Raw genomic sequence first — 72,089 nt, 5'->3', positions numbered from 1 at the left:
TTTTCTGTCCCAGGATCCTATCTAGGATATTATATTGCATTTAGTTGTTATGTCATTTTAGGTTCTTCTAAACTGTGAGATCCTCAGACTGACTTGGTTTTTGATGACCTTGACAGTTTAGAGGAGTACTGGTCACATGTTTTATAATATGCCCCTCTATCAGAATTTGTCTGATGTTTTCTCATGATTAGACTGGGATTGTAGGATTTTGGAACACCACAGAGGTAAAGTCCATTCTCAGTCACATCATATCAAGGGTATATACAGTCAACATGACATCGCTGTTGAAGCTGACCTTGATCACCTAGCTTAGATAGTGTCTGTCAGGTTTCTCCACTGTAAGGTTACTCTTCTCCTCTCCTTTCTCTACTGTACTCTTTGGAAGAAAGTCACAGTGAGCAGCTCATATTTAAGGAGTATGGCATGATGTACCTGCCTCAAAATCAGAGTATTTATATAAATTATTTGGGATTTTTCTACATGGAAGATTGCCCATTTTCCTCCATTAGTTTGTTTACTTAATCATCTATTTTTAACAATATAAATCCATAAATACTTATTTTCTACTTTTGATTAGAATCCAATATTACTTTCTTTTGTTGCTCAAATTGTTCCAACTTTGGGATATTATTTTAGTTGGTTCTGGTATCCCTTTGACATACCCTATCATTATGTTTTCTGAGGACTTATTTTCTGAAACTCCTCGATGCCCCAGACTCACTTTGTCTATTTCCTGCCCCAGTCCTGAAATCAGCCATTCTTCCAAGCTACCTTTTTTCCTTTTATTGAAGAATGGTATTAGAAACAAGATCTGAGATTGTTTCTACTGTGGTATTGGTGCATTTAGTATAAGTGTGTGTCCTGATCCATGTGTATAAACATATCTACACATATTTCTAAGTGTAGCCATCTGTTTTTGTAAGCTAAACATCAGTTCTTACAGATGTTTCCAACTCTAATCCATTATTACATGGGTCATTTTAGACACCTCCTTCTGTTATCTGTAACCTCCCCCTACAACAGTGAGAGACCTAGTTCTCACCACTTACCATCCATTTCCTTAATCTTCAAATCCAATTTTACATGTATAGTGGTTTTGGAATTGTCAATCCATACCCCCTTGGAAACAATTTTGTCAACAAGGTTACAGTGTTTATGTTAGTTATTTTTGCCTTTAGTTTTAGAGAATCCACTTACTTCCAAAGTTACTGGGGTCAGAACATTTTCCCCATCCCCTTCAACGAAGTTATTTCATATGTTTGTAATATAGTTAGATTATTTTGCTACAGTCTGTATTCCATCATGGGATCCTCTAGATTGACGTTTTTAAAAATCATTTTTATTATTCTATACCTTAAGGTTTATTCTTTGTGCTATAAAGTCCTATGGGTTTTGAGAAATGCATAGTGTCATGTATCCACAATTACAGTCTCATACATAATAGCTTTATTGCTCTAAGAATTGATCTGTACCTCACCCTTTTCCCATTCCCAAAGCAACTGATAATTGTGATAATTGATCTGTTTATCATTTCTATAGTGTTGCCTTTTACAGAATATCATGTAATTCTCTGTTTAGACTGGCCTCTTTCACTTAGCAATACACATTTCAGATTTATTTACCCATGTCTTTGCAGTGTCTTGATAGCTGTTCTCTTTTTTGCTTAATAGCATTACATTGGATGGATGGACCATAATCCATTCACATATTGAAGGATATCTTTTTTGTTTCCAGGCTTTGGTAATTATAAATTCCCAATGATGTCTAAAAATAATTGAATCATTGGATAAAATGAAAATATTCAACATTGAGCAAATGTTTGAATATACAATTGTATATCCATATAATGATGTATTAAGAGAGTTTTTCTGGCACTTGAAAAAGTAAAATAAATGTAGGATGCACAGATTACATATTTAATATGTTCTTAATGATATGAATCATGCATATATACTATATCTGGAAGGAAACAGCATAATTTTCATAGAAGTTATCTCTGGAGCTTGGAATAATAAGTGATAGTTACTAATTAAATAGTTTTCTATATTTTCATGAGGGTTAATTATTTCTTTTATAATTAGGAAGAAAATAAAATCATTTCTATATTGTGATTCATGATCTAGATTCTGCAGGGAATTATAGTTGCATGTATTCAGAAGGATTTTTGGAATTTTCCTCTTCTTCCTCCATTTCTTGGAGATTGCCTTTCTGAAATAATTTTTTTCTGCTCTAGATTCATTTTCATTCTTCTGACTTTTCAAAACCTCTGTGGGTTGTTATGCAACTTTGTTTCCCTTTAATCCTTCCTCTCTGTCTCTCATTAATATCATGATGTAGACCACCAACCATACCTTCTCATTTTCCCATTAGCAGTAGTATATTTGGGTCATGTGGCAATCAAGCCCTTTTTTTTCTAGAATACCTTGCATCCTATATTTGTAAGTGAGATTATTTACATTCTCTTGGTGCTGGTTGTCATAAAGTTTCAACCTATTACATTTTAAGGTATTTTTAATTATTAGTTTCATAGTAAAGAATGGAGGACACAATGGCCACTAACACACATGAAAAGAGAAAGCTGGAAAAATCAAAGTGAATGCATGTAAAGTTAGCATATTCTTTCTGAAAGTGTAACTGTTCTTGTCACCTCAGTTATATTTCTCCATAAAGGCAAAACTAGTGAGGAAAACTCATTGTGGTTTTGTAGGTGGATAATTAGAATAACAGAAAATACAGGCTGTCAACCCTTGTACTTTTAATGGATATCTTAAATTTCTGTTTCTGTTTTAAATAAGTTGATACAGCATGTTATTTCTATGACCATTGGCAAAACTATTTAGAGAAACCTTATTTCTTTTGGAATATTATAAATTCATTATGCTTTCACCAAATATTGAAACTTTAATTTTAAGATTTCTTCTCTCTCAGCATTAGGGACACTGGGGAAAAAAAAATGTTTGCATTAATTTTAACTCACATCCCTAAGCACACTGGAAGTCCTGCAATTGATGAAAATGGATACATCCAGCTGGCTGTCAACACCTGAGCTCTACTCCGAGCAGATTTATTTTGAAAGAAACACCTTTGAAATGGGGAGAGAACCACATGCCCCATAGGACATAAAATGGTTCTTGCCATTGTCTGACTCAGCAATGATCTCCCACAAAGTCTCATTCTTCTGGAAAAAGAGATGGTTCCAAGCCAATGGAGCCAATATTTTCTGAGCTTCTACTTGGTTACTGGCAGTGTGTAAATTGCTGGATTTTGAAAGGTGAATAATTCTTAGTCAGTCTGTCCATTTGAGGAGTTCATAGTCTAGCAAGAGTGGTAGGAAAACAAATAACTCTTTATGAAACTGTGCAATAAATGATATTCTAGGGACATGATACATAACACTGTTAAGGGCCATTTCTGAGGAAGTGAAGGCACTGGGAAGGACATGATAGTGACATTCTCAACTGCTTGCTCACAGTAATTCTTTAATTTTACATAATTTCTTGTTAGAGATGACCTTTGAATGATATGGGTGATTTGAGCGTAACCATTTGGGAGGTCACATCACAGCTCCCAAAGTTGCTCCTAATTTTTTCTGTTGTTATGTTATATGTGGATTTTGCCACATCCGTCAAATTGATGAAGGCTTCGAGCCGTGTTGGTGGTTCATGAACGTTTAAATAATGACATTTGATAGGATGTGTTTTGACTTCTGCTAGTACTTATTAAATGAATTAAACAGGAGGCCATAAAAATGAGGTGGCTCTCTAATGCCCTGGAGCCTGTGTAAGCAAGCTAAAATCTAAGCCTGTAAATACCTCAAAGATTGTGAAATCAAAACCTAAGGACAACCAGTCACAAACAGCCAACTAGACTTTAAGCTGAAACTTATAAAAAATTTCCTAACTTTGCTTCCACCTTTTTTCTATCTTAAAGATTTTCTCCAGCTCCCATGGGAAAAGTGCTTCTAACCACTTCCTTTTTGGTGCTGCACGATTGAATCAATTTTTGCTCAGTGAAACTCTTAAAGTTTTAATATGCCTCAGTTTATATTTTAACATACTTAATGTGATACACACATGAGTATTGGTAAGGACTTTATAGTCTATATATGAAGCACCAGATCCTGTTCAAGAATCCTCATCAGTTCTCTCAGCTTATACTTTTATGCCTCTCATATTAAAAGCTTATTACCTCCCAAGTTCAGGTTTGTTTGTTTGATCAAGTCTAGTTTGAAGGCTTTTTTATGTTGGTATAAAAACTGGTTTCTTGTAAACTCCACTCCTGTTGCTCTTGGAGAAACACAGAACAAGTTACTTATAATATTAATGGAATTCAAACATACATACAGTTCAATTTCTACCCTACGCCTTTCTTAGCTGAACATAATCTCATCCCCTTTGTCTCTTCCTCCTGAACTGCTCTACCACTGAGTAGGCCATCTTCCTGTATCCTAGCTACCCTCACTTCACCTCATACAATTACCCTTTTCAGTCACTGTGTCCTCATATAATCATTTATAGCTCTCAAGGCCTAATTTCCTTCTCAAAGAAATATAAATATTTTTGACCCATAGGGAGCTTTGGTTGCTTTGGTTATTTTGTGATCTCCAGAAATAAGTTTTCTTGATTTTTTTTTTCCTGTAATGTTCTCTAATGTGTTCAAGGATTCTAAAACTTGAGATTCCTGGCAGAGATATTTTATCAACAGGTATGTCTAAAGAATTAAAAGTGGTGTCTTCCAGAAAATGTATTTAATCTGTCTTCCAGGGAGTGATATCTTGTTACAGAGATGGTTTTCTGTAGAATGGTTTTAAAAGGAGCTGGTTTTAATAGGCCTATTGTCAGTGAGCATAAATACTTCATCGAGAAGGCAATACATTGTGATGAATTATATCACTGGTTTCTAAACTGGGCTCCTCAGGTGCCCTGAGAATTCCTTGTAGTAACCCACACAGCCACCATGTGGGAAATGTGTGTGCAAGGGTGGCACCCAGCTCAACTACGGATTCTCCACTTCTATCTGCTGTGTGTGTGTGTTTTACATTGGACTTTATTGTAAGATTAGTTGACGAGTATCTGAAAATATGCACCCCTATGGTTACCTTAGCACTATTTACAATAGCCAAGATATGGAAGCAGCCTAAGTGTCCATCAGTAGATGAGTGGATAAAGAAGATGTGGTACATATACACAATGGAATACTATTAAGCCATAAGAAGAAAACAAATCCTATCATTTGCAACAACATGGATGGAGCTAGAGGATATTATGTTCAGTGAAATAAGTCAGGTAGATAAAGACAAATACCAAATGATTTCCCTCATTTGTGGAGTATAACAATGAAGCAAAACTGAAGGAAGAAAATAACAGCAGAATTACAGATGCTAAGAAGGGATTAGCAATTACCAAAGGGGAGGGGGTAAGGCGGGTGGGGAGGGAGGGAGAAGGGGATTGAGGGGTATCATGATTAGTATACATGGTGTGTGTGGGGTCACGGGAGGACAGTGTAGCACAGAGAAGACAAGTAGGGATTCTGTGAAATCTTACTATACACTGATAGACAGTGACTGCAATGGGGTATGCAGGGACTTGATAATAAGGGTGAATGTAGTAACCACATTGTTTTTCTTGTGAAACCTTCATAAGATTGTATATCAATGAAAATTTAATAAATAAAAAATTAAAAAAATAAAACCACTGCAAACTTCTGAATATTATGGGTACTATCTTAGAATGTTTCCTTATAAATAGTGCTAAAACTGGAATGTTTGTGGCATTGGACTTGTATTTATAACTATTAATAAGGATGCCACCTACAAGGGCTAATAACAGTAAATGAAGAAGTAATGATTAAGAATAGGTAAACTCAGGAATTGTTAGGATCCTGCTGTCATGCAAATGTCCTTGATAATGAAGAAAGGGGAATGAAATTACAGTTCATATGGTTGTATAGAAACAGAATTGTTCCTATAGAGACTGCTTTCTAAAGGTTCCCTAAGGCTGTGCAGCTCTTTAAACCAGCAAGTCCCTTTTATTTTCAGTCACAAAGTGGAAAAAAGCATCTCCTTTTCTCTTGCAAGAATTCCACCCTGTAAGTATTGTTGAGTCACCTTATCTCTCTTTGAAGAGGAAAATGCCATCCCTTTATAGGCTGAATGTAGAAGATTCATGAAGAAAAAAAGGGTAGAGAAATGGATCATAACAGCATTGGATTTAATATTTCCTTCATTTTACACTGTTTTGCCTTGCCTGACATGTTTATTTTACAAACTTTTATATTCCTGGTTCAGTTGCTCTCTGAACACCGTGGTGCATAATTAATGTCAAGGTGGAAGGCGATTGTGCTGCAAATGCTGCTCCCTCTGCTCTGAGAGGCATTTTTAAAGCCAATTTAGGTCACATATGGTTCAGCCTCCTAGAAATTTTTCTTAATTGTTCAGCTAAAGAGAATGCCTTGAGGCTTTTATTAACAGACGGTCCAATGGGCTGTCTATCCTGGGGGTGTGTGTGTGCATTATGTGCTGGGAGCAGGGTACAGTCACTTCCAGGTGCAGTGGGGGGGGGTGGTTGTAGCAGAAAGGGACCCCAAGAAGGTTACTTTTTTAAACCTCAGAAATATAAGCAAAACAACAAAGAACACAATTTAGCTAAGAAGTATGTGACAAATTGTGCACTGTTTTAAAGAAAACTGTTCTTATTTTCTTCACACCAGGAAACTTCTGAGGTTCACATGGCAAGAAACACGTCAGGTTAGGAACCAGATACAGAAATACATTTCTAAATGGACCTTTTATTTGATGTTTAGTTGTCCATTGCTGTGTTTTCTGCATCTTTTGCTGAAGAACTAGACTGGCAAAGCTTGCGGTAGCAGTCAATGAAGTCAAGATGATGGAACGTTCTCAAGCTTTTTGGGGCATCTGTGTTGCACGAACCACGGGAACAAGGAGTTGGGACACAGAGACGTTTGGTGAGAGTGGCATTTATTAGTGCCAGCCCTGGCTCATTGGATTCCTATCCAAAGGCTGAGCCCCCAGTGCAGCAGGGCTGTGCCTTTTATACATTCACTGCAAGGTTAGGGGGGAGTCAGCACCCAGGAACCATTGCAGTGGGAGCTATTAGGTCACTCTAGGTGTATTCAGGATGCTAGTTATATTTTAATCCATCTCTGTAAAGGTTACCCAGATACCATATTGTAAACTAATGGGCTTCCATGATTATAATCAACAAGCTGTTCCTACCACTTAATCCCTGGGGGGGGAGGGATTTTGTTACATTGTTACATTGTTTCAATCTCAAGTACCCAAGCACCTTGTGATTCTTCTACATTCCTGAAGCCTCAACAGAAGCTTTGTCTCCTTGGCTTTCTTGGATTCTTTGGCTTCCTTGGTTTCCTCCTACATCTGTAGTCACTACGTGTCTGGAGCCAGAAGATATGGTGTCTCAAGGGTGACAGTCAGTGTTACTGGGGAGCGGGGCAGAAGGGAGAAAATGGAGGCTTGTGTAGCTGCGTCATGTGCACAGAGGACTACACCAGTTTAAAGCAGAATAGCACTAGATGGCGCTTCCTTCTTCCTTCCCAATATGGGGATGCATTTGGAATCTCAGAGCTGATAATGGAAGGAGATCAGAATATGTCACTTTGGCGTAAAGATTATTTTGAGACGAAAGCCATTGAGGATCAACAGCTGCAGAAAAGCCTTCCTGTAGGCAGCAACTTAAGCAGCAACTTTTGGGAAATAAGGATAACATAAATTTCTTCCTTAGGACAGATCTTCCCACAGAAGGAAGAACAAGAATAAAACCCACCCGAAATCTCTTTTCTAGGGAAGTTTTATCACCCTGAGGGAGGCAGAATGTTTACTCATATGTGTATAGACAAACATCACAAATTTTCTTATCACTCCATTGTTCTTCTAAAACCCAATTTATCCTTCCTAAGGAAAACTCTTTTCATAAAAGCCTTTTCTCTGCCCCCTACCCCTTTCGTTTATAAGTTAGATATATAAGCCTCTAGTTTAAACCATTTGAGAGAGGAACTGACTTTTTTTTGTTGGTTGTCATTAGCATATACATAAACCATTTTCTCTGGTTAATTTGTCTATTGTCAGTTTAATTTGCACATCTCCATTCCTGAATCTAAGAGGGTAGAGATTCCCTACACCAGCTCCCCAACTTGATCACATCTGTCTATAATACACACCATATTTCTACACATTTCTTTTGTGTTGTGTGGACATAATAAATACTACTTGTATATGTATTACTTAGGTAGTTAAGAAGCAGAGTCTAAGAAAAGGATTCTTCTGCAAGGGATTTGAGGAGAGTACTTACAAGAGAAACCTGAAAAGGAGTGAGGGAAACAGGATGGGATAGGGGGAAAAACTGCAAAACTGGATTCTCTTGAAGTCTAGCTTAGCCTGATTCCACAGGGAGCAATGGATCATGGTACCACTTAATTGACCCACCTTGAAGCAAGGGAGCTGGTTGTTTTATATTCCACATTGGTCAGTCATTGGCTATGAGCTTCCCTGGAAGGGAAGCATAACCTTGCAAGCATTTTTAGGGGGTGGCTCCTAAGGAAACTCTCATGAGAAGGTTGCATTTGTGAGCTGCTAGATGCCTAACTGAACAATTGGGAAGCAAAGGAAATCTTGCTAGGACCCCAGCAACAACTGCTACATAATGTAAAATATCCATCTTGTATAGTAATTTGTTTATGACAGGGATACCCTAGGACCTTTGTAGGTAAGCTCAATCTTTGTGTGAAGAGAATAATTGAATATATAAGCCAGGAGTTAACAAAAAGGAGAGCTTTTTTTTTCCTGTAAAAGGCCAGATAATAACTATTTTAGACTTTGTGGGCCAGATGGTCTTTGTTGGAACTGCCTAATTCTGATAGTGTAACATAAAAACAGCCTTGGACCATATATAAGCAAGTGGGTAAGGCTGTGTTCCAATAAAACTTTATTTACAACATCAGATGGGGGGCCAGATTTGGCCCACAGACTGTAGTTTGCTGACCCCTGATATAGGGGGTAAAACAGAGAAGAATAATCAGCATTTCCAATTCATCTATCCTCTTAAAATAGAATTAATTTTCATTTGAAATAGAAAGCTTATAATTAACATTTTCCCATTTGAGTCAGGAGTATAGGCTTTGCAGTCATAAGGACCAGAATTCCATTTCTGCTACTTTCCAGGTTACTCATTTCACAGGGTCATGTTGAGGCACGAATAAGAGAGTGGATCCAATGCGCTTATGATATGATGGCCAGCACTTACTAGGTGCTGGATAAATGATACTTTGTTTTCATTATTATTCTTTCCCAAGGATTATTGTTTTTAATTGCTTTCCTGGCATTATCACTTCTTTTCTTCAGTGTCTGATTTCTTTCTAAGACAGGAGATCGAACATAAAATTTTGCAAAACAAATATGACTGCACAGGAAAGTTCTGTTTTCTCACATAATTTGACCCAAGACTAAGATACATGTTTTCTGTTTTCCTAGTTTTCTGCTCTCCCTTGCTCAGTGGAGACAGATGAAATAAAGATATATAAAATAGATCATGTAGAGATGGAATTCTGGTAGAAAATCTGACATGTAAATGGATTCTATTTGCTGTAACAAAGAATTAACAGAAGGGGGGAAAACAGGGTGACCCTCTGATCGCACCTTAACCTGGCCACTTCCATGACCACCACCTGCCTCAATTACTCACTGAATGCCTGAATGAATTTTCAGCTCTTGATTGTAAGTGAAAACAACTTTCACTTGTTTCATTTAGCCTCCATTATAGACTGTAGGGAGGCCTTGGGTTGGGGGCTTGATTTAAAGCAGAGCTGTTTCTCTCTGTTTCTCAAGCAGGAAAAAAAATGTGAGCAAAAATTACTCTTGTCTCTAAGGAGGCTGTGGAGTTGGCCCCTGTTCTGGAGAAGAAGCTGGAAGGCCCAGTGCCGCTGATGCAGAGTCACTGAGGAAGTGCACTCACTCCCTCAGAGGCAAGCCATCCATCACGCCTCCCTTGCGGGGCTTTTGCTTCCCGGACGACTACATAATGTCCAAGTTGGACATACAATTCTGCATCAGCCCCAGGGAGACAAATGGCAGCCCTTTGGTAGATTGAATGGATCGGACCATCCAAAGGAATCTATTTTATTGAATCATTTGGCTTACCAAACAGCCTCATGTTACAGATAAATGAAATCCTTCAGCAAAGGTGCACACCTGCTTTTTAGTTATTTTTCCAGAAGTGGAGCCATTTGTTGCCAGAACAAGTTCAGCTTCATGGTAAGTGCAACACTGGACTGTGAGAACACTGGACTGGGAATATCCTTTGGGTTTTAAATAAAACCCCAATTTCTCATCATGGCTGTAAATACTCCAGTCTCATGTACTTTATTCCTCAACCCTACACTCCAGCCACACTGGCTTTTTCTTTATTCGACAGATCTGTCATGTGCATGCCATTCCAAGGGCCTTGCAGTTGCTGTTCCCCTGACTGGGATACCCTTTACCCAGGTCTTCACATGACCGGTTCCTTGTGACAGTTGATTCAGCTCAAATATCACTTTCTTGAGGAATTCTTGCAGACAATTCCCTCTGAAGAAGCATCTACATCATTCTGTTACATTATCCTGAATTACTATCTTAATGGCAGGTTTCATTATCGAGGACTCCCTTATTTGTTTACTTATTGTTTGATTCTCCCTTCTAAAATAGAAGTTTCGTGGGAGCACTGTCCTTTGCTGTCTGTGTCTTCCGTTTCTAGACAATGCCTGGCACAGGGTGATTAGCTTAATTTGTAGTTTCTGAGAGAATGAATTAATAAATGGGTCAGACAGATAATCTGCATCATGTTCAAAACTAGTCCTGTAAACACTGGAAATTTTTATAATTTTTCTGGGTCTCAGTTTTCTTAAAATGAAGGGATCGAATAACCTTAAATACTTTATATATGTATATGTATTTTGTGACTCTATGGAGGTTTTTCTTTTCACTGACTTCATTTTGCTAGCCATACAAAAAAAAAATCATAATATTAGAATCAGGGGTTAGTGTTCTGCATCTTTCTCTGTGGCTGTCTTCACCAGGCCAAAATAACAAAATGATTAATCAAATCTGTTATTTGACATTGCAGAAAATTTATTTTCAGGTTATGTAGCCATAATTCAAATGAATAAAGAAGAGATTAAACTAGAATAGTTGACCCTTAAAATCCTGAGATAGGAGATACAAATACTACTTTTCCCAATTGTCAGCAGGTTGTTTTCCATTGAGAAGTGATTCTAGTGATGATAGTAAAATATGGCATGCTCGCTAGAGTTTATGTTAATAACATTTGAGAAATCATCAGCTTTGACTTCAATTTTGATTTTTTTGAAAAGGATAGAAAATTCTCTCCTAACACATCCTACCACACACTATTGGCTATGTCACTTATTTTGAAGATTACACGTTTATTAGAAAGATGTTGAATTCCTCTTCCTAGAACACTCTAGTTGCCTTACCCAATTGCTAATTTTTTCCTGTTTTATTGATAAATGATTGCCATACATCATTGGGTAAGTTTAAGGCATAAAGCAAGATGGTTTGATTTATATATATTGTGAAATGATTACAACAGTAGGTTCAGCTACAGTCTATCTTCTTATGTAGATACAATAAAAAGAAAGAAAAAAAAGAAAAGAGGAAAAAATTTCCTCTTGTGATAAGAACTCTTAGGATTGACTCTCTTAACTTCCCTATGTTTCACACAGCAGTGTTCGCTGTAGTCATCATGTTGTACATTACATCCCTGGTACGGATTTATCCTATAACTGCAAGTTTGTGCCTTTTGATCACCTTCCTCCAATTTTCCCTCCCTTACCCTCTGATTCTAGTAACCACAAGTCTGATCCCTTTTTCTGAGTTTGGGTTTTCTTTTGTTTTAAATTCCACATATAAGTGAGATCATACAATATTTGTCTTTCTCTGGCTTATTTTACTTAGCCTGATGCCTTCAAGGTCCATCCATGTTGTTGCAAATGGTAGGATTTCCTTATTATGGCTAAGTAATATCCCATCGTGTACTTACATATATATATCCTTATTATATATATATATATATATTCCTTATTATGGCTGAGTAATATCCCATTGTGTGTGTGTGTGTGTGTGTGTGTGTGTGTGTGTGTGTGTGTGTATTATATCTCCACAACTTCTTTATCCATTTATCCACTTCTTTATCCATTCATCCATTGATGGACACTTAGGTTGTTTCATCTTGTCTATTGTAATAATGCTGCTGTGAACATGAGCATGCAGATATAATTTCAAGTTACTGTTTTCGTCTCCTTTGAATATATTCCCAGAAATGAATGTGCTGGGCAATTCTATTTTAATTTTTTGAAGATCCTCCATCCCGTTTTCCATAGTGGCTACACCAATTTACAATCCCACTGACAGTGTTCATGGGCTCTCTTTTTTCCACATCCACACCAGCATTTGTTATCTCTTGTCTTTTTGTTGATGGCCATTCCAATAGGTATGAAGTGGTATCTCATTGTGATTTTAATTTGCATTTTCCTAATGATGACTGATGTTGAGCATCTTTTCATGTACCTCTTGACATTTGTATATATGCTTTGGAAAAATGCCTATTCAGATTCATTTTAATTTGGGTTATTTGTGTTTTTATTTTCCATTGAGTTGTATAAGTTATTTATGTATTTTGGATGTTAACCTCTTACCAGATATATGGTTTGCTAATTTTTTTTTCATCCCATAGGTTGTCTTTTCACTTCATTGATGGTTTCTTTTGCTGTGCAGAATTCTTTTAGTTTGATGTAGTCCCACTTGTTTACTTTTTTTGTTGCCACTATGTCATATTCAAAAAATCATTACCAAGACCCACGTCAAGCAGCTTTGTTCCTATACCAGTACTGTTTTGATGACTATAGCTTCATAGGATAGTTTGAAATCAGGAAGCATGATATCTCCTGTTTTTTTCTTCTTTCTCAGGATTTTTTGGCTATTCTGGGTCTTTTGGGTTCCATATAAATTTTAGGAGTGTTTTTTCTACTTCTGTAAAAAATGCCATTGGAATATTGAAAGGAATTGCATTGAACCTATAGATGAATATAATTAGTATTATTGATATTTTAACTATATTCATTCTTCATATCTATGAACATGGGACACCTTTCCATTTATTTGTGTCTTCTTAAATTTCTTTCATCAATGTCTTGTAGTGTAGCTTCCAGAGTAGAAGTCTTTCATCTCCTTAGTTAGATATATTCCTAAGTATTTCATTGTTTTTGATGCTATTGTAAATCAGATCAATTTCCTTCTGTCTTTGAGTTCTCTGAAGACAGGCCAGACCAGCTTGGATAGACATTGGAACCCTTGCTGCCTCTTGATGGGCCCTGCAGACTTTTGGGGGCTGTGAAGGACTATTCCCTTGTGTAGCTACTTACAGCCTAGATGGTTTGGGGAGAATGTCCAGATGTGGCCCTGCCCTTCATCCTCACATTGCCATAGATCTTGGAGTCCTTAGATGCTAGACACCTCACTGTGTTGCTCCAACTTCAGCATTTGTAGCAGTTGATTAGCTCAGTGAGAAAAGACGCCTTCTTGGTAAAGTGAAGACTGCTTCAGGAACTCTTCAGCAGTGGGTCAGGATCTGGGGTCTTTGTTGAGGCAGGCCTCCACAAACTCCTTGAAGGGCTTGCTGTGATGGCTCTCCAGTCTGGGCAGGCTTTTCTTGGTATCAGGAACAGGTTGCACATAGGGTAGAAATCATAGTTTGGAGGCTCACCATTGGCCAGCTCAATGCTCATGATCCCTAGCTGCCAGATATCAGCTTTGAAGTTGTAGGCAGACTGCTTGGTGACATGGAGTGCCATCCAGAGGGGGTGCTCACAAATGTGTTCCTTGTGATCTGCATGTCTATGAGCTACTCAGGCTCTCTGAAGTCCACCAGCCTCACATTGCTCTGCTCAGAGAGCATCACATTGACAGCTTTAATTCTCGGTGGATCTTGCCTTCTGAGTGTGGGTAATCCAAGCCCTTCAGAATCTCCTGGAGGATCCTGGTGATGCAGGTGTCCTTCAGGGAACCTGGTTTAAGTATACCCAACATGGAGCTGCCTCTCAAGTACTCCATGATAATCCACATCTTTGTGGTTTTCTGGTAGGAGCTGAAATAGCAGGTGATTTAGGAGCTGTCACACTGGATGAGCACAGAGATCTCCTGCTGGATATCCTTGATCTCATCTTCAGCATCTTCCAGGTCAATGATGGTGATGGCCACCACCTCCCTGGTGTGGTTATATGGCCTTATAAACCTCCCCAAATGAGCCTTTGTCAATATGGTTGAGCGTGGTGAAGAGCAACTCAGGGATCACCCAGGAGTACTGATTGAGCCATGTCTGTGCTGACCTCAGACCATCAGTTGCCCATTGGCAGCTTTAATTCTCCTTGATTCCTCCTTGAGGCTCTTAAACCTGGCTCAGTGCTTTAGTCAACTCCAGGGGCCTCTATCCCAGCCTCCCCCAGCCTATGAAGGCTCCCAGCCTCCAATTGCTGAGGGATGCCAGGGCCCCCCTGCCCATGAAGAGGTAGCCATGGTGGAAGGCCCAGTGGTGGCCTTCCTTTTGATTTTCTTAATACCATTTTCTTTCCTCTAGCTTATTTTATTTTAAGAAAACAGTATATAATACATATAACATATAAAATATGTATTGATCTATTATTTATGTTATTGGTAATGCTTCCAGTAAACAGTAGGCTATTAGTAGTTAAGGTTTTGGGGAGACAAAAGTTATATGTGGAATTTCACCTGCATAGGGTTAGATTCCCCCTAACTTCCACATTATTCAAGGGTCAGCTATGTTAATAACAATAGCTCATTAGTTGCTTCTGTATTGAAATTCTTATATCAGATTTTTTTTTTAATTGAGGCAGATGCTTGCTTTTTATTTTACACTGCCCAATATCCATTCTCCTTCATACCAATTCCTGATATCCTCTTAGGGAGTTACCTTTATTCAGTTGCCTATTTTTAGAGCAACTATACATTCAAGTTTCCCCACTTTTCTTTATCTGAAGGGCAGGTATGTGGCCCAGGCTAATCTCAACAGATTGTCTCTCTGGAACTGTGAACCTTGAGTAGAGTGACACAAAGTGGAAAAATGGTTGAGTGACACAATTTTGGTAGAAGAGGCTCTTTGGATACTTCCTGCTGTTTCTTTTTTCTGCCATCAACCACTGGAACCACCTGATTCTTTTTTCTCCGATCAACATCCTTCTAATAAACTTCCCTTTTGCTTAAGTTAGCCATATTTGTTTTTGTTGCTTACAATGAGTACCCTATCAGATACAAACACATTATATGATTCCCTATATTATATGCTTTTGTATCTAGTCTCATTAGGGATGAATGAACATCAGTTGTTTCAGATTTGCCACTGAGATGGATTTCCCAAAAGATTTAGTATTCATTTCAAGCTTAGGCTACACTGAGAGTTCTGTAGCAACGCTCTTTTTTGAACTGCTTTCATTTTTACATTGTCAAATTTGGTTTTCTTTGACACAGATGGTCCCCATATTCTGAGATCAGGACTAAAGCCATTATTTTTGCTTTATCTTAAAATCTTCTTACAATGCTTTTCAAGTGGTATTCCTGGACCTATTCGGTCTTCTGTATTGCCTGATTTAACAAGGAGCAAGATGGCTGATTATGTAGCACCTTTTCTACCGCCTTAGTAGGGTCTCTGTGCAGTGAGGACTCATTACCAAGCCTTTTCATCCCCAATGAAGAAGCAAAGCACACAAGAGACTAAGTGACTAGATGAAGACTTATTAACAGCATGGAAGAGCTCCCAGGAACTGAGTTTCAAGTTTTCTCCTTTATTGGTTTCAGCAATCTGACCGTGTAGTTTTGATCTCTCTCCCCACACAGTGACCTGCAGGGCTCATAGAATGCCCTGGTGTGTCTCCAAGTCAGACTCCAGCACTGGTGCATTCCATGGATGCATTCTAGCACTGGATCCGGGCAGAAATACGGGCCAGGAACCAGCAACAACATCTGTTTTAAAAAACCCCATCATCCCTGCCATTTCTCTCATTGTTCTGCTTTGCCTTGGCAGATGAAAATGTTTCCCTTTGGCAGTTTCATTTAGCTCCTTTAGAGCCTTACAAATCCTCCGATTGCAGTCTGGGTCCTTTCCCATTGCCATCAAGTGGATATCACCATTGCTGCTTTTTTGTAGCATATTATGCCTCTGTTCCCTTTTTCTCTTTGGCTCATATTTTAGCAGTGTCATGCTCAGACACAGTCTCATCCTTATTTTTATGTGTACAGAGTGTATCACGGGTAAAACTTCAGCTCTTACAATCACATGAGCAAACATTTAATGCTGCCTTTTATAACCTGAACACGCTTTGTTATTCCTCTCACATTTCATGCCTCAGTGGCTGTTCTAAGTTCCCCGCTGTATTATAACTGCCTGTTCAGACACTTAATCCTCGTATCCACTGGGACATCACATATTGCTAAGGCCAGAATTTTCTCTTCTGTGAAATTGTTCAGTTTTACTCCTTAAGATACATCATGTGCTTAGGGTTCAAGTTTTTAAAAAATTCAAGTAACTCTCCTTCCTTACTGTGGCATTTGAAACTATTCACAGGTGTACAGGGGTAATTCACAAGTTTTTTCTGATCCATCTGGAAAAATGAATAAATAGGGTGCTTGAAAGTCTATGCTTCTTCGTTGTATCTTTCCCAGCCTTGGCTCATACCTAACAATATCTACAAACTTATCTTTTTAGAGTGTACATTTGTCTTTTTATTGTCAGGGACTACACTTAGAATTTCAAGTCAACCACATAAAGCATTTTCATATAAGCATTTTCAACAACCTGATTTAACTCAGCATAACTTTTATCTTTATGCCCCCGAGATAGGAATGAGTGTTTTCTTCTCAACCCCATATTCCTATTCCCATAATGAAGGTGAGAAAATGCTGTTTTCTTGGAAGTTGCTGTGGGGAGTCAGAGGGTGTGCAAGATTTCCAAATTTTTCTAATCGCTGGTGGGCCTTCACTCCAAGATTATAATAATCCCGTCTTCTCTTTTCCAAGATTAACTCTTCCTTTTTTCTCTGGTCCTTTAAACTGCTATCAACCTTCCTCTGATGACTTCTTGGATCTTCCTTTCTTATCCAACAAAGGGAGCCCAGCCTCTCTCTGACTGCAGATGTGCTCAGAATGCTCCTTGTCTCACTTCTCTGAACTGTATGAACACTCCTGGTCTCATTTCCCACTCACCAACCAAACTTTGAGTCAATAGTCTAAACTTGCAAGTTCTGTTTCCTTATCTCCTATTCATCCCTGAATAGTTAGTTTATAGTAGACTTCAGCTGTCATTGCTAAGGAATTGAAATTAAAACTGCCAAAGGCAGGGGTGATATTTGAGCTTGGGCTCAATGGAAAGGGCCTATCAGGGAGAGGGGGGGACAAGGACAGGCCTGGAGGCAGGACTGAAAAGTGCTGCCATCAGAGTCAAGTGCTGTGGTAGGACTGTTGGATATGAAAACAAATTTAGTTGGTTGGAAGTTTTCATCTTGTAAACTAGAGAACCGAGTGTGAACGTAAACCTTGACTTACTGCAAAGAAAAAAATGAGCAGATAGGACAGCCCTATGTTTTCACTGCCACCATTCTTCCTACAATTTTTCCATTGTCTAAGTGAGGATTGAAATTCCCATCTCCAGACTCCATGAACCAGTGCACAGGTTTTAACAACTTGACAGGCTAGCTTTTAGGCAGATCCTTGGTTTATCCAGAAGCCATTGTCTACAACTTCTCTGATATATTTTCTGTTAACAGCTTTACTCTACCTAACAGAGATGATTCTCTCTCTCTTAGCAATACATAGTCTGGGAGAATGTTTCCTGTCCATTGGACACTTGTATATGAGTCCAGCTTCATTTTGGGACCACAAAAATGTGTTGTGCATGAAAGATAAAATTTGAAGGATAAAGTCTGGAATTATCCATGTTGTCAAGTGGTTCTGCCCAAGTCAGGTGGTTGTTTAATTATCATTTGTCGTTCTTTGGTATTTTAGGATTATAAGCATAGAGGTATCAGGTTATAGTCTTTCCACACATTCACTCATGTTGTCATATATTGCTTTTTCTCTTTTCTCCTATTTAATGAGTGAGTATAATCCCTGTCGGGAAGGTCACTCACATCAGATGACCAACAAGCTGGCTCCTGGGAAAGAATAGTGTCATGGCTAAGAACATGCACTCTCATACTAGATTGCCAAGTCTGAAATGCAGCCCTTCACTTACTAATTATTATACCCAATCAAAGTATTTTGCTCTTTGTGCCTGACTTTATTCAGTTGTAAAATAAGGAAAACAACAGCGATCTTTTCATAACATTGTTGCATGAAGGTTAAGTGAATTAATACATGCACAGTGTTTAGAACAGCATTGTAACGTTGTAATTTCAAGCTATTGTGTTGTTGTTATTATTATTATTATGGTTGAGTCTCACAAGATATCAGACTCTCCTGAGGAGCTTAAAAGTAACTTTCTAGGGCAAAGGGTGTGTGGAGAAACTGCCCGTTCTTCTTTGTAATACTCTCTACTTGCTCTACATATCATAAGCTTTGGGCAATCACATTACTTTCTTGGGAGGGGGCTGGACCTGGGAGATAATTAAATGATACTGTAATGGCACAAGAGGTTTCTTATAGTATGAATATCATGAAAAAATGTCATAGACCTATCACATAGGCATGAAATGCCCTAATGCCTATTTTCCATACATCTTTTCCCTCACTCACCCCACCCAAGAATAGTAAGTATGAGCCGGTAGCCATGTAGGACTTTTTATAAATTATCCCAGGATCTGAAAGGATATAAGGACTGATAAGGAAGCGTTGATATTGATAATAATGTGTTCACAGTCAGGGCTCAAACCTTAATCTTTGATTATGACAACTACAGTTAAGCTTTGAAGATATTTCTTGTGTATCTTGGAAACAACTAAGAAGATAGTTGACTGTATAATCCTGTGGAAAAAACTGGTTATGTCAGTTTCATAGAGTTTTGAGGTCTTTTTGTTTCTTCTCTTTTCCCTTCCATGAATGGATATTCATCCTCAAAACAAGCTCTTGATACAGATTTTCTATACCAGAGCTTTTGGATTATTTATTACATATTCCATAGAAATTATTTGGCACGTCTCTTCCCTTTCCTGTCCTCTGCGTATAGCTTAATTTCATGTTTCCTTTAAGGTGGGAAAATCCAGGAGGCTGTCAACACTTGATATTGCTCTGTGTCTCGGTGGATAATGACGATACCGATGAGAGGTTTGGGGTCTACTCAGGCGAGCCTTTGATGCATAGATGTTTCTCTGCAAGCTTACTAAAGCTGGCCAAACTGTCCTGTGTGCAACTGGGGCTAAAACATTTTTGTGGGCAGAAAGAGTATCCCAGCATTTCTGGCCTTTCTGCTTCCAGAGAAATCTGGAAACACGGCAGAGGCAGCCTGTCTTGTGGAATTTCCGTGCTCTGGCTGGTGGCTTGGAATTCTAGCTTCTCGTTTTAAAGCCAGCAAGAAGGTCAGTCAGTTCTCATTCTGCACTGTAATTGGGAAGCTCATTTGGTCTGTCCATCCAGCTTCCACTTTAATTGTACTTTTTCCTCTTGGTCATATGGTTGTGCCAAGGATTGCCATTGTAGTCTGGACTAATAAAGAGGGAAGAATAAATGCTGTAGGTGTTCTTTGTCCTGCCTCTCCTGTCAGAAGCATGTGATATTGAAGCATTCTTGAGTTCACTCTTGGAAACTTTCAGTTTTCAAAGCTGAAGACTGTGATTTGGCCACTGTGACATCTGGATATGAGAACCGGTTTGGTGAGAGGTTCTAAGAGACAGTTGTGTGACCTTGTCTTAAAACCCTGCACTGAATCAAATATACCTTTGTTGGGACAAAGTTAATGACTGGAACAGATGTCATCTGAGCATGACTTTCTGCACGAGCCTCACCCCTTTCCTGAGAGATTATAAATTCTCCCCTTAGATGATGTTCTTATTTTCTCTAATCAGGTTTTGGTTTGTATTCAAAGGGAGGAAGACAATATTGCACAATCATTATTTGGAAGCCTTTGAGAACTAAAAGTGAACTAAGTGTATGAAAAGTTTATGATGAAATCTTCCAAGAACTCCAAATAATTTTTGTTAATAGTCTGCCGTCAAAGATGTAGAACATAACTGCCTATTCTAAAGTGTGACGTCCTTCCTAAGAGTATGATATGGAGAGGTAGAAACAAGAATAACCTTACAGGAGAGACACCTGACAGACACTTCTTAGTTAGAGGATCAAGGTCAGCATCAGTGGTCATAAATCATATTCATAGCAGGGACCCTTGATATCATATGATGAAAACAGCACTTCATCTCTGAGGTATTCCTCTCCAAACCGCATGATTCCAGTCTAGTCATGAGAGAAATATCAGTCAAGTTCCTACAGAAAAGCATTCTACAAAACCCCTGACTAGTACTCAAACTGTCAAGGTCTTCAAAAACAAGGAAAGTCTGAGTAACTGTCACAGACAAGAGGAGCTTAAAAGGACCTGACAAGTAAATGTAATGTGAAATCCTAGAACAGAAAAAAAGTCATTAAGTTAAACACTACGGAAATCTGAATAAACTGTGGACATTAGCTAATTTAAAAAGTTTGTGATGCATCAATCATTTTCTTATATCTCCACTGATTTCATTTTCACAGTGAAACCATGCCTTCTTTAACGGGTAGAATTTATGGCTGGGCGCTTAGTATCCCAAATCTATGCTTTGAGAGGTAGAGTGACACATCTTATGAATGACTGAGCTGGGATTTAAGCCTAAGACTCCTATGAATTCTGTGCCAATGTTGTACAGATTTGTCATAATCTTACAGTGATATAGATATATCAGTTTTCTATTGTTGCAGTAATGAGTTGACTTTTTTTTTTTAAATAATTATTTTTTATTGAAGGGTAGTTGACGCACAGTATTACATTACATTAGTTTCAAATGTACAACACAGTGGTAAAACATTTATATACATAATTCTAGGTTCCAGCTATCACCCTACCAAGCTGTTACAATATCTTGACTATATTCCTTATGCTATACATTACATCCCGGTTACTTATTTATTTTACCATTGGAAGTCTGTCCTTTCTTTTTTTTTTTTGTGAGGGCATCTCTCATATTTATTGATCAAATGGTTGTTAACGACAATAAAATTCTGTATAGGGAAGTCAATGCTCAATGCACAATCATTAATCCACCCCAAGCCTAATTTTCGTCAGTCTCCAATCTTCTGAGGCATAACAAACAAGTTCTTACATGTAGAACAAATTCTTACATAATGAATAAGTTACATAGTGAACAGTACAAGGGCAGTCATCACAGAAACTTTCGGTTTTGCTCATGCATTATGAACTCTAAACAGTCAGTTCAAATATGAATACTCATTTGGTTTTTATACTTGATTTATATGTGGATACCACATTTCTCTCTTTATTATTATTATCTTTAATAAAATGCTGAAGTGGTAGGTAGATACAAGATAAAGGTAGAAAACATAGTTTAGTGTTGTAAGAGAGCAAATGTAGATGATCAGGTGTGTGCCTGTAGACTATGTGTTAATCCAAGCTAGACCGGGGCAATAAAACATCCACGTATTCAGAAGATTTCTCTCAGAACAGGGGGGGTGAGGTTCTAAGCCTCACCTCTGTTGATCCCCAATTTCTCACCTGATGGCCACCCTGCGACTGTGCCTGTCTTAGGTTGTTCCTCCCTTGAGGAATCTTACCCGTCTCTGGCTAACCAGTCATCTTCCGGGGCCATACAGGGAAATGTGAAGTTGGTAAGTGAGAGGGAAGCCTTATTGTTTGAAAAGGTTAGCTTTTTACTTCTTTGCATATTTATGCCCTGTGGCTTCTATGCCCAGCATTTGTCTTGAGGTATCTTTACCACTTGGAAGAATTATGATACTCGGTAAATTTGATATGAGGCACGAATTCTATTTAAGGGTTGTAATTAGGAAGGAAGAAGAAAAGCTATAGAAGTAGCAGGCTGAAGAAAACATGGGAAGATTGATTATTTCTTTGACATATCTTCTTGTAGAGTAACTTCAGCATGTATAGGTTTTAAGCTACTACTTAAATTGTGCACACACATTAACATAATAGGAGTATAGTTACATAACCAAAGCATATCTGTAATTACCAGCCATCTCCAGTGAAACCAAGAAAACCAGTTAGGCACCTTAGGCATTTGTGAAAACTTATCTATGATATGGTGGATATTGTCCAACTGAACTTGAACAGTCTGAGAGAAATCAGACAAATTAAAACAACCCATTCCTGGGGACTGTTCACATGCCATATGTTCTTTTAACAGTAAATAGTCTGTAGTTGTAAGACTTTGGAGCACTACAATTTGCACTTCTCCAAATTCGTGGTTGAGTTCCAACAGTATAGATCCAGTCAAATTTGTTGTTTTACTGTATGCACAGGTCAGCTTAGATATCTCCTTCCTCATTCCCATGGCAAGTCCAGGAACTGGTGGGATGAGTGCATCTACAGCTGTAGCAGTGCGTGGATCTTTGTTGGGGTTTTTTGATGATCATCTTCTGGCATGAGTCTTCCAGAGAGTGCAGATGTTGGAAGTTCTTTTTCATATCGTATCTTAGTTCATTTTCGGGGTAGCCCAATTAGGCTTTGATCCTCTGTATAAACACAAACAGACCCTTTGCCTACACTTTTATATGCCCTTTATACCCTTGTGTAGAACTCGTTGGAGGTTACCACACAGGAACTGCCTTTTTTTTTTTTTTTGATGTCACTAATCTACACTTACATGACGAATATTATGTTTACTAGGCTCTCCCCTATACCAGGTCTCCCCTATAAACCCCTTTACAGTCACTGTCCATCAGCATAGCAAAATGTTGTAGAATCACTACTTGCATTCTCTGTGTTGTATAGCCCTCCCTTTTCTCCTACCCCCCCAAGCATGTTAATCTTAATACCCCCCTACTTCTCCCCCCTTATCCCTCCCTACCCACACATCCTCCCCAGTCCCTTTCCCTTTGGTACCTGTTAGTCCATTCTTGAGTTCTGTGATTCTGGTGCTGTTTTGTTCCTTCAGTTTTTCCTTTGTTCTTATATTCCACAGATAAGTGAAATCATTTGGTATTTCTCTTTCTCCGCTTGGCTTGTTTCACTGAGCATAATACCCTCCAGCTCCATCCATGTTGCTGCAAATGGTAGGATTTGCCCTTTTCTTATGGCTGAGTAGTATTCCATTGTGTATATGTACCACATCTTCTTTATCCATTCATCTATCGATGGACATTTAGGTTGCTTCCAATTCTTGGCTATTGTGAATAGTGCTGCGATAAACATAGGGGTGCACTGATCTTTCTCATACTTGATTGCTGCATTCTTAGGGTAAATTCCTAGGAGTGGAATTCCTGGGTCAAATGGTAAGTCTGTTTTGAGCATTTTGATGTACCTCCATACTGCTTTCCACAATGGTTGAACTAACTTACATTCCCACCAGCAGTGTAGGAGGGTTCCCCTTTTTCCACAGCCTCGCCAACATTTGTTGTTGTTTGTCTTTTGGATGGCAGCCATCCTTACTGGTGTGAGGTGATACCTCATTGTAGTTTTAATTTGCATTTCTCTGATAATTAGCGATGTGGAGCATCTTTTCATGTGTCTGCTGGCCATCTGTATTTTTTGGAGAACCGTCTGTTCAGTTCCTCTGCCCATTATTTAATTGGGTTATTTGTTGTTTGTTTGTTGAGGTGTGTGAGCTCTTTATATATTCTGGATGTCAAGCCTTTATCGGATCTGTCGTTTTCAAATATATTCTCCCATACTGTAGGGTTCCTTTTTGTTCTATTGATGGTGTCTTTTGCTGTACAGAAGCTTTTCAGCTTAATATAGTCCCACTTGTTCATTTTTGCTGTTGTTTTCCTTGCCAGGGGAGATATGTTCAAGAAGAGGTCACTCATGTTTATGTCTAAGAGGTTTTTGCCTATGTTTTTTTCCAGGAGTTTAATGGTTTCCTGACTTACATTCAGGTCTTTGATCCATTTTGAGTTTAGTTTTGTATATGGGGTTAGACAATGGTCCAGTTTCATTCTCTTACATGTAGCTGTCCAGTTTTGCCAGCACCATCTGTTGAAGAGACTGTCATTTCGCCATTGTATGTCCATGGCTCCTTTATCAAATATTAATTGACCATATATGACTGGGTTAATGTCTGGATTCTCTAGTCTGTTCCATTGGTCTGTGGCTCTGTTCTTGTGCCAGTACCAAATTGTCTTGATTACTATGGCTTTATAGTAGAGCTTGAAGTTGGGGAGTGAGATCCCCCCTACTTTACTCTTCTTTCTCAGGATTGCTTTGGCTATTCGGGGTCTTTGGTGTTTCCATATGAATTTTTGAATTATTTGTTTCAGTTCATTGAAGAATGTTGCTGGTAGTTTCATAGGGATTGCATCAAATCTGTATGTTGCTTTGGGCAGGATGGCCATTTTGACGATATTAATTCTTCCTAGCCACGAGCATGGGATGAGTTTCCATCTGTTAGTGTTCCCTTTAATTTCTCTTACGAGTGACTTGTAGTTTTCAGAGTATAAGTCTTTCACTTCTTTGGTTAGGTTTATTCCTTGGTATTTTATTTTTTTGATGCAATTGTGAATGGAGTTGTTTTCCTGATTTCTCTTTCTGTTGGTTCATCGCTAGTGTATAGGATAGCCACAGATTTCTGTGTGTTGATTTTGTATCCTGCAACTTTGCTGTATTCCGATATCAGTTCTAGTAGTTTTGGGGTGGAGTCTTTAAGGTTTTTTATGTACAGTATCATGTTATCTGCAAATAGTGACAGTTTAACTTCTTCTTTACCAATCTGGATTCCTTGTGTTTCTTTATTTTGTCTGATTGCCATGGCTAGGACCTCCAGTACTATGTTAAATAACAGTGGAGAGAGTGGGCATCCCTGTCTAGTTCCCGATCTCAGAGGAAATGCTTTCAGCTTCTCGCTCTTCACTATAATGTTGGCTGTGGGTTTATCATAAATGGCCTTTATTATGTTGAGGTACTTGCCCTCTATTCCCATTTTGCTGGGAGTTTTTAACATGAATGGATGTTGAACTTTGTCAAATGCTTTTTCAGCATCTATGGAGATGATCATGTGGTTTTTGTCTTTCTTTTGTTGATGTGGTGGATGATGTTGATGGACTTTCGAATGTTGTACCATCCTTGCATCCCTGGGATGAATCCCACTTGGTCATGGTGTATGATCCTTTTGATGTATTTTTGAATTCGGTTTGCTAATATTTTGTTGAGTATTTTTGCATCTACGTTCATCAGGGATATTGGTGTGTAGTTTTCTTTTTTGGTGGGGTCTTTGCCTGGTTTTGGTATTAGGGTGATGTTAGCTTCATAGAATGAGTTTGGGAGTATCCCCTCCTCCTCTATTTTTTGGAAAACTTTAAGGAGAATGGGTATTATGTCTTCCCTGTATGTCTGATAAAATTCCGAGGTAAATCCATCTGGCCCGGGGGTTTTGTTCTTTTGTAGTTTTTTGATTACCGCTTCAATTTCGTTGCTGGTAATTGGTCTGTTTAGATTTCCTGTTTCTTTCTGGGTGAAACGTGGAATGTTGTATTTTTCTAGGAAGTTGTCCATTTCTCCTAGGTTTCCCAGCTTGTTAGCATATAGGTTTTCTTAGTATTCTCCAATAATTCTTTGCATTTCCGTGGGGTCCGTCGTGATTTTTCCTTTCTTGTTTCTGATACTGTTGATTTGTGTTGACTCTCTTTTCTTCTTAATAAGTCTGGCTAGAGGCTTATCTATTTTGTTTATTTTCTCGAAGAACCAGCTCTTGGTTTCATTGATTTTTGCTATTGTTTTATTCTTCTCAATTTTATTTATTTCTTCTCTGATCTTTATTATGTCCCTCCTTCTGCTGACCTTAGGCCTCATCTGTTCTTATTTTTCCAATTTCGATAATTGTGACATTAGACCATTCATTTGGGATTGCTCTTCCTTTTTTAAATATGCTTGGATTGCTATATACTTTCCTCTTAAGACTGCTTTTCCTGTGTCCCACAGAAGTTGGGGCTTAGTGTTGTTGTTGCCATTTGTTTCCATATATTGCTGGATCTCCATTTTGATTTGGTCATTGATCCATTGATTATTTAGGAGCGTGTTGTTAAGCCTCCATGTGTTTGTGAGCCTCTTTTGCTTTCTTTGTACAGTTTATTTCTAGTTTTATGCCTTTGTGGTCTGAAAAGTTGGTTGGTAGGATTTCAATCTTTAGGAATTTTCTGAGGCTCCTTTTGTGGCCTAGTATGTTGTCTATTCTGGAGAATGTTCCATGTGCACTTGAGAAGAATGTATATCCCACTGCTTTTGGATGTAGAGTTCTATAGATGTCTATTAGGTCCATCTGCTCTGCTGTGTTGTTCAGTGCTTCCGTGTCCTTACTTCTTTTCTGCCCAGTGGATCTATCCTTTGTGGTGAGTGGTGTGTTGAAGTCTCCTAGAATGAATGCATTGCAGTCTATTTCCCCCTTTAGTTCTGTTAGTATTTGTTTCACATATGCTGATGCTCCTGTGTTGGGTGCATATATATTTAGAATGGTCATATCCTCTTGTTGGACTGAGCCCTTTATCATTATGTAGTGTCCTTCTTTATCTCTTGTTACTTTCTTTGTTTTGAAGTCTATTTTGTCTGATATTTGTACTGCAACCCCTGCTTTCTCCTCGCTCTTGTTTGCTTGAAATATGTTTTTCCATCCCTTGACTTTTAGTCTGTACATGTCTTTGGGTTTGAGGTGAGTTTCTTGTAAGCAGCATATAGATGGGTCTTGCTTTTTTATCCATTCTATTACTCTGTGTCTTTTGATTGGTGCATTCAACCCATTAACATTTAGGGTGACTACTGAAAGATATGTACTTATTGCCATTGCAGGCTTTAAATTCGTGGTTACCAAATGTTCAAGGTTAGCCTCTTTATTATCTTACTGCCTAACTTAGCTCGCTTATTGAGCTGTTATATACACTGTCTGGAGATTCTTTTCTTCTCTCCCTTCTTGTTCCTCCTCCTCGATTCTTCATATGTTGGGTGTTTTGTGCTGTGCTCTTTCTAGGAGTGCTCCCATCTAGAGCAGTCCCTGTAAGATGTTCTGTAGAGGTGGTTTGTGGAAAGCAAATTCCCTCAGCTTTTGTGTGTCTGGGAATTGTTTAATCCCACCGTCATATTTGAGTGATAGTCGTGCTGGATACAGTATCCTTGGTTCAAGGGCCTTCTGTTTCATTGTATTAAATATATCATGCCATTCTCTTCTGGCCTGTAGGGTTTCTGTTGAGAAGTCTGATGTTAGCCTGATGGGTTTCCCTTTATAGGTGACCTTTTTCTCTCTAGCTGCCTTTAACACTCTTTCCTTGTCCTTGATCTTTGCCATTTTAATTATTATGTGTCTTGGTGTTGTCCTTCTTGGATCCTTTCTGTTGGCGGTTCTGTGTATTTCCGTGGTCTGTTCGATTACTTCCTCCCCCAGTGTGGGGAAGTTTTCAGCAATTATTTCTTCTAAGATACTTTCCATCTCTTTTCCTCTCTCTTCTTCTTCTGGGACCCCTATAATATGGATATTGTTCCTTTTGGATTGGTCACACAGTTCTCTTAATATTGTTTCATTCCTGGAGATCCTTTTGTCTCTCTCTATGTCAGCTTCTATGCGTTCCTGTTCTCTGGTTTCAATTCCATCAATGGCCTCTTGCATCCTATCCATTCTGCTTATAAACCCTTCCAGAGTTTGTTTCATTTCTGCAATCTCCTTTATGGCATCTGTGATCTCCTTCCGGACTTCATCCCATTTCTCTTGCGTGTTTCTCTGCATCTCTGTCAGCATGTTTATGATTCTTATTTTGAATTCTTTTTCAGGAAGACTGGTTAGGTCTGTCTCCTTCTCTGGTGTTGTCTCTGTGATCTTTGTCTGCCTGTAGCTTTGCCTTTTCATGGTGATAGGAATAGTTTGCAGAGCTGGGACGAGTGACGGCTGGAAGGACTTCCTTTCTTGTTGGTTTGTGGCCCTCCTCTCCTGGGAGAACAGCGGCCTCTAGTGGCTTGTGCTGGGCAGCTGCGCGCAGACAGGGCTTCTGCTTCCTGCCCGGCTGCTATGGAGTTAATCTCCGCTGTTGCTGTGGGCGTGGCCTGGCTCGGGCAGCTACTCCAAAATGGTGGAGTCGCGTTGGAGCAGGAGCTGCTGGGAGGCTATTTATCTCCGTAAAGGGCCTCCCTGCTCCCTGCAGCCCAGGGGTTAGGGTGCCCAGAGATCCCGGATTCCCTACCTCTGGATTAAGTGACCGGCCCTGTCCCTTTAAGACTTCCAAAAAGCACCCGCCAAAACAAAACAACGACCACCAAAAAAAAAAAAAAGAAAAAAAATTTTTTTAATTAAAAAAAAAAAAAGTTTTTAATTAAAAAAAAAAATAAAAAGGTGGTTGTTCGTTTTTCTTTATTCTCCACTGCCAGCCTCAGGCCTCTGCTCACCGGTCTTTCTGCCCTGTTTCCCTAGTATTGGGGTCCCTATCCCTTTAAGACTTCCAAAAAGCGCTCGCCGAAACAAAACAGCAAAAAAGCAAAAAAAAAACATGGTCGCGTGCTTTTCTTATGTCCTCTGGTGCCCAGCCTCCAGTGCCCGCTCACTGTTCTTGCTGCCCTGTTTTCCTAGTATCCAGGGCCCTGCACTCTGGCCCGGATGGCTGGGGCTGGGTGTTCGGCAGTCCTGGGCTCCGTCTTCCTCCCGCTCTGCCTGCTCTTCTCCCGCCGGGGGCTGGGGGGAGGGGCGCTCGGGTCCCGCGGGGCCGGGGCTTGTATCTTACCCCCTTCGCGAGGCGCTGGGTTCTGTCAGGTGCGGATGTGGTCTGGATATTGTCCTGTGTCCTCTGGTCTTTATTCTAGGAAGGGTTGTCTTTGTTATATTTTCATAGATATATGTTGTTTTGGGAGGAGATTTCTGCTGCTCTACTCACGCCACCATCTTCTGCCCCTCCCTCCTAATGAGTTGACTTTCACAACTTAAAACCATACCTTATGTTCTTCTTCTGTATGTCAGTATTCTGGGTACAGTGTGGCTCAGCTAGGACCTTTGCTTAGAGTCTTACAAGGCAAAACAAGGTATAAGCAGGGCTTCCTTCCTTTCCAGAGCCTCTGGGGATGATCTGCTTTTAAGATTATTCAGGTTGTCTGCCAGATGCAGTTCCTTGTGGTCATAGGACTGAGGTCTCCATTTCATTGCTGGTTGTAGGTCTGGAGCTTCTCTCAATTCCTTGAGACCTCCTGCATTCCTCATCACACTGCTCCCTGCATCCTAAAAGCAGCAACAGCATGTCAAGTCTTACTCATGCCTTGAATCTCTTTGGCTTTCCCTTTTGCCCTCAGCTGGTAATGAGGAGTGAGCTCTGATTTTAAGGGTTCTTGCAATACATGGCTCACTGGATATTCTGCTGATAGTTCACTGGATACAGGAGTGGGAGGGTCAGGTCTCCATCTCAGTTCTTTCTACCAACAACACATCTTGACTGAGGTTTAGGACTGCAGGGTAGTCACTCAGGACAACTAATTAACAGTCCACATATTACATTTGGATTCTATCTCCAGATAGTTTGAAAGTGATAAATCCATAATTTCTCTAAGATGAACAGTTTTTCAGTGTAAATTTCTAAACTTAGAGTTTATTTTATAATCCCTGCATATATTTAGGTGGTAATGCTCACTCGCCCTCCCTCCACCACCCAAAAGCTGTAAATAAATTGCTTACAACTTCTACCCTGATTCTCTGTTTCTGCATCAGATAAGACTTCCTCACCAGGGGTGCAGGGGCCTTCTGGTGGGTACACCTGGAACTTGGTACAGTGAGCACAAGAGGCAGTCAGTCACTCCACAATAACAAATGGGCGACACCTTAGAAGCAAGGAAAGGAATGGGGTATTTTAAGAGACTGAAGAGAAGCCCTCACTTACCTCCTCTCTGCTTCCTCCAGGAGAGGTTCCAGGACCCAAGGGGGCCACATTCACTGGGGTGATACCACTAGGCCCTGATGGTCACATACCTTCCCTGTGGTATAAGCTACACGCTGACACAATAACCTTCCTGTAAACAAGTCTCTGGCATACTCTTCTCTGGGGTTTCTTTCTTCTACATAGGATGGAGGGGGGTGAAGTTCAGGCTGAGCTCAGGCAGAGAGGAAGCGGTTCCAAGAGCGTGTGCTTTGGTGGTCAGTTGGCAGACTCAGCCCCCTACCAGCTGTGTGAGTTTGGCATAGCCTTATTCTCTCTCCTCCATTTCCTCATCTGCCAAGTGGTGATAACAGTAGTAAATGTTTCCTGGAGGTGAAAATGAGATCATGCCTATAAAGCACTATGCACAAACCTGGCATCTAGAAAGTACTTCTCCCATAAGCTGTCTGACCCATGCCCTCATCTACTCTAAGCTTTTGCTCAGGTCTCACCCTCTCAGGAAGGACTCCCTGAGGGTTCTACTTCGGATCTCAACCTTCCCCTCCCTGTGATCCATGGCACCCCTGATCTGCCTACCTTGCCCCTGTTTCCCTTTATTCTATAGCCTTTGTCTAAATGTTCTGATACATTACCTTTATTTTTTTAATGTAGGTTATATTTTGGAGATTGAATAGGGGCTGAGATGGGAAGAGGGCTATTCTTCATGAAAATTTTGTTTTTCCCTTTCAGAGATTAAAAACAAAAACCCTCTAAGCTAAATACATCCTTATGGCATCATACTTGAAGCTTATACTGAGCTTTAATTTAAACTTCAGATCACCTCCACATGGTAAATAAATACCAGATAAATATCTGATGACTTTGTAATGCCTTTTATGCTTTCTACAAGTTCAGTTCCTCTGATCTTAATTATTGTATGGTCACCACTAGGCACAGAACATACTCACATTATACTTATACCCATAAATGAGTAGTCTCAGGGTTCTATTTGGATTAAAGGTGTTAAGAGTATTCCCTTGGTCTTGGCCTGTCATTTGGGAAAGACTGTTTGGGACCCAAGAATTCTAAGTGGCATATTTTTTTTGCTGCATAGTCCTCCAAATTCCCCCAGAGTTGAAGCGCTGCCTACTTGGACCTCCCTGCAGCTCTGTGAATCCCTTTATTCTCTAATCCCTCTTGTTGGTAGATAAACCACAGGTACCAACACTTTCCCTTCTCCACCTCTTTCCAAACACTTACCATACGAATGCAATAGTGTCTGCTGCCCTATTTCACCCTACTACTGTGTCACTTAGAAACTACTTCCAAAACCCTGTCCCTTCGGTCATAATAAACCAAAACTGAATTTTTCTCTCACATTACTCTGTTACTGGTAATCCTCTCCAGGATTAATCTTATTTATTCTACACACACATCGCTGAAGCTTTTACTGGTGTTTAAACTATAGATCACCTTCACATGGCAAATAAATACCAGCTAAATATCTGGTAACTTCTTTCTCTTATAATCACTTGGAGTTCCCCAGACCTTTGGGAACCAAGTTAGAGTTTGGGATATTTCTTGCAACATCCAGAACCTTCTTTGTCCTTAAGTGATAGTTCTAGTTTATAAAACCTTTCCCAATCTTCCTGGCAAGCTGCACTCTCTGCTTTTAGTTTAGTGTCTTCATTCATTCTTTTTTGACATTCTTATTATTTATTTATACCTCTTTTCTCATTTTCCTCATCTCTAGTGTTTTAAAATGTAGGTTTTATTATTCAGGCATGGCAAGGCCACAGACCAGGAGACAATTGGCATTGAAAAAAAGTTGTAGTTCCCAAGAGAAGGGGGCATGCCACACCACACATGTCCCCAGAAACAAGCATTGTGTTCAGAGAGTTTAGGAAGCAGAGGGCAGAGGGAAAACATTATTGTGGTTTCTCTGGGTAGAATGGGTGAGGAAGGTCAGTTTAAGCAGTTTAAGATTGACTAGTTTGAATAATTTCATCAGGCTCTGGAATATAAAAGGCTGTCCCGAGTTGTCTGGTCCCTGGTCCTGGGATGATTAGGGCAAGTAGATAGTGGCCTAGAGTGCAAGAGATAGAGAGTTAGTTGGTGTGGATTTGGAATCAGTTGGCTTCCGTATGAAAGGAGCACTTGCAGAAGAGTTTTTTATTATCTCTAGGATCTGGCTGACCCTGGTAGGCACAAGCTCTCAAGGATCAGCAAGGTCCCAGATGCCAAAGCATCAGAAAATACAGAAAATAAACAAACATGATTCATATATCTAGTCTCCTAGATGGTCTGCAGATCTCTAATGATTGGAGTTCAGTCTTCCTTCCCACTGATCTATCTCCTCCCTATCTCCCACCCTGTTAACTTGATATTCTGTTTTCATACTTGGGGATTTAACCTTCCACCAATCCTCTAACCCCATCAGCAACAGTGATCACCATGCTGACTTAAGCTACCAAGATCAAACACTTCATTAGGTCACTGCTTCTCATTCCCTTTGGATCTTTTTCTCCAAAATGCCCCTCACCATCTGTATACCCCTTTTCTTCCTTTATCTCCATTTGTTTACACCAGTCACCAAGTTCTTTATACCTATTCAGGCCCCAGATGCCTGGAAATTGTCTCAATCCATCCTCTCCATTTTGAGCTCATAGACTTCTCCACCACTTCCTATCAATTTCCAGGGCTACTGATTGACCCACATAATGTCTTCAGTTTAGCCATTCCCTTCCAGTCTTATTTACATTATGTAGTTTCTAGGTCTAGTTGCTTCCCTTCAACCAAGACCAACAAGCTCACCCCTTCCTCTGTCTAAATAGTATATACATTGCTGCTAGATTAATTTTCCCTAAATATAATTTCTGATAATGAGACTCTCCTGCACAAATATTTTCATTGACTTCTCTACATTCACTGAATAAAGAACAAACAGGTTATCCCAGGATTAGTGGCCTTTCATGGTATGGCCATTTACCCTTATCTTGGATGAAGTCTGTTTTGATTTTCCATGACCAGTTATGAACTTTCTCTCCAAAGGACATATAACTCTATGGAGGCACTCACATTCTGTCTTGCTTTATTCTTTGTATACCATTAGACTGCATGCAGAGTCTATCCTATTCATCTGTGTTTCCTGTATTGATTAGCAATAAGCCTTATAAACAGTAGATGTTAAAGGTTAAAGTTACTTTTTAATGGAATAGAATCTCAAAACCCTACATTAAGAATCCTAGTCCTTCAGTTAAATCCTTAGGTGCTATTTTTAAGAAAATAAACAGTTTCTAAGTAATTGAACATATATTCCCTAAAATTTTTTCTACAAATGTTTGTTTGAATCAAACAAAGTCCCAAATTGTGAAATCTATCTTAGTTTTCACTATATTTTGTACTATAAGATCTCCTCATGCTTTCACCCATGCATTTAATGTTCAGAAAAGGGTTAAACAAATGCTGTGTTTTATCCAAGGGAGGAGGGAAAGTGAGATGAATTAAGTTGTTTATATAAAAGCCAAATAAATCTAGGATACAGAAATAGTTGAATACATCATGAACTCCCACACACTGCAGGCTCTGAGAGGGCGGCTACATTATCTTGCCTGGAGACAGTGAGGAGACAGAGAGCAGTGGAAAGTCTGATTTATGATCCTATATTGAGTAGACTGGCCACCCCCTAGCTATCCACCTAGTAGGATCAGTGCAGGTGAGAGGAAGTAGGAAAAACAGTCGTAGACTTTCAGAAGTAGGAGGGTTCTTAGAGGTCATTTGGTTCAATCATTTGCCAGTTACAGGAATCTTTCCGCAGTGCCACTGACATATGGCTTCCGTTGAACATTCCACCGAGAATGAAGATTGCTCTATTGAGGGATTTCATTTCACTTTAGGACAGAGCTAATTTTTAGGAAATCCTTTTTTCTATTGAGTTGAAATATGCTTCCCATAACTTTTACCCAGTGGCCCTCATTCTATCCTCTGGAGTAACACAGAGTAGATTTAATTTGTCTTTCTTATAATTGCCCTCCAAATAGCTGAAGCTCACTGTCTTGTCCTCTGTCAGTCTTTTCTAGAGGCCAAATAAAAATTTCCATTCCTTACATAAATGACAATTCCAAGGAACTTTATTTCCTTCTTGCATTTGGAATTTATATCATGCCAATTAGCATATTAATTTGTGTGCATTTCTGCTGTCTTTCCTCCTCTTTGCCCTATGCTGAATTGAATTGAGGAAAGTTTTTTTTCTGAATCTTTTATTCTTTTAGTCACCTTTTCTAAGGTCCACCCTAGGTCTTCAATATTTCATTTAAATGTCATTTCCAAAGAGAAAGGAGACAGGAGGAGCAATGTATTCTCTTAGAGGAATATCTTTTCCATGATTTTAAAGGGAAATATATTGACATCATGGTAGTTAAGACTATGATGAAATTATTTTAGAAGAAGTAACGTGGAGATGAGATTGTTGCCAGACAGCTATGTCTGGGGAGGTCTCTCCCTGTGCACCAGGAGAAACCTCAACCTGGATAGGGGAGGGTTTTTGACTCTGACTGGGAAAGAATTCTCAATCAGGTTCAAAAAGTGCCAGCAAGAAAGAAATTCATTAAAACAAGAGTAGAAGAGAATATCAGCAGCCATGCAGGTAGTAGAACAAGGAAGAACAGAGGGAGAAAAGGGAGGCTCATTGAACTCCTGCTCAGCATATAACAGGGAGAGAGAAAAGAATTGTGTTAAGACTAGAAAGCTGAATGAAATAGCAAAAGTGCCAAAGATTTTTTTTTTCACCAGAGGTGGTTGGAGAGTTCTTGTCTTTATCATAGAAAAAAGTTCAGAAACGAGTGCAAAGGCTTATGCAACAAGAAAGTTTATTTGACATAACACAGTACCTACTCAGACGGGAGTGTGGGCAACCTCAGAGAGGAGGTGAGCTTAAGGGTTTAGGGTCTGGGGTTTTATAGGGCCTTTTAGATAGGGGTTGACATAAGACATGATGTATATTCCTTTGAAGTTTTTTCTTAAGAATAGGGTTATTTAGGTGACTGTGTTGATCTGGATCTTGGCATTCTTTACCCATATAGGTTCATTTATACTTTGGAGGTCTATCTATCATCCTGGTTACAAAGTTACTTAATTGATTAAAGGCCTGGAAGAAGAGGAAGAACAGCATGTAGATTAAGTTAAAGAACCAGCTGTGCCTTTTATCCAGGCTAAGTATATTTTTTACAATGTCAAGTCCTTTGGCTCATTTCCCTGCTCTATCTCAAGACTTAACACAGAGTGTACAGCCTGGAGCCTTTGAGGAGGGCTTACTCCAGCACCCTCCCTCCAATGGTGCTGCCTTTCTTTCCCTTCTGGCTGGGCTGTAAGACTGGGTCTCTCTCTGTAAGGCTGGAGGCACCAGAGGGAGGGGTGAGCACCTCGGACACTGATGACGTGCCAACAAACCCCAGATGCAGACCCCCTCCATCCGGAAGGAGGAGACCTCTGGCTGTCCATCACCCGACCCTGAGCCAATAAAAAAATTCCCCACATACCCCTGCTGCAGCCCACTTCCCCCTCCCCTCCCTGTGCTTATAAAAACTCTCCGCCTATCTGGTTAGGGGCGACTTCTCTAGCCTATCCCAGTGCAGACTGGTGAACCTCGCCTGGGATTGCGCTCAAGTAAACTGCCTGGCCCTTTGTTGCCTCTCGTCACCTGATTATTTCAGTTAGAATTTATCTTACACTCTCTGCCTGAATTCTAGAGAATTTGGGGGTGAATATGACTTTCTGTTGATTTTGTCAGTATAGTCCTCTCAAGGACTCAAATTACAGTTTGATGAATAAAATGAAGTAAATGTGTCAGGAGTTGAATTTATTCTCCTCTGGTTCTTGTCACCACCGCAACAAAGAATTGCAAGGTAGAGATACAGTAGCAAAGCAGAATGTAAGTTTTATTTGACTGCACTCCAAGGGAGGAGTGGGCCAGAGTCAAGGTAGACAAAGGCAAGAAAGGGAAGCTCAGTGACCTCCTGCTCAGCATTGGGCAAATCCCTTGCCAACTCCTAAAGTCAGGGTCACCTGGCATCCATTGTCCTCTTGAATCTGCATGGCATGGGAACTAAGTCCCTATCACCCCAAGATTTGGGGGAGCTTCAGAGCACTGGATGGAGTGAGATTATGTTCTGAGAATTTCCCAAAGGCAAAGAAAGGAGATTTTCAGGCAGGCTACTAAAGAGCATGATCATACAGCTGCAGTCCTGTCTGGGTCACCCATGTGATGGGAACTTGCAAGGCCAAATCAGACCTCTCAGTAGCCCCTCCCTACTTATCTGGAGTAGAACAGAGAGTGACACACTCAAAGAAAGGGGAGAGTATGCAACTTCAGAGAGGAGGTGTGCTTAAGGGTTTAGGGTCTGGGGTTTCATAGGGCTTTTTGGGTAGGGGTATCAGCATAAGGTATGATGTATACAAGTGATTCATAATTCTTTTGAAGTTTTGTCTTAAGAATAGGGTTACTTAAGTGACTCTGTTGGTCTGGATTTTGGCATTCTTTATCCATGTAGGTTTGTTTACACTTTGGAGGTCTATCTCCTGTCCTGGTTACAAAGTTACTTGATTAAGAGGCTGGAAGAAGAGGAAGAACAGCATATAGGTTAAGTTAAAGAATAAGCTGGGCCTTTTTTGCAGGCTATGTAGATTTTACAAAGGCATGACCTAATTGGTACAATGAAGACATGGGCTACAATCTGATATTTTTCTGTGTCTGGGGAGTACCCAGACATTCCAAGTCACTCCTGGCCTTTGAAACTTCAACTAATTAACTCATTAGCTCTGTGAGTCCTCTCTGGCTCCCTGGTTTTATCTGGTTAACTCTTTGAGTCTCTTTTAGTAGGCATTACTGGCTTTATTCTCTTCATCTCTCTCATGTCTGTCTTTTTGCCTAACAGATATTCATGGCTTAAAGAGAGCACAAGGTCAATAGAACCTTCTGGTCTTGACTTTCTGAACTTTAAGTGGCACAAACTGATGAAATATCCCAGAACACTATATGGAGTATCTAACTTTTATTCCTGCTAAATTTTATTATGTTACTTTTCATCTCTCTCTCTCTCTCTCTCTCTAATTTTCATTCCCTTAAGACTCTCTTATGGCTTGATTTTGTCTTCCATTGAAAATTTCTGTCAATCTTTGATTTGATAAGTATGACATTTACATCCTAATCTAAGCTTTAGATAAAGTTGAATAGGATAGAACCAAGAACTAGATCCTTAGGTCTGCCATTTGGCATCTCCCTTCAGACAAGTATGAATACTTTAATCAGTATCATTTAGGTTTCAATGTCCTACCTTTTGTGAAAATTCATTAACAGTTGTATTAGTCAGCAAATATTTTTTCATTCTGCCTACAAGGGTGTCCTGAAGGCTTTGTCACAGCTTTGCTATGACTGCATTGTCCTATCAAATTTCTTTATCAAAAAGAGAAGGGAGTCTATATTGTCTTGAGCTCATGCTGGTTCCTAATAATCATCACATTCTTCTTTATGTGTACATATGTGCCAGTGAAATATATGAGTTTTATTAGTCTGCAATTTCTAGAATCTTTTCTCATTTTGAATTTTATTTTTCATTTAGTACTTTTTACCTTCTCACTTATGAATGTCTTAAAGACACTGACTTTGTGATTGGTAACTCAAGGTCTTTTAGCACCATGATTTAACTTACTGTGGGTTGGAAATTAATTTATTCAACCCTTTATGATCCATCCGAATTTTGAAGTCATTCTAGAAATACCTCCTTATTTCAATACAACTTTCTGTGATATTGGAAATATTATAGATTTGCGCTGTCCAAAACAGTAGCTACTAGTCACACACTGAACATTTGAAGTTTGGCTAGTGCAACTAAGGGACTAAATTTTAAATTTTGATTGATTTTAACTTTTAAAAGCCCTATGTAGCTAATAGTTTACATATTAGACAGCATACTTCTAGAATTCTGGGCTTTTTATTAATAAAATATATTTCCTCAGAACCTTGTCTTGTTGCTTTTATATTGGAATGATTTGTGATTATGTCATCATATTGAAAAAAATGTAGCATGCCTCTTTCACCTTGGGGTTACCTCTATCTTTTCATGGAGATGTTTAAATCTTCTTTTCTTGGTGCATTTGTAGATATTTCTTCTGCTTCTCTTCAGGCTTCCTAGAACAAAACTTTAATTGTCATCTTGACCTTTAGGAAGAGCTATTCCAGGCACAGATGGCTGCAATTTTGCTAGAAGAAACTGTTAGAGTAGGTAGATAGCCAGACATGAGCAGGGAAGGGATAGGGGGACTTGCTGGTGCTTACATTCAGCTAGGTGCTCACTTACATTTTACACATTCTGTGTAATCTGTTCTCTGGGGATAAAGGGAGTGAGAATATAGATAACACACTGGCCACAACTGGCTGGTTCCAACATGTAGGAGAAGTCGACCCAAACCTCACCCCAAAATACACTATATACTCATTAACATAGTAAAAACCATGCCTCCCTGCTCCATGACAATTTTGGTAAGAACCAAATATAGCCCCAAATCCCTCCATCCAACTTAAGGGTGGAGCAATCTGGAACTACGAAAAACTGCACTTGTTTTTTTTGAACCCTACCCCACTTAGTGAATATTCATCACTCTTTACATAAAAAAGGCTCCCTGTTGTTTCCTCCTGCAACTCCCTCTGGATCTGCCTGTGCCCACTCTTTGGTGTGTACGTTTGCCTTCTCTAAACTCTCATTTTCTAGATAAACTCTTAATGCTCAACCACTTTTCTGCCTCTGTTCTTGATAGAAGGATGTGTGTGTGTGTGTATGTGTGTATTGGTATATATACAAAGAAACATATAATGTGCACAGGTAGATGTCTATCTAATATCATATGTTCATTCTTATATCTGAGTTTGTCTTCCACATTTCTTTATGAATAATTCTTATGGCAAGAAAACTAGGAGGAACCCCAGGATTTGTTAACAGTTTTCGAAGCTGCAGGATAAAGGAGGGACTGAATGCTTAGTCCTCAGAAATGTATGGATCACCAGTGAAGGGTGGTAATGACGCCTCGCCTTCGCAGCCTTAATGGTAGAGAATGCCTTACTATGCGCAGTGCCCTCTGGCATGGCTTTTCTATTGACAAAGAGGTTAGGTTGGTCTGACAGGCACAGCTCACTCATTCACTGATTCACAGTGAAAAATCTGGGACAATACATGCCTTCACCCTCTTTGTTTCCTACCTAATAGACTTGAAGGATTAGCAAAATGACCAGACCAGTCCCCTAAGGCCATTGGGTGGGAAAAATGCGTTGGTAAGTGGTCAAGTGTTTTGAAAAAAATAACTCCTGAAGTAAAGTGCTGAGTGTTATTTTATGACTCCTGCTTCCCAAAGCCCATTTACAGGTTCAATTCCCTTGTTGTTTTTCTGACACAGTTGGAAGAGGAACAATTAACTCTGGCCATTGTATTCTAAGTAATTACTGATTACCCCATACCTTCCCTAGAAAATTGTGCAGAATGGGAAATAAATCCAAACAGTGACCTGTGGGTGGTTTCGGTTTGTAGCTAGTGTGCTCTACCCCAGCTCCGTTTACACCCATGTTGCTTCACTGTCCCCAGTCAGTAATGACAGAGGACAGTGCTTGAGTCCAGAGAAAGGAGCCCTGAGGCCCTCACCGCATCACTGCACTAATGGACCCTGAACTTGTTTAAGAGAAAGCAATTTATTTTTAGGCCGGCTTGGCAGCGGAAGCTTCCACAGCTGATTTCTTTGTGTCCTAGCACTAACTAGCAAATATTTACCCTTAGCTCCTCCTTCAAAGGGCAAACACGTGCAAAGAAAGAGGAAAATAGGGAATGTGGGTGAGCTCCCCGGCCACCCCATGTCTTTATTTCCACTGTTTGACATATACTTCACTTCTTTGGTAAATTCCCCCCAAGAAGATGGGAGCTTTCCATCCTTCCAATGAAGAGTACTGCCTGCCTGCCCTCATCCCTCCTTCCCTCCCTCTGCCTCTGCACAATGTGTCAGGCGCTATGCTAGGTGATGAGGGGGGCAGAACGTGCCACCCTGAAATCTCCTTTGGTGTGGGGATTATTTTGAGTTGAAGGCACTTCAAAAAAAAAGCAGGAGCAAGAAGGGCATTCTGATCTTCGCTTTTCTTCAGGAAAACCGGAGATAAAAGCTTCCCAGTGGAAGACGCTGTCTCTTGGAACCAGGAGAAAAGGAGCATTCCTCAATGGGGAGCCAAAGCCGAGAGAACTCTGTACAGACAGACCTTGTCAAAATAATTCTTATCTTCCTCTAGCTGCCCCGGAATATTTTAGTTACTTTTCCAAAATTCTTTGTTCAATCCAGTATCACAGCATTTAGGTTTTGCCACTTCATTGAGTCTTCATTTCTTTTTCAGGGCCCTCTGAGTCACATAAAATTTATATAAACCTGTGTGCTTTTCCCCTGTTCATCTGTCTTGTGTCAGTTTAATTCTCAGGCCCAGCCAAACAACCCACAGTGGGTGGAGAGAAACCGTGCCTTCCCTACAGTGGTGAGGGTGGCACAGGGATTAATACGGGGCTCTCTGAAGCAGACAGTCTGCCCTGTTGGTGATCCTTCCCCAAGTTGCTCCTCTCACCCCAGCACAGCTTCAGTGAAAACAGTTTCTGGTTTTAGTAGATGGAGGGGGATGTATTGGAACCATGGGGGAATTCAGGGATAGGAGGAGAAGCCTGAATGGACAAAAGGAAGCAAGGCATTAATAGCCTTTAAGTAACACATTTAAAGGTTGGCTGCTTTTGTGTTAAAACCCTTAGACATGATTAACACTCTGGCGACTTGATAAATAGGAGCTTTAGTTCCTCTGAAATAATTCTGGATGGTGGGTGGGGAAAGCAGAAGGAGAAACATAATTAGGGGGTAGGTGGAGAGGCAGGAGGGCTCTTCCAAAGAGTTTACTTGGGGGGCTTGTTTTTTTTAACACGTAACGTAGCCAGTTCACCCTTCCATTGTTACATGCTAAGTGATGCTTTATTCTTGTTCTGTGACTGAGGGAGATTACAGTTTTGAAGTAATATTTAAAAATGGATTATCTAAATGTATACTGTTTATTATGTTAGCTCAGTACATTGTGTGCATAGGTTGTAAAGCATTTTAGGGATTAAGTTGTAATTAATTTTTTATCACTTTAATTTCTTATGTTGCTCCTTATGCCCCTTTGCCTGCAGTATTGTCTAATAGGAATTTTCTAACAATACCTGAATATTTTTACCCAGTAGCCAAGAAATACCTCTTGGTACAACTCATGTAGAACCAACCCATACAAACATATGAAAACGGGAGAAAAGGGACAGTTTTCCTTGACAAAGTTCCTTTTGTATATAGATTAAAAGTTTATTGTTGGATATAAATGATAAGTTTATTAAACTAGCTGTTCAAGCTAGATTTTATTGAACAGTTGGGTTTGGGGAATTGAGTGGTGCAAGAATTTGTCTGCATAAAAGTGTAGGTAACAAGCAGGATGCACATTGTAGGCACTTAATAGGTATTTACTGTATTGGTTGTAAATGAGAGGGTTCCTCACCATGACAATTACTTTTACACTATAATATATTTAAATTGAGGGCTTTGTTAGGTTAATGCAGTATTCTAATGGCACCCTAGAAGGGCTCTTACATTGTAGATTTATATGAAAAAAGCAAATACTCAATTACTAAGAGCCAAAATACCACATCCAAACACAAAAAGAGACTCCATTCAAACTGGATATTTCTGGGACAGTCTGATTTTAAACAAACAGCCCTTTTACCTTTATAACGATCCTTACCGACGATGTTAAGTTTTACCTGAGCCCTGTGCTCTTGGAAAAGAACAAAGATTAAACAAACCCCCACCCTTTATGTTCCTGGAAAGATGATTTAGTATAAAGAACCATCCTTCTTCATATGACTTAGACTCATGGATACCTGCCTTGTTTACCCATGGTAAAGTCAGACACAGACCCTCCAAATTTCCATTCTTCACCTCATAAATGATTTAGCTGAACTGTTTTGCCACCAAAACAATCAAAATACTTGTTAACCAAACTCTGGCTCAGATTCCCTCCTTCCCCCAAGATTACTTCTCAGCCTGAGCCTGCACACAGCCCTTCCTTAATAGCGTGTTGTGGAGTGAAAGTTTGTGCCTCCCCAAACTCTATGTTGAAACCCTACCCCTAACGGTATTAGGAAGTGGGGGCCTTTGGGAGGTAGATAGTGTTACGGAAAATTGGGCTGGCATGGAGAAAGAAAAATGGCACTCAATCAGGGATCAGAAAAGACTGGTTTATTACGGCACCCGTGCGGACTGAGCCGAGTAACCTCCAAAGGCTGAGCATGCGTGATGCAGCCAGCAAGGCTTTTATACAGGCCACCTTCCGGGATGGGCAGGGCCTTTGGGCAGTTGAGTGGGCCCCTGGGCCGAGAACCTCCTAGGGGACATTCCTTAGGTTGCTTAGGCTCAGTGGGCTTAGTAGGGGAAGGGGTCATTCCTTCACAATAGGATTAGATGAGGTCATTAAGGGCAGAAACCTTCACGGATAGGATTAGTGCCCCGATGAAAGTCGTTAGAGAGCTTGCTTCCTGTCTTTGCTCTCTGCCACAGGAGGATGCAATGAGAAGTAGGCAGTCACCAAACTGGAAGAGAGTTTCACCAGAACCCGCCCATGCTAGCACCCTGATCTTGGACTTTCAGCCTTCAGAACTGGGAGAAATAAATTTCTGTGGGGTAGGAGTCACCCATTCTGTGATAGTTTATTGTAGCAGCTGGTACTAAGACACGTCCCCTCCCGAGAATAGACTGGCTTTATGATAAAACATTCTCTCATCTACAACCCCATTACATCCTTTCATTCCCCTTCACCATACCTCGTTCTTTGTAGCCTTGTTTACTCCTTGCTAAAAAGAAAAATCCTTTTTGCCTAGTGCTTGAGGTGTTTATAGATCTTACGGTTCAGAGTGTTAGTGCTCTTCCAATTGCAATAGTTCCTCCACATTTACTGCTCTCAACAGTTCTTCCATATAGTCTTTGCTTACCAAGTCCCAATTCGTTTTTTATTTGGTATCATTTATGCATGTTAAGATACTGTATCCCAAGGAGCTCAGAGAAATTAAAAAACTTCCTACGAGCTTTTAGGATAATCAAGTAAACGTGAAATCTTTCTTGCTATTCTCAATATGTTAGAATACATTAACAGGATGGGGTTACTGACTCAAGTTCCTCCTGTCATCAATACTGAAACTCCCAACCCTCCCTGTATCTAGCCCATATTTTGTTCACTCCTTTAGGCTTAAATTCTGTGCACACCTTCTTCTTGAGAAAAAGGCTATAGAATAGACCTTAGGCACCAAGGATTTGTTTCTAGTTTCTGTTATTTGACAGCAACCCCCGAGGTCTAGGGCATGCAGTGACCTCTCATTTTGCTGAGTCTGATTTGAAGCTCACTTGCTGCTAAACTAGTGTGGGTGAAAGTGAGAAATGCAGCCATCTGAACCTCACTGTGGCTATGTTATCTGGAAACAATGTTAAGAGAGCAATAATGTTTCAGTTGCATTCATGTATTTTGGGATTCCTTTGGAATGCAGACTTTCTGCTATTTTCATTAGCTTCCTCAGCTCTCAGGGCAGTTCTTGATCTATTTTATAAACTCAGCAGGTATTTCCTTCAATATATTATCAAAAACAAGTAAATCTCAGCGCCCCCCCTCCCCGCTTTAGATCTACAGGTGAAACAGTTTCGTGGCTGTTCTCATTGGGTTGATAGCAAAGTGGAGAACAGGTAAATAAGGGAGGCAGCATTTTCCTCCTGACTCTCTTCCCAAGGTCAGAGCAGGAAGCGAGTGGTTGTACTCTGCTGAACATTCTTCACGCGGCGGCTGTTACCTATCCCGTTGGGCTTAATTCTGTTCCTAATGAGCTGCACACCTGTGTCCCTGGCTGGCTGCCCTCCACACAGTGGGAGGAGGCAAGGGAGGGCAAATTCCTCCTTCATCCTGAGTCCTAGGATTGGGAGCTGTGCCTGCCTGTGTTTTGTTGATCATCCCAAGGTGGGGGGTGTTCTGAACATCTTCCCATTATGCTAAATAGACAACTTTGGCTTTGTTATGCAGATTGAGGTTAAAGACAGTGAAATTTCTCAGTCACATCCAGGCACACCACAGCTCCAGCAAATTTCCCAATTGTAAAATCGTGTCTGACTTTTTAAAAAAAAATTTCCTGGTGAATGGATGCTGATTTCATCTCAGAGAAGATGACGGTGGAGACCTCCAAGCCTTGGGCTCTGGGGGGATGACCTTATAGAAAAATAATGCAAAATGAATCTGAAAGCTGCAAAGCTTTTATCAGCCAGTCGTTGTTTGTGGAACTTCTTTATAAGGATCTGGGGCCAGGAGGGAGATGGACAACAGTAGCTTATATTTCTATCTGACCATTATCGCAAGTCAAGAAAATGGCTGGATGCATTTTTATCCAAGTTACAGGGTATATTTGGGAGAGTAGAACTCAAATGTCATTTATGAGAAGTGTGCAGAATTCACTTTAAGAGATCATGAGAGTACATTAAAAAGATTAATAGTCCTTCCCAGGAGAAGCTGAAACTGAGACACAATTAAAGTGTCCTGTGGCGGGCCATATCCGAAGACACATGCCAGACATGTTGAAATGTGGGCAGGGAAGGCAAAGAGTGTCCATAGTATAACCCCAAGATGCAAAAGTCCTGGGATGGTACTTTAACTGTGGCTGCTGGCTTATGTTTAGTTTCTTCTCTGTGTAGCATCTTCCAGGGTGAGGGGTGGCCAGAGAACAGAGGGGATTAGCATATGCCATCCCAAACATGCCCCTTTGGCCTGACAGTTATTTGATCTGAAGGCAATTAAGCAACAAATGCAGAAAGAGCTCTTTGCCCTCTCCTTATCTGCCTGAATGCAGGACATGATTTCCCTTTGTGGAGGTGTGCCTCCTCTCCTTTCCCAAACCAGGATGACCCTCATCACTGGAGATAAAAAGTAGGCACCAAGATAAGTGCAAAACAAATGTTGCTGAAATAACCCTTATCTTTCATTAGTTTCCCAACATATATATACCTGCTCACAATCACTGTTCCTAGAACCCTAACACCTTTTCCTTTATCTTATCACTTCTCCACAGATGTATGGCCCTTTGTTAAAATGATGCATAAACCCGCATGTCTAACTGATTATTTAGGTCTTCATTTCTTTTCTATGAAGGCCTCAATGCATGTAAAAATTAAATATTAACATCAAATAAAATTTGTAAGCCTTTTCTCCTGTTAATCTTTAATCAGTCTAATGCACAAAGAACCTAAAAGGGTAGAAGAAAGGTGTGTTGTTTTTTTCCTCTCCTACAGTTACAATCTGAAATCCATCTATTTCTCATTTTCTCTATGGCCTTCTAACTTGCCTAAACCCTTGGTTACCAGATTTTTTTTTTTTTTATCCTTCACTTTTATCATCTTATCAGTAGGCACACACCTCCAGGATATGTTTATTTACTTGTAAATATTATACTTGTAGTGTTGCACATGTATTCCTGTGCATTAAAAAACATACATAAATATAGAAATTTCGAATAAAAAATATCAGTAACGTGATATTCCTTTCCTAACTCCCCAGTGCATCTTCAAAATCTCATTCCACTTTGGAGAACCTGCTCCCAGATAGGCTTCTTTCAAGAGCCAATGAACTTTTTCAAATGCAAATCTAATCCCATCATGCATGTGTTTTAAGACCAAAGACGGCTTCTTGCACTGGGAACAAAATCCTGTCCCCACAGGCCAATAAGCCCTCCTTCCCTGGCATAGTCTGATCTGTCTCCTCTAACCACGTCTCTGCCACTCTGGCCCTGGCTAATTAGGTTCCTGCCATATTGTTTTCCAGTCAGTTTCTCAAATGCTGCCATCTCCTGTCTGTCACTGAGTTTTCATGTAAGTTTGTTTGAAGGCTCTTAATTTCTACCCCTCACCTGGGTTTTATTCATTTTTTGAATCCCTCCTTTCAAGTCATTTCCTCAAAGAAAACTTCCCCAACACTAGCCCTTATTTCTCCCACTAATTCAAATCAGTGTTCCCTGTACTAAGCTCTCATCTCCTTTTTAAGTTTTCCTTCGTAGCACTTATTTCAATGGATGAGCAGCAGGAGTTTATTAAGCAAAGCATACACTCTGGAGAAGGGTAGAGAGCAGGATGTCTGGAAACCAGAAGCAGCCCGGCTCTTAGGGTTCGGGTTTGTTTTTAAAATGGTGGAAAGTCCCTCCCTGAGTCTTACATCATTCAGTTGATACGCTGATTGATAATTTCAGGTTATATGACCTTCTTCCTCATGCATAGGCACTTACCCATAAGTACCCAAGTGAGACCCACTAGGGGGCCAAAACCGCAGTGTAAATTTCTTATAATTATGGTATAATGAACCCTGAGGTATCTCTAGGTCACCTTTTGGGTCTCGCCTGTGGCCAACCTGTGTTGTGGTCTGGAAGCCCCACTGGGCTTTTTACATCTTGTTTGGCCCGGAGAAGGCAGGAGACTGAACCAGAAACTAGAGGACTTTTGCACATTTTCTGCCATTGGGTGACCAGGGGATAGGTAGAGAAGGGGAAGATCTTGTCCAGGACAGTGTGGGACCCGTTCACATCTGCCTAGCTACCTGACACTAGGACGGTATCTTTTTTTTTTAAGTATTTTATCCTGGTGCCTAGCACAATATTTAACACCTAGTAGGCATTTGATACAATTTTGATAATTGAACACCTGATCAGTGACCGTATGTTCCAACCAAACACCAGGGCATGTGGTTTTGGGGAACAAGAGCCTAGCCTGTTGGGAGCAGAGAATCTCCTGCTGAAGGATATAGGACTGGTGAAATTTTTCTTCATTCTTCTCAACCACATGTATCAAGTTGGAATTTGTACCCATTGAGGTATGAATATCAGAGAGAGATTATATCCAAAGAATGAGCATATTGCAGAGTGCTATGGGGTAGAGCCTCTCCTAAATGTTCCTATCTCTTTATTTTCATGCTGTCGGTTTGGCAAAGAGCTGTGATGTTACAAGGCCAGATCTCACTTTTTATTCAGTTGTCTTGATTAGAGAATAACCCAGCATTCTTAAATTATTCACAAGTCTCAGGCATGGCTGAGGACTAGCAACTGTCAAGTATGGTAATTGTCAGCCAGAGAGGAGGAAGGACCTGATTTTAATGTGTGCATTTAAATTAACAGAAAAAGCAGAACTGGAAAAGTGACCCCTACCATGTTCTTAAGGGCCCAGACAATTAAATGCATAATGGATTTCTCCAGGGGTCCTGTGCCTGCTGCTCCTCACCCCTCTCAAACAGAAATGGAAATGCCATTGGCCAGGGTAGTGCTAGGGCAGAGGATCTGACATTGATAGAGTGCCTGTAGTGCTGGGCCAGTGTTAACCTGCTTAAGCACATGTGATAGGGACATATTTGGAAATATAAACTGGGTTTTTTCCTTTTTTAAACTACCTTCTGTAATAATCACCTTCCTGGTGCCTTCCCTACCCCAAACACACAGCTGTATATTGCTTTGAGGGGAAGAGGAAGGTCACCATATAGTCAGAACACAAAGGTCAAATAAACTTAGCTCTCCATTTATTTATTTCTTTACCAAATATTTAACTCTGAAATTATAATAGTTCTGGTTCTAGGGATACAGTGAAATTAAAATATGATCCCTACCTCATGAAACTTACATTCAATCTGAATAGATTGCAAATAGAAACTAATAAGTAGTCAATATGAGTGTTATAACAATAATGATAATATTAATTATAAAATCAACTTAAAAAGGTAGAACAGGAAGTAGGTGAAGATATTCAGATACTTCACTGGTTACACAGCATTGCCAGATTTAGCAAATACAGATAGAAGATGTCCAGGATGTTTATTCATGGAACCTACTTATATGAAAACATTATTTGGTGTTAATCTGAAATTCAGATTTAAGTGGACATCCTTCTGTTTGATCTTGCAATCCCACATTTAATTGCACTCTTGTATAATGTGAAGGGGAAGCCTACAGGAGGACCTGGAGAAGGAGCTTCACAGGCAGCAGCTAGCTTATGTAAAGTGCCCTAAACTGAGAACAAGGTGGAGAGACTGCCGGGGATGGGGATGAGTGGTTGTCCAGACCAGACTGTGCAGGGCCTTGTGAGCCATAGTACGGATGGTGGATTTTATTTTAAGTGTGATGGAAAGCCACTAAAGAAGATGTTTGGGAAGAAGAGTGACATTATCTGCTTTTTGTAAAAATATCACTTTGGCTTCAGAGTTGAGAACAGTTTGGAGGTAAGAGAGGAAGGAAATACAGGGGAGGAAAAAATTCTTTCTTCTACTCATTTTAGGTTCATTGGTTGGGACCCTATAAAATAGACTGACAGACATATTAACAAGAGAAAAACAAATAGAAGTTTGTTTATAGGAGTGCCCGGTGAGGAGTAATTCAAAAGGCTGGTTAGAACCTGGGTTTATACAGCATCTTAACAAAAGAACAGTAACATTTGTAGAGAAGTGACAAAGATAAAGAGATGTTGAGCTTCGAGGGGTAGCAAATTGTGGGAAGGTAGACATGAGGGAGACTTCTAAAAGATAAGTGCTGTTTTAGTGATGTTGGTTCCCTTGATTCTTGATCTGCCTTTGGGTTGGTAAGAGTCCCCCCTTATCTCCAGTGATTAAGAATAATCCTGCCCTTCCTGGTAGAGATGGGGAGAGAGAACGTTTCCCTGTGTCTGTTTCTTCTTCACTGCCTTCAGCTCAAATTAACCCTTATGCTGAAGTGGTGTATTTTGGGGGTGGCATGTTCTGAACTCCTTCACAGAAAAACCACTGGAGGAGATGGTGGGGCTTAAAGGGGGTTGGGCATGGTAAGGGTGATGAGAAGGACTTAAATTTGGTATATATTTTAAATGTAGAGCCAATAAGAATTAGCAGAGGATTGCATGTAGGGAGAGTCAAGGACAGATGGCCATTTGAAATGGAAAGATCTTAAGACTGATGGATTATTCAGCATCTGGAACCACCTCCAGGGAGCTGTGTGGAATCTGAGTCACATTAGTCTTCCTTCTGGCTTTCTGGCGAGAACTATCCATTGATAACAAGTCACAAGGTGTTTGCTATGTTCTGAGAGTTGAGTTCCAAGATAGCTCCACATCCAACCATATGAACATCTACATCTGATGGCCTGGAATACTCAGAAGTATTCTTCCTCCTTCATCCTGAATATTTAGAAGGTGGTAACGACAGTGTGAAAGCAAAGCCCCCCATAGCTGTGGTAGGCAGATTAATAGTCCCCCAAAGGTGTTCACATCCCAATCCCCAGCACCTACGAATATGTTATGTTATATGGCAAAGGGGAATCAAAGTTGCAGATGAAATTTAGGTTGCTAATAAATTGATGTTAGCAAAAGGGGATTTTTCCTGCGTTGTCTAGGTAGGTCCAGGGTAATCACTAGGGTCCTTTAAAGGTGGAAGAGGGACGCAGAAGAGTCAATACCAGAGTGAAATGGCGAGAGAAAGTCGCGACTTGCCATTGCTGGCTTTGGAGATGGAAGGGGGCTATGAGCCAAGGAGTGCAGACAGCCCCTAGAGGCTGGAAAGGGCAGGAAGACTGAGTCTCCCCTCAAGGTTCCAGAAAGGAAAGCCATCCTGCTGACACCTTAATTTAAGCCCATTAAGATCCATTTCAGACTCCCGGCCTCCATACCTAATAAAATAATTTGTGTTGTGTTAAGCCATTAAGTTTGTGGTAATTTGTTACAGCAGCAGTAGAAAGTTAATATACTGATCTATGTAGAAGTGGATAAAATCAGCTGGATGTCTTCCATTGACAAGAGCAATGATGGAACAAGTTCATCCTCTTATACGCAGAGGAGTGTTAAAATTTTCCACTGGCAGAGGGAACTGAAAATGGTACAGTTACCTAGATGACTGAGAGGAGCATAAAATATTCCAATTTTCCAAATCCTTGCCTACAATATCAGCTGCCATAGTCTGAAGGTTTGTGAACCACCCCCAAAATTCATACGGTGATATCCTAACCCCCAGTGTAATGGTACTAGGGCCCCTTGGGAGGTGATTAGGTCATGAGAGTAGAGCCCTCATGAATGGGATTCATGCCCTTATGAAAGAGGTCTCAGAGAGCTCTCTTGTCCTTTCCACCATGTGAGGACACAAATGAGAAGATGGCCATCTGTGTACCAGGAAGCTGACTCTCAGTAGACACTGAATATGCTAGCACTTTGATCTTGGTCTTCCTGGTCTCTGGAATTGTGAGATACAAATTTCTGTTGTTTATAAGCTACCCAGTTTATACTGTTTTGTTATAGCAGCCTAATAAAATAGATCAGCTTTCCAGAATGGATCAGAAGTTTTTGGGTTTGTTCTTGTCTATATAGGACATTGACTTTTCTGTGACTTCCACCCCTACTTCGTAAGCTCCTTCAAAGTGCAAGCTATGTCTTATTCAACAATCTTTGCCTAACACTTAGAGAATGAATGGATGAATGAATGAATGCTCCCCTTTCCTTTTCATTTTGAGAAATGAGTGTGATAGGCCAGAGTGTACATAACAACTGTGTGTTGGAAGATCACAAGTTAAACTTGAATTCATGCAAATCATTTTGCAAGGCCTGGTTTGACAGATCCATTTGTTATGCAAGGTCATACTGTAGTAATTGTTGTCCCTAAGCATAAATATGGGCCAGAAACCAAGCATTAAAATGCAGTCAGTCCTTGGCATCTAAAATCTTCCTTTGTTGCTTGACCTGATCTCTGACAAGCCGGAGCAGAACCAGCCTGGAAAGTAGCCTGCAGCCCCACCAGACTGCTGTAAGAATGACAGCTTTGGCTTACGTCTGGGAGCAGAGCAACGTGAGGGGTGAGATGGTCAGTCAGCAGGGGAGGTTGCAACTTAGATGGCTTGAAGGACTGTCACAAAGGGCGGGGCAGGGCAGAGTGAGGGAATGTTAGAACTGTGTGAAGCTTTGGGTTGTTTCACATTAAATCTGAGATGCATTTGTTCATCTATTGTTGGCTTTACTGGATGTTTTGTATGAGGCACCATGCAAAATGCTACGAGGGAGGCAATGAATAATCACAGCTGACATTTGCTTCCTCTTTAGTGCACATCAGACACTGTGGAGCACTTTAAAAGCAGTATCTCATTTAATCCTCCAAACAATTCCATGAGTGCAGAACGACTATTACACTCATTAAACTGATGAGGACAATTAAGCTTAGTGACAGTAACTTGCCCGAGGGCATCAAATAAGTGACAGAGCAGGAGATTCAACCTGAGGTCTCATTCAGAAGCCTATTCTTCAAACTACTACTACACATGACTAGCTTGGTTTTTCATCACTGAACTTAATGCTTGAATTGGTCCATTTTTATTCTAGTAGACAAAATAAGATACATGAATACAGAAGTTATAATATGAACCAAACTGGGTTAAGTGTTGTAAGAAAAGGGTAAGCTCAGCATTATGGAGCATTGAACTTCTGGGAGTACAATTCAGGCAGGATTTAAGCAGCAGGAGTGAGCAAATAATAGTGGTGGTGATTGAGTGTTTATTATGGGTCAGGTGCTTTACCTTCACTTAAAAAATATTTCCTGAGTACCTAATATGCATCTTGCTCCCTCCCAAGTACTTGAGATCCATTAAAAAATGAAACTGATAAATAAATATACCTGCCTTCTTGAATCTTGCATTCTAGTAGAGAGAGAAACATTAAAAATTAAACTATATAGTTCATACACATACATACTCACATATATTCACACACACGCGCGCGCGCACACACACACACACACACACACACACACACACACACACACATATATTCACATACACCCACATTTTAAAATTAGAGGTTAAATGCAATGGAAAGAGAAAAAGTGGAAGAGAAAAAGATCTATTTTAAATGGGGGGTAATCATGAAATAGGGTGTCCTGAACTATCTCATCAAATCCTCAAACACTTCTGAGGCAAGTACTTTTTGTGCCTCCCTTTCAGATGGGGAAACAGGCTTGGAGACGTTACCTAGTTTGCTCTAGCAAGTAATGGAATTGGGACACCAAACTGGATATATGCACTTCAGGACCCATATCCTCAATCCCTATTCTATTCTAACTCCCCAGGAGACATTTAAAATTTTCTTCTCCTTCTCCTTGTAGCACCCACAGTTTAGCAGATACAGCTGTCAGGCTCTACTTGCCCTTCCTAGACTTTGCTGAACTTGGGAGACTCTGAGAGTCCTTTCTCTGTGGGCACAGCTGAGCCTCAGCTATGGAGGCGTCAGCAAAGGTCACAAGAGCCTCGGCAGCTTCAGCCCCGTCCAGCACTACAGAACCATGTCCGGGCAGCCTCAGGGATTCAGCGTTCACTTCTCCTGCTTTCTCTACCTCTTGTCAGGTCTCCTGGTTACTGAACCACATTTGCGCCTATTAAGCTGTTTAGAAACGGGGTCTTGGGCCAACAGAGGCCAGTGTGGGGGCCAACCTTTGAATGTAACCTATTGTTCTCCAGCCTGAGGGTTAAAAAGCCCTTCCTGTGCTCTCCTTTACGATGGCCCCAAGTCCAATAACAGGTTGGAGCCACACCAAGTCAGCTCCTATAATGAGATGGATATAACTGAAAGAGAACGAGGTTGAAGGTCTCCAATAGTATCCCAATGTGCTTCTCTGGAAAGCAGGGTCTTTGAGGACGCAGTGTGGTCTGGTCTCTGAGATCCCTTCTGGTGCTGTAATTAATCTGGAGTATGTGAGGGGAGAGTTTTGTTGGGTCTCATAAGCCCACCAGGGCTAGCCTACAGCAGAATTATCAAGTAGCTGATATGTCAATTCATTCACCAAGCGCAATATTTTATCATTCAGTTGTCAGTACCCAATGAAGTCAGCACCATACTACTATCCCCATTTTACAGATGTTAGAACTGAGGTGCACGGAGGTTAACTTGCACAAGGCTAAATTACTAGTGAGTAGCAGGGCTGGATTAGAAACTGAGTGCTGTCCTAACTTCCCCATAATATTTTTTTCTACATGTTGGGGACACATCTAGACAAGAGAAACATGACTTTAGCAAACTTATAGCCTAGAGGGGAGATTGGCAAGTAAACCAAAAAAGGAATCATTGCTTAGGAATTGGATAGAGTGCAGGTGAAATACTGGGGAAGAGCACCCAGGACAACCAGTGGGAACTTTCCTTCTTCTTTCTTACCTGCATTGTTTTTGCCTCTCCTGCAGCATCATAGGCATTGTATGACTTACTCTCTCCATAAAATCTGTCTGACTGTTTGACATCTTCTCATGATCTGTTCAAGGACCATCTTGAAATACGTCCAAATGAGGTAGCCAGTCTCACCCATTAATCCAATGCTCTAGCTTGCAACTACAGCATAATAAACTACTCAAAAACATAATGGTTTAAGCAACAACCTTTTTATTATCCATCATGGTTTTCTGGGACAGGAATTTGGCAGGACTTGGCTGGACTAGTCTGCTCCAGTTGGCAGAGACTTGAGTCACTGGGTGATGCACAGCTGGTGGCTGGACTGGTCTTGGAGGGTCCATGATGGCTTTCCTCACATGCCTGGCATCTTAAAGGGGCATCTGGGAGGCTGAACTCTCTTATGTAGTCTCAGCATTTCTCCATGTGGCCGCTCCATTAGGGAGTCAGAATTCTCACATTTTTGGCACCTCAGCTACCAAGAGACAACATGGTTGAAGAGCTGCCAACTCTTTTAAAGGCCAAACTCAGAACTGGCACAGCATCACCTCCATTATCTACCCTCGGTTAAAGCAGTTGCAGGCCAGGGCAGATCCAAGGGGAAGAGACATATACTCTACTTCGGAAGATACATGGCAGATACTAAAAAATATTTCTCTCTATTTGTAATTTTTTTCTTCAAAAGTAGAAAAAAGACAAACGCTTTGTTTTGGCTGTAAGAGTAAGCGGAAAGTAAGAGTAGGATTAAAGAATAATTTTACTTTTGTAGGTTAAGATATAGAACAGAGATGTCCAATAGAGCTTTCTGCAATCGTGGAATATTCTTTATCAGCACTGTTCAGCATTGTAGCTGCTGCTCACATGTGGCCGTTGAGCCCTTGAAATATGCTAGAGTGACTGAAGAGGTAAATCTTGAATTTTGTTTAATTTCACTTAATTTAAATATAAGTTTTAACTATCTCTGTGGCTGGTGGTTACTCTATTGCACAAGGGATTTACTTAATATTCATTTGAAGCAGAGTCTATAGTACAAGATGGTGTTTATGAACCTCAGGCATACAACATTGGTACCTTAAATTTTTTTCCATTCTAGCAAAATTCATTTGTTTATTGAGCTACGTTAAGCAGGCAGGAGAAAAAAGTTAGGTGTATGTCTAATAGGGAACAAAAGTACAGGCCTAAATATAAGCATATAGGACTAAGACTGAAGGAGGGTTAGTAATTTAGGGGCCAGCTGGTTGTTCTGGACAAACAGGACCCTGGAGTACGTCAGTTACTATTTATCAGAATACCATAATTTGGTTTTGCAAAGAAGTTTAGAGTGCTTTGCAGCCAGCAAATTGAGTGAAATAACTATTATTTATATTCACCTGGCATAATTTGTTACTTGACTTTTTCTGATGGCAGTAATGGAACTGGAGCAGTTAAACCGTGTTCTCCAGGGTATGGGTACTACTGCCAAGAGCAGAAATCTTTCATCTTCCAAAGCCTCAATCAGCCAGTTTCTCATCTGCATCCCATAAATCATTAAGAAGGAGCAAGCTCATTATCTCAGCGCTGGGGACAAAAGTCTTTTACATGACACTGAACTTCTGATACTGCAAAACATGGCAGCCTGCGTGGTACCTTTCACAGGTGGGTTGGCTCCTTTAACGGATGGGGCCAGAAGTTTGAGGCTATGACCTCAACTTGTGATTTTGTTACGTGCTGTAATGTGTGGTGGGCCTAGGTCCAAGGCAGTTGAGCTCAGTGGTCTGTGGAGTTACTTGGATGTTTTGTAGCTTTAATAGGCTTGGGGAAAGAGAAGTAGGGGGTTTTTGCCTCTGAAAACATCCTTAGAGGCTTGGAATTAGACGAACTTCTCTGCTCTATTTTGGAAAAGTACTTCATTACTACTACTCCAGAGACTCCCAGGTACAAGCTATTAGAATCTCCTGATTTCCACCCTGTAGTTCCCTTTCTGCATTACAGGGTTGGTTAAGTTCTGAAACCTTCCAAATTACCCAATATTTAATTCCTCTGTCATATAGAATTTCCTAGGATTTTTAGTAACATAGTCACGTTTATAGTTTACGTTCCCAGAAAAGGTCTCTTAACTTTCACCTCCCTTCCTAAGGACAGAAGTACTATGAGTATTGCATGGAGGGTGTTCCAAACGTGGGCATTCTTTCCTTTCCTGATGAAGAAACGATCGTTTGGTGGGAATGAAGAGAGACATATTCTACAACAGGCATGGCAAACCCTTTCTGTGATGGGTCAAATAATGAATATTTTTTATTTGGCTTTTGAGCCATGCTATCTCTGTTGTAACTACTCTGATCAGTAGCTAAGGCAAAGACTTAAATGAATGAGTGTGGCTGTGTTCTAGTAAACTTTAGTTATGGACATTGAAATTTGAATTTCATATAATTTTCACTTGATGACATATTCTTCTTCTTTTGATGGTTTTCAACTACTTAAAAATGTAAAAACCATTCTTCACCTGCAGGCTGTTAGAAAACAATAATAAAACACAAGACGGCAGACCACGTTTGACCTGAAGGCTGTAGTTTGCTGACCCCTTTTCTTTAACATATACACATAAGTAACTAAAATGTAAATATTTCATAAAAAACAATTATAAATGTTGCTGGCTTCTAACCTTTGACACTTATGGAATAATTTATGTTTCCATCATTGTATAAAGAATTCAAAACTATAATTTATTTGTAATGAGTATCTTCGTAAGTGGGTATTTTAAAGATAAGGAAAGAAAAACAAAGCGTATTGTTACGGCACAGTAGAAAGATAACCGATTAAGGTTCTGGGAGTCTAGGATTTTCTGTTCTGACAAAAGGTTTATTACATTGGGTTTTCTATTCTCTAAGCTGGGAGTGATGCTGGCTTCCCCACCCTCATAAGGCTGTTATGAAAACCAAATGAGACTGTGCTCCATGTGTGTAGATTGATTTTCTAGGAGTATCCCAGAAGTTCTTGGGCTGGTATGCAGTATAATTTTTCTCAGCAATTGCATGAAAAAAAACACTTCTACATAAATGGATAGATGTAGATGGATATTGTTATATTCATGTAGCGATGATCTTAAAAGAAAGATAATCTACCCTGAATATTTTATCTTTTAGTGGCACCAGCAACCTTGCCATATGTGAATCTTTTTAAACCATACAACAAACTGCTGTGTCATTTAGAATATAATATTTTCTCTGATTTATCCCTAACACAAAAATGGCCAAAGGGGATAAACTGCCTGTGTGTACCTCATGCATGGGAGGATATATAAAATAATAAGTTGAGGATTGGATTAAAGAAGGACAAAGGCCTCCATACAAGTGGATTTTCCGTAATATTGAAAGGTTACTAGCTGATAAGAACCTTCTGCTGTTAAGAGAGATATTGGCGGTAAATGATAGTGTCTATGTATATAAGTGGAAGTGAAAAGACATACAATATACTACAATGGGGTGATACTTTCAAAAGTGAAAAATGTTCATCTTAACATTCAGTTTGTTTCATTTTAGTTTAATTGATTTTGTAAAAGCCGTTTTTTTTCCTTTGATCTGCAAAAAATAATTCAGTGGAAGACTAGAAAACATTGTGAAAAGGGTAAATTTCTGTTTATGTTTCTTAGGATATAAAATCACTTGTCCCCTAAACTGAGAGTTTTAATTAAAACAGATGACAGAGAAGCAGAGGAGACAGACATTTAAACATATTTTTCTTGGGTAAGGTTTTTCATGTTTTCCTCATAAAAGTTGAATTTCCCTTCTGGGCTTTGCAGTATAGTTTGTGTAATTATTTTGGAGAAATGAGAAATGTGAGAAGGAAAATGAGGATATTTTAGAACAAACTCCAAATACATGCGACATCTGGCTGATTTCAGTTAACTCTCCAAGCACTACTATAGTGGTGTGGATGTCACGAATTATGACGATGTAAAGTTTTATATTTCCCACTTCTGACACTCATTTTCACAGTGCTGGCATCTCTGGCCACTTGTTCTTAGTTTTTGCTGTCAATGTATATTTCCATAATCCTTATCCTTTTTCATTCTTCTTTATTTTTAATATTATTATACTCTTGTTAATAACATCTCTACCCGTTTCTGATTTGGATGCATGTTCATAATATTGGCAGCCATGCTCAAGAAATTTGACTTCGGGTGAGGCCAGCTAATGTTCATCTGTAGTCCACAGTGTGATGAAGAGGCCTTTAGTGGGTTAACACCAACAAAATATTTCCTATTAAGTATATAACAGAGTCCTGGCATAGTTGTTGCCAGGTTAGATTTAATTAGAGAAGAACATAACACACACCGATACCCAGATTCTAAGTTTCATAGTGTAGAACGTGTAAGGTCTGTAAAACCTAATGATGTCAAATATGAGTTCAGAAACCTGCATCTTTTCTATCATCTTGTTATATCAGAAACCCACTGAAGGAACAGTTAAGCAGTACAAAAGGAGATAATCCTTAGGCATTTTGAAAATTGAGACCAAATTTACACTCAGAAAGTTTTGTGTATTTTTCTGTAGATCCTGGGTTCATAATCTATTACAGTCAATGTAAATTTCCTGTGCCATGGAGAGGCCGTAACCCAGTGAATGAGAAATCAGCTCTGGAGTCAGACTTAACCTGGCTTTAACCTCAGCTGTGCTCTCTACTAGCTGAGCAACTTAAGGCAAGTTACTATAGTCTTTTAACCTCAACTTCCCCCTCTTTAAAATAAGGATAAAAATTGGATTTTCTGGGGAAAATCTGAAGAAGTATATAGTATATGTAATGCTTAACACATATAAACTGCTTAGTACAGCGCCTGGCCCATATTAAGCACTTATTAAATACTATTGAATATTCAAAGACTAGCATGTAGTCCTTTTAAGGGAACACACACACAAAATATTCAGCCTGCTTTCAAGGAGATGGTGGTTTTTTGGGGGCCGACATCCTAACCCAAGAATGATTTCAGGAGTTGTCTGAGTTTGTATCATTAAGGCCTCCAAGAGAAGATGTGGTCAACTGGAAATGTATTAAGGATTCCAAGGAGGAAAAAAACCACTAGGAGATGAAGTGGTCTACGAGGGTGTCTTGAAGGTGGCATTTGATCTGGGCCTTGCAGATTTAATAGACAGGTAGGAGACAGGAAGGCTGAGGTGAGAGCATTTTAGGCTGGAAAAATGGAAGGTATGCCCTAATGATGTCTGGCTGATACACATCTGACCTTATGTACAAGGGCCACTGTTTTTAGACCATGTTCTAATGGCTGTCATTACAGGGCTTTCCAAGAAGATAGTCAGCCCAAAGATGTAAAAACTGGCTCTCTTTCAAGTTTTAGGCCTTCCAATTCATGCACCCAAATTTATGAGCCCTGGGTTTCTATTTTAAGTTCACCCTATGACTAGTATGACATTGAGCAATATTCTTACCCTTGGTGCTTTCCCATCTATAAAGTGGGGTCAACTCTACCGACCCTCGTCCGGAGGAAGCTTTTAAGGTTAAATTTGGTGTTACAAACAGAGATGCCTAGCATGACACTTTGTGAATAACTAGGCACTTAATGATAATCTTACAAGTCTTTACTTCCCTGCCCTCCCTCTCCCCTCTTTGTTTAGACATTGACTGGGGAAACGTGTTTGGGAAGATCTGGGATATACTTAATTTATTTTAAAAGATAATAGCCTTATGTTTTCAGAGGATTTTGGCATTTAGAGCATCCTAGAATGAGAATCATCTCATTTTGTTACAGATTGGGTTTGTTCTCTGCTCTTGTCCTCGCAGTAACAAGGAATTGAAAGGCAGAGACACAAGCGTGAGGGGAGCAGCGGACCAGAGTTAAGGTAGACAAAAACCCCAAACTTTTAGGGGAGGGTCTAACTATCATGACCTAGCTGGGAGGCACTTCTTTGATTGACAGGGTGAGGTCATTTCATTAACAGCTCTAGTCATACACCCATTCCTCTTGGTGCGCATGTCTTTTCCCAAAATGCACACAGAAAAGCCCGTGGGGTAGGGGACAGCAAAATCACAATTTTATTTTAATGAAATTCTGATGAGATGTGGTTTGGGTGGTTCTTAGTTTTTTTTTTGGATCCGGCTTTGGGACCTGGTTGGGACCTATTCAGCCTGATAGGCAAGAAGTTATCTCCCTTTAAAGCCTTTGTTGTCTTCACGTGGGACCCCCTACCTGGGCAGTTGGGGCAGTTTTTTAACTTGAACCCTATTTGAGCAGCTTCTTCTTTGAACCTTACCTTCCCCTTCCTTGGCTGCTCATGCCTGTCTTTCTACCTGACAGTTGATCCTCACAACACTGCAAAGTGGAACACTGCAGAAATAGAATTTACAGCCAAGTAGGTGTGTGTTTCACTGATGTGAAGACCAGAAGGCAATTTGACATGCCACAGAAAGCTGCATACTTATGCTGGGATGCACCTTCAGGCCTGGCATTGTCCTTGGAGATTGCCTTGTGCCTCCATGCTGTTTCATTCGTCTTCTTCCCAGGGTGGACCTTGACAAGTCATTTGTTCAAAGACACCTCCAGGGCTAACCTGAAACATTTACAACAGAGGAGCCATCTCTGAAGGAAATACATGCAGAGCATAGCTATGCAAATGTTCTGGTCTGCAAGGAATAGTTTCTTCTTTTGCTGTCATGCACACAAACTCAGGGGCACCCCCCCACCCAGCCACCAGCCGCCCCTTGTTGCCTGTTGCTTGGGGGCAGGAGTGAAGGGAAATACAGAGTTATTTACTTTATTACATTATTTACATTTTCAGATTGTTCCAGGGATTAATTGCTATAGAAGCCCAGGTTTAATTAGCATAAACTTCAGTAACAGCTTAATATAAATTAAATTACAAGCCATTTCTCTTTGAGAAATATTAGGATTTATTAGCGGTCCCCCAAAACTAATTAGTTTGAACGGATACATTTCAGCATTAAGAGCTGGAGGAAGCTTTGTGTGCTATTGTTTGTAATTATATTGAGCACATTCCTTCCTTCCCCTCTCCCCTTTTTGTGTCTATTCTGGTGATTAGCCTGGGTGGGAGATACCTTGCCTTTTTGCCCAAGGCCTTAGGAAAGCAATAATGGTCATCAAGAGAGAAATTGGCTCTACAGAGCCATAAAGAAGGGGAGGGAGGAAGAGCGTGAGAATAAGGAAATGGTCAGGTCACAGTTCATGACTTAAAAAAACATGTTGAAGCAAAAAGAAATGAGCATTTTAAATCCAAGAAGTATAAAATGACTTTCTCATAAATCTCTAAATGGCTAAAGGAAATTGCAGCCAAGTATTCCTGCTTGTGCTGTGGGCCAGGAAAAAGATAGTACATACTCCATGCTGTTGCCAAATTAATCTTCTAGAATAGCTTGATCATGTCATTCCTCTGCTCAAGAACAGGCAGTTAAGGGAATGGGCCTTGGAGTCAAACAACTTTGAGTCCCAATCTTGCCATTTGTCCTTTTGACCTTGGGCAACCCACTAACTTCTCGCTTTAGTTCTTTCAAGTAAAAAGGAACAATGATGGAACCTACCTCACAGGGTTATCATAAGGATTTCACAAAATAATATAGGTAAGACTCTTAGCACAGTGGCACATAATGAGCTCAACCAATGTTGTTATTCATAGATAGGTACATTTCTCTTGGCATAGCATTTAAGGCATTTTTATCATCCCACGTACATCTGTTTTTAAGCAAGATGCCATGCCATTCTATTCCAGAATACTTTCCCTCCAAATAAACCAGTGTTAGGTATTGATGCCGGGGTTCTTGTTTGTGGAGTTGAAGAATGAACTTAGCTAACAGTCAAGGTAGGAGAGCCAGGGAGAGGCTTTTATTGAGAGATACAGTGAGAGAATAGAGCTCCTGGCTCATGCCAGGAGGGAACAAGAAAGCCCGTGGTGGTGCATTGTCTACGGGTTTTATAGGCAGTTGAGGATTTTTGGGAACGTGAAAAAAGGTTTAGGGGTGTGGACTTGTTAAGTGGTCCCTGAATATTTAGAATTAACTTAACATAAGGAATTTCCTGGTTTGATTTCTCCCTGGGATACCAGCATCTTGGGCAGGGAGCATATCGAACAAGGCCGCCTGCCCAGCCTCCAATGTGGGCTGAGTTATTGTCTGTTTGCTAAAGAGTAAGTTAACAATCTTACTTCTAAAACTTCCTGGGTGTTAAAATGCAATCTTATCTTTAAGGTGGAATCCTTCCTGCCTTTTACTATGTTGTTTATGGCTGGGCCTGCATGCTAAATTAGTTGCCCAGCTTGCAAATCACCTCATCAGGTCTGAAGGAGAAAGACAGCACATAGGCCTGGGCCTTTTAGCATGCTAAAGTGAATCTTACACATGATTATAAATGATTAGCATAATAAAAACATGTGCTACTCTTCTTTATCTGGGGAATATTAACTGATCTCACTGAAGAATGACTCTAGAGCTGAATGTTTAACACAGAGTTTTGGTAGGGCCTTTCCTTGCATGTAGTTACATGCTCTGACTGCAAATATCCTGCCTTGCTTTTTCTGGAGGCCCTCACCCTACTCTCTCTAAGCCCATGGTCCCTGTCTCAGTATTATAATTTGATGTGTGTTTTATTTCCTCTGTTACATGGTAATAAGTCCTTTGTAACTAAGAGATGAGGTCTTACTCAATTTCAGGACCCCCCAATGGCTAGGAGAGGCCCTAAAATTAAAGATGCATCCCTATTTATGGGAAGATTAGGTTTGCAAAGTCTGTAATTATAAATCCATATGTTTGTAAAGCCATAGTGTGTTAAGAAGGTTTTAAGCATTCAAGTAAGTCACCAATTTGGCCTTGAATTTTCCTATATGTAAAATGAAAACCTGTTTTACCTTAATTGTTGCCATGTTTCCATCATGACAAATTCACCAACATAAAACTTGAAAGATTAATCAAAATAGTGATATTTGCAAATACCCAGATGTTTCACATTATATGGAAAGCATATATCTTTTTTTTTTCTTAACATATTTTTCTATTTTCAGCAGAATGCTTGACACTAGACTGTTCTTCACTGTGAATTTGGCAAAGGAAAGCCAACTCTGGGTAAAATTGCAGTATTTCCAGAATCTCTGGCCTGGCCTTAGTGCATCTCCATATCAATAGGTGTTTCCAAGGGGTGGAGAGAAGTAATCTATCTCCATATCAATAGGTGGTTACAAGGGGGAGAGAAGGCGTATCTGAACTGGAGAGGTGGGGTGTGGTCCCTTTTTGCAGCCAGATGGCGAGACCCATCGGAGAGTAGAAGTGGATGACTGCTTGTAAGCAATAAATGGTTTCTCCCATTTTATTTCTCTCTTTGACCGATTTTAGTTTCAAAGGTATTTTGCCCCAAGCTGGAAAAATATTTCTCCCCTGGAGTTACACCAACCCAGATGAAGCAGATGGTTAGAGGATTTAGAAGATGTAGCTAATCCTTATACGTTTTTATGTTACATGCTTTCTCCAATATGCCTTACTTACAAAAACGTGTATAGGCAAAGATTTCCTGCTTTTATCCATTATTGCTGATTTTCATGAATAGAACTCCCTTTTCATGTGGAAAACCTTGGGATATAGTGTTGACCATAGGATAACCCTCTTAAATAAGAGATGTGTCATTAGTCAGTAACATAGGTAATAGGTTCACAAAGTTGTAGAAGGTGTTAGTGTCCAAATATGAGGCTGATCTCATCCCTAGAGGTGTGCCAATGAATCAGATGAGGCACGTGTTTTCTGGAAACTGTAGTAAATAACTAATGTTTAGTAAATTACCTAAATTACTAAATAGGACATTGGATTCCTTGAAGGATTAAATTCATCTCATGTAAATGAGCGAGTCGTTTCTTTCAACAGGTAATTTAACAATAAACTCAGCCACCATATGGTAATAAAGGTCAAATGCTATTGAAGAAAATGAATTTGCATTTTAAAACTCTGTCCAATTTCTCAGCCCGTGGCATGATTCATTTCACACAATATCTGAAAGCATAAAACCAGCAAACCAGTGCTCTGGCCAGCAGTTTGTAGGTAGGTGAAACTACAGGATATCAAAATTTGACAGGATATCAAAATTAGTTCCCATATAATTGTTCTTTTTGTGAGAATACTGAAGGATTTATTTTAGAAAATCTTTTTCTGTATGGTTCCATGCAAATTTTCATTTGAAATAAAGAGTAAGAAACCCAACAAATACAAAAATTGAATTATGGGATGAATTTCAAGGAATTGAAAGAAGGCAGTTTAATTTCCTTTAGACTTTGTGGGCTGGTGTATTTGAAATAGTAACTGGTGCCTCTTTGTGTGACATTTCCTGTTGCCCTAACCCTTCCTGCAATTTGAGTTTCAGTCAGAAGACATAGTAAATGTAGTGCCTACTTTTTTATAGTGCTTATTATGTGCCAGACCCTGTCCTAAGCACTTAACATTTATTAACCCACATAATCATTACAGAAGCTTCAATATGAGGTAAATACAAGTACTATCCCCATTTCATAGAAATAGTAACTGAGGAAGGTACTCAGTTGGCCCACTTGGCCACAGCTCATAAGGCTCAAGCAGTCTAACTACAAGTTAACCTTGTACTATGTTTGATAAATGTGGGCGTGGGCATGCCTCAGGGTCACCTGAAGGGCTTCTTGAGTCACAGGTCACTGGGTACCACCTCCAGAATTTCTGAGTTAGTAAGTCTGGGGAGGGACCTGGAAATTTATATTCTAACAAGTTCCCAGGTGATGCCAATGCTAATGGTCTGAGGGCCACACTTTACTGCACTATGCCTCTCGGTAACACTTAACCCAGGAAAAGGTTGTTATGGCAGAAAAACAGTCACGGCTTTTCCATTTTCAAAGTCCAGATGGTGAGGTCACTGAGGGCATAGAAAAACATGTGATCACTTTTTTCTGGGTGTTTTGGATACCGAGAGTAGGAAAGCTTCCCATCGTAGAGGAAATGGAGGAGAGCCTCAACAGTGGTGGGCTCCTAAACCTATCTTTTCTGGACTCCTCCTCAGGGGAGGCTGGGAGGAAATGGGGAAAATAATAGAACCCCCAAAAGGGTTTGATGGATCTGAGAGCAGCAGAAGCCATGTCCTTTGCCAGATGAAGCCCATGGGGACTGCAAAGCTTTGGCGTTCCCGTTGCTCAGCGTGTTGGAGAAGCTGAAGTGACTACATGGAATGTCTTGGAAGACAGGCTTAAGACATCACTACAGCATTTCATGGTGCCTTACCCAAGGGGCAGGAGCAGGGAAGTAACCCTCATGAGCATTTAGGAGGACTCAGACATGGCTTGCAGACAGCAGCTGACTTAATAAGACCATGGGGCTGGGATGAGGCTGATTCATGTCATATTGACAGATGACCAAAAACCAGAGAAGGATGAGTGTGTCTCCTGGAGATGGTGCGGATGGGTGACTATGCAAAGGACGAGATGCTCACCACCCTGATAGAATAGTTCAACTTTTACATGACTCCAAACTTTCACACTTGACATGTAGCTGCTACCATGTTGCTTCTATCTTCTGAAAATATCAAGAATATGTTTGGCATATAGTAAAAGGTAAAGTAATCATGCTTGGAAGCAAGGATATAAATTATATGGCAAAAATTGAAATTTGACATGAAAACAACTTTCAGTTAAGTAGAAAATTCTTGATTTTCTTTAAAGCATCAATATTACCAATTTCACTCATCATCATGTACATAAGACTGAGGAATTCTTTTGACTATAGACATTTTTTTTTGTATCATTAATCTACAATTACATGAAGAACATTATGTTTACTAGGCTCCCCCCTTCACCAAGTCCCCTCCACATACCCCTTCACAGTCACTGCCCAACAGCGTAGTAAGATGCTGTAAAATCACTACGTGTCTTCTCTGTGTTGTAGAGCCTACCCTGTACCCCACCCCTCAAAAATACATGTTAATTGTAATGCCCCCTTTCTTTTTCCTGCCCTTATCCCTCCCTTCCCACCCATCCTCCCCAGTCCCTTTCCCTTTGGTAACTGTTAGTCCGTTCGTGGATTCTGTGATTCTGCTGCTGTTTTGTTCCTTCAGTTTTTCTTTGCTCTTATACTCCACATATGAGTGATATCATTTGGTACTTGTCTTTCTCCGCCTGGCTTATTTCACTGAGCATAATACCCTCTAGCTCCATCCATGTTGTTGCAAATGGTAGGATATGTTTCCTTCTTATGGCTGAATAATATTCCATTGTATGTATGTACCACATCTTCTTTATCCATTCATCTACTGATGGACATTTAGGTTGCTTCCATTTCTTGGCTATTGTAAATAGTGCAGCGGTAAACATAGGGGTGCATCTGTCTTTTTCAAACTGGGCTGCTGCATTCTTTGGGTAAATTCCTAGAAGTGGAATTCCTGGGTCAAATGGTATTTTTATTTTAAGCATTTTGAGGAACCTCCATACTGCTTTCCACAATGGTTGAACTAATTTACATTCCCACCAGCAGTGTAGGAGGTTTCCCCTTTCTCCACAACCTGGCCAACATTTGTTGTTGTTTGTCTTTTGGGTGGTGGCGATCCTTACTGGTGTGAGGTGATATCTCATTGTGGTTTTAATTTGCATTTCTCTGACGACAAGTGATGTGGAGCGTCTTTTCATGTGTCTGTTGGCCATCTGAATTTCTTCTTTAGAGAAATGTCTTTTCAGTTCGTCTGCCCATTTTTTAATTGGATTATTTGCTTTTTGTTTGTTGAGGTGCGTGAGCTCTTTATATATTTTGGATGTCAACCCTTTATCAGATCTGTCATTTATGAATATATTCTCCCATACTGTAGGATACCTTTTTGTTCTATTGATGGTGTCCTTTGCTGTACAGAAGCTTTTCAGCTTGATATAGTCCCACTTGTTCATTTTTGCTTTTATTTCCCTTGCCTGTGGAGATATGTTCATGAAGAAGTCACACATGTTTATGTCTAAGAGATTTTTGCCTATGTTTTTTTCTAAGAGTTTAATGGTTTCATGACTTACATTCAGGTCTTTGATCCATTTTGAATTTACTTTTGTGTATGGGGTTAGACAGTGATCCAGTTTCATTCTCTTACATGTAGCTGTCCAGTTTTGCCAGCACCATCTGTTGAAGAGACTGTCATTTCCCCATTGTATGTCCATGGTTCCTTTATCGTATATTAATTGACCATATATGTTTGGGTTAATGTTTGGAGTCTATTCTGTTTCACTGGTCTGTGGGTCTGTTTTTGTGCCAGTACCAAACTGTCTTGATTACTGTGGCTTTGTAGTAGCTCATGAAGTTGGGGAGCGAGATCCCCCCACTTTATTCTTCCTTCTCAGGATTGCTTAGGCTATTTGGGGTCTTTGGTGGTTCCATATGAATTTTTCAACTATTTGTTTATTAAAGAATGCTGTTGGTAATTTGATAGGGATTGCATTAAATCTGTATATTGCTTTGGGCAGGATGGCCATTTTGACGATATTAATTCTTCCTAGCCAGGAGCATGGGATGAGTTTCCATTTGTTAGTGTCCTCTTTAATTTCTCTTAAGAGTGTCTTGTAGTTTTCAGGGTATAGGTCTTTCACTTCCTTGGTTAGGTTTATTTCTAGGTATTTTATTCTTTTTGATGCTATTGTGAATGGAATTATTTTCCTGATTTCTCTTTCTATTAGTTCATTGTTTTGTATAGGAAAGCCACAGATTTCTGGGTGTTAATTTTGTATCCTGCAACTTTGCTGAATTCTGATATTAGTTCTAGTAGTTTGGAGTGGAGTCTTTAGGGTTTTTTATGTACAATACCATGTCATCTGCAAATAGTGACAGTTTGACTTCTTCTTTTTCAATCTGGATTCCTTGTATTTCTTTGTTTTGTCTAATTGCCATGGCTAGGACCTCCAGTACTATGTTGAATAACAGTGGGGAGAGTGGGCATCCCTGTCTTGTTCCCGATCTCAGAGAAAAAGCTTTCAACTTCTCGCTGTTTAGCATGATGTTGGCTGTACATTTATCATATGTGGTCTTTATTATGTTGAGGTACTTGCCCTCTATGCCCATTTTGTTGAGAGTTTTTATCATGAATGGATGTTGAAGTTTGTCGAATGCTTTTTCAGCATCTATGGAGATGATCATGTGGTTTTTGTCCTTCTTTTTGTTGATGTGGTGGATGATGTTGATGGACTTTCAAATGTTGTACCATCCTTGCATCCCTGGGATGAATCCCACTTGGTCATGTTGTATGATCCTTTTGATGTATTTTTGAATTCAGTTTGCTAATATTTTGTTGAGTATTTTTGCATCTATATTCATCAGGTATATTGGTCTGTAGTTTTCTTTTTTGGTGGGGTCTTTGCCTGGTTTTGGTATTAGGGTGATGTTGTCTTCATAGAATGAGTTTGGCAGTATTCCCTCCTCTTCTATTTTTTGGAAAAGTTTTAGGAGAATTGCTATTATATCTTCTCTGTGTGTCTGATAAAATTACAAGGTAAATCCGTCTGGCCCAGGGGCTTTTTTCTTGGGTAGTTTTTTGATTACCACTTCAATTTCTTTGCTGGTAATTGGTTTGTTTAGATTTTGTGTTTCTTCCTTGGTCAGTCTTGGAAGGTTGTACTTTTCTAGGAACTTGTCCATTTCTTCTAGGTTTTCCAGCTTCTTAGCATATAGCTTTTCATAGTAGTCTCTAATAATTCTTTGTATTTCTGTTGGGTCCGTCGTGATGTTTCCTTTCTCATTTCTGATTCTGTTGTTGTGTGTTGATTCTCTTTTTCTCTTAATAAGTCTGGCTGGAGGCTTATCTATTTTGTTTATTTTCTCAAAGAACCAGCTCTTGGTTTCATTGATTTTTTCTATTGTTTTATTCTTCTCAATTTTATTTATTTCTTCTCTGATCTTTATTATGTCCCTCCTTCTGCTGACCTTAGGCCTCATCTGTTCTTCTTTTTCCAATTTCGATAATTGTGACATTAGACCATTCATTTGGGATTGTTCTTCCTTCTTTAAATATGCCTGGATTGCTATATACTTTCCTCTTAAGACTGCTTTCTCTGTGTCCCACAGAATTTGGGGCTTAGTGTTGTTGTTGTCATTTGTTTTCATATATTGCTGGATCTCCATTTTAATTTGGTTGTTGATCCATTGTTTATTTAGGAGCATGTTGTTAAGCCTCCATGTGTTTGTGAGCCTTTTTGCTTTCTTTGTACTATTTATTTCTAGTTTAATGCCTTTGTGGTCTAAAAAGTTGGTTGGTAGGATTTCAATCTTTTGGAATTTACTGAGGCTCTTTTTGTGGCCTAGTATGTGGTCTATACTGGAGAATGTTCCATGTGCACTTGAAAAGAATGTGTGTCCTGTTACTTTTAGATGTAGAGTTCTATAGATGTCTATTAGGTCCATATGTTCTAGTGTGTTGTTCAGTGCCTTTGTTTCCTTACTTATTTTCTGTCTGGTGGTTCTGTCCTTTGGAGTGTGTTGATGTCTTCCAAAATGAATGCATTGCATTCTATTTCCTCCTTTAATTCTGTTAGTGTTTGTTTCACATATATTGGTGCTCCTGTATTGGGTGCATATATGTTTATAATGGTTATATCCTCTTGTTGGACTGAGCTCTTTATCATTATGTAATGTCCTTCTTTATCTCTTGTTACTTTCTTTGTTTTGAAGTCTATTTTGTCTGATACTAGTACTGCAACACCTGCTTTTTTCTCCCTATTGTTTGCATGAAATATTTTTTTCCATCCCTTGGCTTTTAGTCTGTGCATGTCTTTGTGTTTGAAGTGAGTGTCTTGTAAGCAGCATATAGATGGGTCTTGTTTTTTTATCCATTCAGTGACTCTATGTCTTTTGATTGGTGCATTCAGTCCATTTACATTTAGGGTGATTATTGAAAGATATGTACTTATTGCCATTGCAGGCTCTAAGTTTGTGGTTACCAAAATTTCAAGGTTAGCTTCTTTACTACCTTACTGTCTAACTTAACTCACTTATTGAGCTATTATAAACACAGTCTGATGATTCTGTATTTCTCTCCCTTCTTATTCCTCCTCCTCCCTTCTTCATATGTTGGGTGTTTTGTTCTATGCTCTTTTTAGGAGTGCTCCCATCTAGAGCAGTCTCTCTAAAATACCCTGTAGAGGTGGTTTGTGGGACGCAAATTCCCTCAACTTTTGCTTGTCTGGGAATTGTTTAATCCCTCCTTCATATTTAAATAATAGTCATGCTGGATACAGTATCCTTGATTCAAGGCCCTTCTGTTTCATTGCATTAAATATATCATGCTATTCTCCTCTAGCCTGTAAGGTGTCTGTTGACAAGTCTGGTAGTAGCCTGATGGGTTTTCCTTTGTAGGTGACCTTTTTTCTCTCTCTGGCTGCCTTTAATACTCTGTCCTTGTCCTTGATTGTTGCCATTTTAATTATTATCTGTCTTGGTGTTGTCCTCTTTGGGTCCCTTTTGTTGGGAGTTCTGTGTGCTTCCGTGGTCTGAGCAACTATTTCCTCCTCCAGTTTGGGGAAGTTTTCAGCAATTATTTTTTCAAAGACACTTTCTATCCTTTTTTCCCTCTCTTCTTCTTCTGGTACCCCTATAATGAGGATATTGTTCCTTTTGGATTGGTCACATAGTTCTCTTAACATTGTTTCATTTCTGGAGTTCCTTTTATCTCTCTCTGCATCAGCTTCTATGCATTCCTGTTCTCTGGTTTCTATTCCATTAATGGCCTCTTGCCTCCCATCCATTCTGCTTTTATGTCCTTCCAGAGATTGTTTTATTTCTGTAGTCTCCCTCTGTACTTGCTCCTTTAGCTCTTGCATATTTCTCTGCAGAGCCATCAGCATGTTTATGATTTTTATTTTGAATTCTTTTTCAGGGAGAGTGGTTAGGTCTGTCTCTGCAGATCCTCTCTCAGGGGTTGTCTGGACTATTTTGGACTTGACTAAATTTTTCTGCCTTTTCATGGTGATAGCAGTGTCTGTAGGCAGGTTGTGGGTGTGTCAGCTGGGAGAAGAAAGTCCTTTCCTGCTTGCTGGACGCCTTGTCTTTCTCCGCTGCCTGTGTTGATTACCCGCACCCCTGGAGCAGCCACCGGATTAGTCCCCTAAGCTGCTGTGGGCGGGGTCTCCGTCAGAGCAGCACAGAGCCCTGCGGGTAGTGGCAGGCACACCGGGTGCGCTCCCCCGTGAAAGTGGTGCCCCTGTCGGGCAGCTATGTGCCAGCAGCGGCCTTTGGGTCTGACCTGGGCAGCTGTGTGTCGGGCTGGGATTCCGGTTGGCTGCTGGGAGTGCGGCTGCTCCCTCTGGGACTGCTGAAGATGCGCATGGACCTCTCCTGTGCTCCTCTGGCGCTGCTGCCACTGGCACACGCGGGCTGCTCCTGGGCCGCTTGGTTGCCGCCACAGTAGGCTCGCATGGGCTGCTCCCGGTCCCCTCTGATGCTGCCGCCCCTGGTGTGCATTACCACTTTCCCACTACTGGGCTGGTGTGTCAGGGTCTACGCCAGTTGGAGAATCATCTGGCAGGCTGCTTAGTGCCATGAGGTGCTTCAGAGCTGTGCTGCTGCCCAGGTGTTAGGGCGCCTAAAGTTCCCTGGGATTCCCAGCTGCTGGCTAATTGTGCCGGGATGACTTCGTCCAGCTGTGGGCTCCTTGTCTCTTTAAGACTTGCAAAAAGCACTCGGTTTTCTTTTGTTACTGGGGCACCGGTTGCGGGGACCTGCCTGCAGGTTTTTCTTTTCTGTTTCTCTAATATCCAGCACACTGTGCACCTTGTGTCTGCACTCCGGGTGCGGATTTCTAGGGCTGGTTGTTTAGCAGTCCTGGTCTTTCACTCCCTCCCCGTTTCCGACTCCTTTCTTCCTGCTGGGTTCTGGGGTGTGGGGGAGCGTTCGGGTCCTGCCGGGCCATGGCTTTTATCTTACCCCCTTCATGTGATGTTGAGTTCTCACAGATGTGGATGTATCCTGGCTGTTGTACTGTATCCACTGGTGTCTCTTTTAGGAATAGTTGTATTTATTGTATTTTCATAAATATATATGTTTTTGTGAGGAGATTTCCACTGAAATACTCACACCGCCATCTTGACTCCACCTCCAACTATAGATATTTTGCTTTCTGTTTTTACTTAAGGTATGTGTCACAATGTGTGGGCCCGTTATCCTTCTTTTTTAAGTCAAAGAACCCCTGATTTATTAAGGGTAGAAATACATCCAGCCAAAAGTCTGTATTTCTCAGTCTCCTCTGCAGAGAGATGTGTCCATATGTCTAGGTTCTGGCCAATGAGATGTGAGTGGAAAGATTGTGTGGCACTTCTGGAATGCCCCTCAGAAAGGGGGGGTGTATGATAGTTTCAAATAACTATACTGGACAGAGGGAACACAGTCCACACAAGACTTCTCCCATATCTGACACCAATTGCAAGTTCAGGGGCCTCCCAAACCACCCTCAGGTACAATAGTTCAGTAGAAAGACTAAAAGAACTCAACGAATAAAGCTGTTATACTTGCAGTTAATTACAGGGAAAGGATACAGATTAAAATTAGCCAAGAAAAGAGGAGTTTATGGCAGAATCCAATAATCTAAACACTGAGCTTCCCATTGTCATCGCCCTATGGAGTTAAGGATGGTGTAAACTCTCCAGACCATGATGTGTGTCATAATGCACATGGAGTCTTGCCAACCAGGGAAGCTCACCCAAAACTGGTGTCCAGAGCTTTTATTGGGGCTCCATTATGCACTGCTTTGTTGGCTTACCTGAAGCCTCCAGCCCCTGCA

General features: G+C 40.2%; 1 pseudogene; it reads right to left on the bottom strand.

The window, feature by feature from the left end:
• Positions 1-13,563: 13,563 nt before the first annotated feature.
• LOC118910735 (serine/threonine-protein kinase 25-like) lies at positions 13,564-70,774 on the bottom strand (annotated as a pseudogene).
• Between the last annotated feature and the right edge of the window lie 1,315 nt (positions 70,775-72,089).

This window comes from Manis pentadactyla, chromosome 11 (genome assembly GCF_030020395.1).
Source record: "Manis pentadactyla isolate mManPen7 chromosome 11, mManPen7.hap1, whole genome shotgun sequence".
Classification (NCBI taxonomy): Eukaryota; Metazoa; Chordata; class Mammalia; order Pholidota; family Manidae; genus Manis; species Manis pentadactyla.
This window is presented reverse-complemented; position numbering and strand designations above follow the sequence as displayed.